At 36.1% G+C, this 72,089-nt stretch overlaps 2 protein-coding genes and 1 long non-coding RNA gene across 3 annotated transcripts; 2 read left to right on the forward strand and 1 right to left on the reverse strand.

The window, feature by feature from the left end:
• Positions 1-19,384: 19,384 nt before the first annotated feature.
• LOC109793524 (Pentatricopeptide repeat (PPR) superfamily protein) lies at positions 19,385-22,266 on the forward strand. The gene is made up of 2 exons (XM_020352987.3): positions 19,385-21,087; positions 21,792-22,266. Exon 1 carries the CDS (start codon positions 19,443-19,445, stop codon positions 20,967-20,969), a length of 1,527 nt encoding a protein of 508 aa, XP_020208576.1. The 5' UTR covers positions 19,385-19,442; the 3' UTR covers positions 20,970-21,087; positions 21,792-22,266.
• LOC109793525 (phytoene synthase 2, chloroplastic) lies at positions 21,945-24,479 on the reverse strand. Its single transcript, XM_020352988.3, has 6 exons — positions 23,917-24,479; positions 23,771-23,821; positions 23,516-23,688; positions 23,135-23,370; positions 22,845-23,037; positions 21,945-22,433 (listed from the first exon to the last, which is right to left on the reverse strand). Exons 1-6 carry the CDS (start codon positions 24,227-24,229, stop codon positions 22,257-22,259), a joined length of 1,143 nt encoding a protein of 380 aa, XP_020208577.1. The 5' UTR covers positions 24,230-24,479; the 3' UTR covers positions 21,945-22,256.
• Positions 24,480-32,202: 7,723 nt separating this feature from the next.
• LOC145955934 (uncharacterized) lies at positions 32,203-48,860 on the forward strand. The gene is made up of 2 exons (XR_014432703.1): positions 32,203-33,690; positions 36,600-48,860. It is a non-coding gene; the product is annotated as an uncharacterized LOC145955934 (long non-coding RNA).
• The last annotated feature ends 23,229 nt before the right edge of the window (positions 48,861-72,089 follow it).

The raw sequence follows: 72,089 nt of genomic DNA on the forward strand, positions 1-72,089 counted from the left end.
CAAAAAATAAATAATCCCCTCTAAAACACAAACTTTCGAAAAAAATATCCTTTCCTTCTTTTCTCTCTTGTCCCAAACGATTTTTGAATAATCTAGTGGAAACATGGAGATATAGCAGTCAATAGGAGGGTTGACACATCTTCTAAAGGAAAGGAAAATCATTTGGTTGATGACACCAAATCTCAATATAACATGCATCATTCCTCGGTTACAGAAATCGGCAGCACACAGCCCGTCTAGAGGAATGGCAAAGATCCAAACAGAGAAACGCATCGGTTAATTCTTTTGAAAAGTGAATCAAATAGAATTAGGTGCATCATACTGCATACATGCATACAGATGATAGGTGTAATGGAAGATCACTTATTCTCTGTTTATTGAAAAAAACAAAAAAATATAAACTTCAGAAAAACAATACGCCCGTATCATGTTCAGTACGCCCGTACCAAAATTAGGGTTATGAACAAATTTTCAATTCAATACGGGCATACTGAAATGAATAACGGCCGTATTGGCAATAACAGAAATCCTCCCTCACGTCGATGACAAAAATTCCTCCAAGAAGAAGAGGATAGGGGGAGCCATTCATCTCTTTTAAAAAAAAAAAAAAAAAAAACAAATTAATAAAATAATTAAACTTGCATTTTGTGCATCACGCACATTAATTGCACATTCAAAGACCTCTTCATGAGGCAATTGCATAAAATAGAAAAAATAGAAAATTGCTTGTGTATGACAGCAGTCAACAAAAGCCGAAAACGAAAAAAGGCAAGGATACAAACAATACTCCTCAGTTTGTACAGAATAACTGAGCCTGGAGAGGCTCGCCGAAATAATACTCTTTTAGAATAATTGAGCCTGGAGAGGCTCGCCGAAATAATACTCTCTCAGAATAACTGAGCCTGAAGAGGCTTGCCAAAATAATACTCCTCAGAGACATTTCTGTACAGAAAAAGCCAAAACCAACAAAAAAAGGCAAAAATACAGAAAAAGCCAAAATCAACAAAAAATACAGAAAAAGCCGAAATCAACAAAAAAGGCAAAAACACAGAAAAAGCCAAAATCGACAAAAAGGCAAAAACACAGAAAAAGCCAAAATCGACAAAAAAGGCAAAATACAGAAAATCCAACAAATCATGCAGAATAACTGAGCCTGGAGAGGCTTGCCGAAACAATACTCATGCAGAATAACTGAGCCTGGAGAGGCTTGCCGAAACAATACTCCCACAGAATAACTGAGCCTGGAGAGGCTTGCCGAAAAAATACTCCCACAGAATAATTGAGCCTGGAGAGGCTTGCTGAAAAAATACTCCCACAAAATAATTAAGCTTGGAGAGGCTTGCCGAAATAATACTCTCCAAAAGACGTCTCAGCTCGCATTCTCGGGCTGAACAAAAAACAATACTCATGCAGAATAACTGAGCCTGGAGAGGCTTGTCGAAACAATACTCCCACAGAATAACTGAGCCTGGAAAGGCTCGCCGAAATAATACTCTCTCAGAATAACTGAGCCTGGAGAGACTCGCAGAAATAATACTCCCCAGAGAAACCTCAGCTTCCACTCACGGGCCAAATTCCCCAGTGAAAGCTATCAAACCAAGATCAGCAAAATTCCCCAAGGGAGGCTTGATCATCTAAACAGAATATCCAAGTCGAAAGGACTTAAACTTCCTCAGTGGAAGGTAACTTTCCAACTCAAGCGATGAGTGAAGCTAAGCCTGAAGAGGCTTTCTAAATAATACTCTGGGATAAATAAACTTTAAATCCCCACTCGCCTACTCAGAGGCACCCCCTCAAGAAAAATCTCAAAAGACAAATAATCATTCCCCAAGCGGAATCCGGCACTCAGCCGAACACCAAACATCAAGATAATTCGCCTACTCAGAGGCACTCTTTCAAAAAAGAAAAAAATCCAAAAGATCAATAACAATTCCCCAAGCGGAATTTGGCTTTTCAGCCAATCATTGAACATCAAGATGATATGCCTAACAGAAGAGGCTAATCAAAATCAACATCCAGAATCCCCAGCGGATAACAGCCTACACAGAGGCAGCAAAAATCAGAAAATCCAAAAGAGATACCCGAATAAGGATAACCGGGATACTCCACCACCGTCAAAAGGACGTCAGCCAATCGTAAGGCATCGCTCACATTAGAAAGAGCATCTTCGTGTCGACACCCCAAGGAAACAGAAATTCCTCAATGGGTACCAACTACGCAATGGAAAGTTGGGACACAAGAACCTATGAGTAACTGCACATCCCCTAGACGGATCCCTGCGTTATCCAGCCCTCAGTGGCACAAAAATCAAAAAAACAATCGTCGAAACAGCATCGTGGACTGTGGAGACAAAATCATCACAAATCCCTGAAGAAGGAAAACTCACGCTACCCCGAGGTTGTCAAGAACACGGAGGTATGCAACTACCATGAGGTTGTCAAGAACACGTTGGTATACCCTGGAGAGGGAAAACTCACGCTACCCCGAGGTTGTCAAGAACACGGAGGTATGCAACTACCACGAGGTTGTCAGAACACGTTGGTATACCCTGGAGAGGGAAAACTCACGCTACCCCGAGGTTGTCAAGAACACGGAGGTATGCAACTACCACGAGGTTGTCAAGAACACGTTGGTATACCCTGGAGAGGGAAAACTCACGCTACCCCGAGGTTGTCAAGAACACGGAGGTATGCAACTACCACGAGGTTGTCAAGAACACGTTGGTATAGCCTGGAGAGGCGGGTACTCAGCTACCCCGAGGTTGTCAAGAACACGGAGGTATGCATGAGCCTGGAGAGGCGACGACTAATACTCACCCTGGAGAGGGCAAACTCAACCTGGAGAGGCTACTCAGCAATTTTCCACCGGAAGACACTACAAGTCGGAAGGATGGCCTTATTCCCCGGACAATTGGGTCAACTCCTTTACTTATCAACCGGTACACTAAAAGGCCGTTTGACTAAGTAAAGGGGGGGGCAGCTGTAGACCCCTAAAATTGTCCGGGTCGGAAATAAAGCTTGAAGACTCTCGAAGACTGAAGGAAGATCAGCCAGAAGGACTTCCAGAAGGCCCAAGGAGGGTTCTCTATAGGTCTAGAGGTCTTAGGATAGCTAAAATAAGAAAAGTGGGAGGAATGAAGCCCAATACGGCCTCCCAGAGGTTCAGTACGGCCGTATTGAACATTTTGAACTTCAATACGGCCGCACTGAACTCAATACGGCCGTATTGAAGTTTCTGAACTTCAATACGGCTGCATTGAATTCAATACGGCTGCACTGAACTTCAATACGGCTGCACTGAACTTCAATACGGCCGTATTGAGGTTTTTTGAACTTCAATACGGCCGTATTGAATTCAATACGACCGTATTGTAGTTCAAAACTTCAATACGGACCGTATTGACCCCCAGAGGCCGTATTGCGCCTCATCCCTATAAATATGACGTCAATTGGACGTCATTCTACACTTTTGGACTGAGTTTTAACCCTCTTCTTGAGTATTCTGGGTTTTTTTTGAGCAGTGCTCTGCCTAGAAATCACTCGGAGAGTTGATCCGACGAAGTTCTTGAGTCACGAGCCATTTGCTTGAGTCTCGAACCTAGTCGAAGGGAAATCCTCCGGATTTCCATAGTTAAAATTTTATAGGAGGGAGCGAGCGGTCTTGTAGAGGGAGGGAACGCCAAAACGCTTCCCAATTTCTGTCAAGATATATAAGAAAGCACGCTTCAAAGGTTTATCTCTTTAAAGTCCCTTCTTTTACCGCTTTCTGTGTGTACATATTTAAACTGTCATCATGTAGATAGTTAATTTATAATTGCTTAGAATAAATAGGGGTAATTTAGTAATTTCGCACTATTATTTTTAAATAATCTGTCATAGGGAACCCGAAAGGGGCGCTGTGGGGTGCTAACACCTTCCCCACGCGTAACCGACTCCCTTACCCGACTTTGGTTGTCATGGCCGAAGTCGATTTTTGAATCGATTGCTTTAAACTTCTTTTTCCAATGTTTTGAGTAAAACATTGGTGGCGACTCCATGAACCCTTCCTTTTATGAAAACCGCTAATCCATGGAGGGTCCCGCTTGGGATTAACATGAATTGGTGAGCCTTTTAATAAAATTGCTCGTTTGACAAGGTCTCAGTTTGAGAATAAGTCATTCTAGCAATCCATATTTTCAAACAAATAAAAGAGTCCAACCATCCTTCGCGAATGCCGAAAGCCCGTTTCGGGCCGGTGGCGACACCGGTCAGAGCGAACAATTACAGACATAATTATTTTATTGGTTCTGTTTAGGTTTAGAATTATTAATGTTAATGGGGAAAGAGAGAAAAGAACAAAAGAGAGAGTAATATGTGAAAAATGCCTCTTTATTGATATATGTAAAATGTACAAAACCCTTATTTATATGAAAGGTCCTCGTGATCTCGGGTACTGATCATGAGTCCCAAAAAGAAAAAGAAAATTAAGGAGGGGCCCTATCGTGGCTTGCCCTTCTCTCTACTCCTGCTTTGGCAGAGGGTTCTTGCTCACGTCGGGCGCTGTCGAATCGAAAGTGACCCACCCAGCATCAATAAGGCTTTGGACCTTATATTTGAGAACTCTGCAGTTCTCCGTTGAGTGCCCCGGTGCCCCCGAATGGTATAGACATTTATCTTGTGGATTGTACCAATCGGGGTAGGGTGGATCCATTTTCTTTGGTGGAACATAAGCTAGAAGACGTGCTTCCACTAGCTTCGGTAGGAGGTCGCTATATGTGGTCGGAAGTTTATCAAACTTCCTCACAGGGTTGTATTGCGACTTTCTTGACTTCGAAGTGGAAGAAGATGAAGAAATATTTACGGCATTGACTCCTCTCTCCTTCTTCTTCCCGTAGGTCTTCTTGGCTTCAAATGATTGGGAAAGCCCAGCTAGCTTCCCACTTTTCAGCCCTTGTTCCACTCTTTCGCCAATGGTGATGATGTCCGAGAAGAGTGTCGTTGTGTTCCCTATCATTTTATCGTAATAGGGACCAGTCAACGAGTTGATGAATAAGGACACCGTCTCCTTATCTGACAGCGGGGGCTCTATCTGTGCCGCCAACTCCCTCCATCGTTGGGCGTACGCCTTGAAAGATTCATCATTTTTCTTACTCAAGGCTTGAAGATCTGACCTATCGGGTGTTAGGTCGATGTTATATTTATAGCGCTTGAGAAAGGCGTCGGCCAACTGCCTCCATGTATGTACTAGATTTCCATCTAGCTGCATATACCAATTGAGCGCAGTATCGGCTAAGCTCTCTTGGAAGCAATGGATCAAGAGCTTTTCATTTGTGGCATATGCAGCCATTTTGCGACAGTACATGGTGAGATGACTCTTAGGGCAAGTCGATCCCACGTACTTTGGGAAATCCGGCACTTTAAATTTAGGAGGGAATTGGATGTCCCTCACTAAACACATGTCGGCGGCATCTTTGATGTCAAAATCATGCCCCTCCATAGCCCTTAGCCGATCCTCAAGAGCATGGAATTGTTCCTTTGAAACCTCGGGCTCTTTAATCATGATCCCCGCCCCAAGGGGTACAGCTCGTGGAGGTTCTTCTTCGTCCTCATGATCCTCCTCATGATGGGACTCATGGTCACTGTGGTGAGCCCCGTTCATGTTTTGATGACGCATGAGTTCCATCATTTGCGCCATCTGCTCCTTGAGCTGTGAGAGTTCGGCTGTAAGCTTCTTGTTTTGTTCCTCCAACGCGTCCATCTTCTTGATTTTCTGTGCGCGCGTGAGGACAGAGAGATGACCAGCCACTTTCTAAAAATGAATGTTTAATCTAATTAGTTTAATTTATGGAATGAATACGCTCTTGACATGAGCTTGATAACCCTCCATTTTTAAGGCGCTGCCTTTTTAAAACGGAGTGTTACCACCCTCCTTGACTTATGATCCTTCCCCAACGGAGAATCTCGATAATTATGGGTCTCTTTTACTCATGTCAAGAGGTATTGGTGAACCTAGAATGCATGGTTTATGAGGATGCATGATATCTTATTGGTAATGATGCACATGCTCCTCACTTTTATTATATTTTCACACATGGTCTTTTCTCTCATGTCATGGCATTTTCATGCATGGGGATTTATTCTTAGACCTTATCACGAGGTTATTTATTAATGCACAAACAATTGCACATAAGCATTTACACAAACAATTCACTCATCCACGAACAGTCACGAGCGAATCACGAGGTAGGGGTTTCCTGCAGAAAGGTGCATATTCAAGGTGGTTCTAACTGTTCTCACCGGTCTGAGGCCCCCAAGGTGCCCCCATTATAGGGACCCAATTCCTCTCGTCGTAAGCCGATGGAAAGCTCCAACGCACTGTCGGACTCGAGTTCATGGTTATCACCTTGAGTGATGCTTTCCGACAACGGTCTACGGGCACCTATAGACCCATTCGACAACCGGCCGTACTAACATCCACTCCCTATGGCTTACCACTCATGCCCCCGGGTATAGAGGGAACTGTTGTGTGCAAAGGTTTGTGTGCAATTTATATTTCAAACAATTGCGGAAAATTAAACAAACAACAGTTATTAAAGCCATATAAATAAAGCATGTTATCATACAAACAAGGGGTAATGAAGTAATTTTAACTATTATTTGTTAAAAATAATCTGTCACTAAATGGGACTGACTCTCGAGGCTTCCCCAGTGGAGTCGCCATCTGTCGCTACCGGCCCGAAACGGGCTTTCGGCATTCGCGAAGGATGGTTGGACTCTTTTATTTGTTTAAAAATATGGATTGCTAGAATGACTTATTCTCAAACTGAGACCTCGTCAAACGAGCAATTTTATTAAAAGGCTCACCAATCCATGTTAATCCCAAGCGGGACCCTCCATGGATTAGTGGTTTTCATAAAAAGGAAGGGTTCATGGAGTCGCCACCAATGTTTTACTCAAAACATTGGAAAAAGAGGTTTAAGGCAATCGATTCAAAAATCGACTTCGACCATTACAACCAGAGTCAGGTAAGGGAGTCGGTTACGCGTGGGGAAGGTGTTAGCACCCCACAGCGCCCCTTTCGGGTTCCCTATGACAGATTATTTAAAAATAATAGTGCGAAATTACTAAATTACCCCTATTTATTCTAAGCAATTATAAATTAACTATCTACATGATGACAGTTTAAATATGTACACACAGAAAGCGGTAAAAGAAGGGACTTTAAAGAGATAAACCTTTGAAGCGTGCTTTCTTATATATCTTGACAGAAATTGGGAAGCGTTTTGGCGTTCCCTCCCTCTACAAGACCGCTCGCTCCCTCCTATAAAATTTTAACTATGGAAATCCGGAGGATTTCCCTTCGACTAGGTTCGAGACTCAAGCAAATGGCTCGTGACTCAAAAACTTCGTCGGATCAACTCTCCGAGTGATTTCTAGGCAGAGCACTGCTCAAAAAAACCCAGAATACTCAAGAAGAGGGTTAAAACTCAGTCCAAAAGTGTCCCATGACGTCCAATTGACGTCATATTTATAGGGATGAGGCGCAATACGGCCTCTGGGGGTCAATACGGTCCGTATTGAAGTTTTGAACTACAATACGGCCGTATTGAAGTTCAGTGCAGCCGTATTGAAGTTCAGTGCAGCCGTATTGAATTCAATGCAGCCGTATTGAAGTTCAGTGCAGCCGTATTGAATTCAATGCAGCCGTATTGAAGTTCAGAAACTTCAATACGGCCGTATTGAGTTCAGTGCGGCCGTATTGTAGTTTAAAATGTTCAATACGGCCGTACTGAACTTCTGGGAGGCCGTATTGGGCTTCATTCCCTCCACTTTCTTATTTTTTGCTACTCTAAGACCTCTAAACCTACAGATTGTCGTCCTAGGGTCTTCCAGGGTCTTCCAGGAGTCCTTCCGGCTGACTTTCCTTCAGTCTTCAAGAGTCTTCAAGCTTTATTTCCGACCCGGACAATTTTAGGGGTCTACAACGCCATCACTAGATTTCACATCGTCAACCACTACACTTACAAGGTTAAGTTGTCAACAACTACTATACTTGTCATGGAATGCGTTCACCACGACTGTGCCTGGAGATGTCGTGCTATATTGTGCACTGAGGAACAACATTGGGAAATCATGATCCTTGAAGGCTCCCACACATGTGTTTCCCCACTCATCTCCCAAGATCATAATAAATTGGGATCACGATTGATTTCTCAAACCATTCGAGAAATAATTGAGGTGATCCATTCACACCCATCTCAACCATCATAGTCCACATCAAGTCAATGATGGGTTATACTATCAACTACAAAAAAGGATGGTTAGGGAAGCAACATGCCATTGAAAAATTCTTTGGCAACTAGGAGGATTCATACAAGTTACCAGGTATGTTGCAAGCAATGCAAATGTTTGTTTCGGGCTTTATCTAAAAATTAAATACGCAACCGACATGCCAAGACCGCTTATTAGACGAGGGGAGTGTTATATTCAAAAGGTTATTTTGGACCTTTAAACCATGCATTGATGGTTTTGCCTTCTGCAAACCAATTGTTCAAGTGGATGGAACATATTTATACGGTAAATACAAAGGTACGCTATTGGTTGCAGTTGCGCAAGACAGACGCAACAATATAATTCCTATTGTGTTTGCTGTTGTTGAAGGTAAAACTAGCGATGCATGATTTTTTTTCTAAAGAACTTAAGGCGGTATGTAACACCGCAAGACCGGTTGTGCCTCATTTCTGATTGTCACGAGACTATTCGAAGTGCATACTCTAGAAATGGAAGTGGTTGGACAGAAAACAATTCTGTCCGTGTTTATTGCATTAGACACATTGCACAAAACTTCATGCGATGATTCAAAAATGCAACACTAAAGAAAGATGTCTTCAACATGGGTAATTTTATCATTACTTTTTTTAAATGTTTGTTACTTAGTTTTTATTATTTAATTATTATTTTTTTCTCTAGCCTATGGGATGACTAAACCTAGATTCTTTTACTATTACAACATAGTAAGAGATAATAATGCTAAAGCAACACAATGGTTAGACAACATTCCTAGGGAAAAATGGACACTAGCATGCATGGGACAATGGACGACATTAGGATACATGACAACTAACCTAGCAGAGTCTATTAATTCGGTATTGAAGAAAACACAAAATCTGCCAATTTGTTCCATGGTAATGGAGACATACACTCGTTGCAACAAGTTCTTCGTTCAAAGAGGCAGAGATGTGGATGCAATGATTAATGTTGGACATGTCTACTCGAAAATTGCAAACAAAACTATTCAAGATGCACAGTCAAAGACAAATACTCATAGAGTTATCAACTTTGACAGATCAAGCACTTGATTTCTAGTGGAAGAAACGCAACATCCGGGAGAAGTTTGACCCGTTGGGAGATTTACAGTTAGGCTAGATGAGATGTGGTGTGATTGTGGCAAGTTCCAGAAAGTTCATATCCTTTGCTCGCATGTACTTGCTTCTTGCTTACATGTACACCACGACTATCAAAGCTACATATCTCTCATATATACCTTGCAACAAGTTGTAAAGGTATACGAATGACAGTTTGGAGAGCTCCGACATGAAGATTATTAGCCTACTTACACTAGTCCAACTTTGCGGCCAAATCTGGAACTCAAGAGAACTTTCAAGGGTCGACCCAAGTCTAGCAGGATTAGAACAGAGATGGACATTAGAGAACAACATAATCGTGTAAAAAATTGTTCCTATTATCACACCTCTAATCACACTAGGAAGACATGTCCAAATATTGATCATGCATTTAGTTCTCGCCATCATTGATCTTTATTGTTGTAATCAGTTTTAAGTCTAATAAATGTAATTTTTATTGTAAATATAATTATTATTTTTAATACATACTAATTTATTAAATTTAGTAATTATAAACATATTTTAATTGTACATATTATTAATATTTTTAAACACACATATAAATATAACTTATTAAAATTATTATTTATTAACATCATAACTTATTACATTTTAAATTATTATACTAAAAAATTAAATTACTTTTTTCAAAATATTAATTAATCAATTTTATTAAATTATTAATTATTTTCAAAATTGTTTAAAAATTATTTTTAAAAAAAACACAATTTAATATAAACGAATAAAATAAAATAAAAATCAGGGCTGCCCGAAATTCAGTTCTTCGAAAACCGAATTCTAGCCGTCACCGTAGCCCACCATAACAACGTCATCATTCAGAATTTGGTTATTGGGAATTGAAATTTGATGGTGAACAGTTAATAGTATTTGTTTGGTAAATATTTTGAATGGGATCCATTTGTGTAAATATATTTTAAAAAAAATATGTTAGAAAAAAATTCTATTGCTGCTTGTTCCTCCTCACCTACGGAATGTTGTAGACAGCAAACACAAAAGAATAACACTTCTAATCACACACACAGAGTAATTGAGTGTCAGGGAATTGAGAGAGAAGAATGTATTCAAATATCTTATTACGGAAAGTTTACATCATTATATATCCATTACATTGCAACTAACAATTGCCAAACCGTTTATAGCAGTAACAACAACAAACTAACAGTATAGGGACTAACGAACTGAATTACTATTACAACACTCCCCCTTAATTCAGCTTCCCTATGTACTTGACCCCAAGCTTATCTCTTAGCTCTTCAAAACTTTCCTTTTTCAACGGTTTAGTCAGAATGTCTGCAATTTGGCTCTCAGACCTGCAGAACTCAAGTTTCAACTTTCTTTTACTTATTTGGTCCCTTAGGAAGTGGAATCGGGTCTCAATGTGTTTACTTCTACCATGTGCTACTGGATTTTTAGCCAGATTTATTGCAGATTTGTTATCCACCATTAACAGCATCCCTTCCTCAGTCTCTGTCTTCAATTCTTCAAGCAAAGTTTCTTGCCATAATGCTTGACAGGCACCCATACTAGCTGCTATATACTCAGCCTCACATGAAGACAAAGCCACAACAGATTGCTTTCTTGAGCACCAGGAAATTGGAGCATCTCCAAGCATGAATACATAGCCTGTGGTGCTTTTCCTGTCAGCTTTATCTCCACACCAATCAGCATCAGAGTATCCAACCATATTGTGATTAGGACTGCTAAATTTATTAGGAAACATCAGTCCATAACCAATTATTCCCTTAACATACCTGAGCAACCTCTTAACAGCAAGCAAATGAGATTGCTTTGGTGTCTCCATATATCTGCTCACAAGCCCTACTCCATATGCAATATCAGGCCTCGTATTGCAAACATATCTCAGAGATCCTACCATTTGCCTATATAAAGTCTTGTCCACCATTTGATCTCCCTCAGACTTGTCAAGTGTATTTCCAGTATCAACAGGTGTTGAAACTGGATTGCAGTTCAGCATCTGAAACCTTTCCAACACATCTCTAGTATATTTGCTTTGATGCATAAAAATTCCACCTTTAGTTTCCTTGAACTCTATTCCAAGAAAATAAGAGAGTTTTCCCAAGTCAGTCATTTCAAATTCAGCCTTCATATCCTGCTTGAATGCATCAATTTCTTTAGCTTTGCTTCCTGTTACTAATAGGTCATCAACATATAAACATACTATTAGCAAGTCAGTCATATTCAGCCCCTTTGTGTACACACCGTATTCAGTAGTGCACTTCACAAATCCAAGTTGCAGTAAGAAGCTATCAATTCTTTTATTCCAAGCTCTTGGAGCTTGCTTCAGGCCATATAAGGCTTTATGCAATCTGTACACCTGTTTTTCCTTGCCTTTAATTTCAAACCCAGGTGGCTGTGACACAAATACTTCCTCCTCTAGTGGCCCATTTAAGAAGGCAGATTTGACATCCATTTGGTGTATTGGCCAACAGTGATAGCTTGCCATAGAAACCACTAGTCTTATGGTTTCTAATCTTGCAACCGGGGCAAAAACTTCATCATAGTCCAAGCCTTGTCTCTGCAAGAAACCTTTTGCAACTAGCCTGGCCTTGTATTTGGCTACCTCACCCTTTGAATTTAATTTCACTTTATACACCCATCTCACAGTAATTGCTTTCTTCCCCATCGGCAGTGGAGTAAGTTTCTAAGTCTGATTCTTCTCAATTGACCTCAGCTCTTCTCTCATGGCTTCCATCCAATGTGTCTCCTTCACTGCTTCCTCAAAGCTCACTGGTTCCATCTCTGCTAACAAAGCCATGTGAACCAAATCACCTTCAGTTGTGACTTGTGAGTCTGAAAAGACCTCATAGTCGCTCAATCTTTGTGGAGATTGTCTCATTCTTTGAGGTCTTTTTCCATTCTGAATTTCTGCCTCTGGTTGTTGTTCAACATCCTCATCAAGATGCATTATCGTTTGTCTTCCTAGATTATCACTTCTATCATTCCAATCCCATTGTTGAGTTTCATCAATCTTTAAGTCTCTGCTAAGCATCATTTTTTGAGTTAGGGGATTGTAGACTCTATACGCACCTGTAGAATGATATCCAAGAAGAATCAACTTTTCACCCCTATCATCCAGTTTCCTTCTGTTCACATCAGGGACATGCTTGTAGCAAATGGAGCCAAAGATTCTAAGGTGACTAACATTTGGTTTCAAGCCTGACCATGCTTCTTCAGGAGTGATTTCATCAAGTCTCCTTGTAGGGCACCTATTCAGAATGTAAACAGCTGTTGAGACAGCTTCACCCCAAAACATTTTGGGCAATTTCTTGGTCTTTAACATGCTTCTGGCCATGTTTAAGATTGTCCTATTCTCTCTTTCTGCAGTACCATTGTGTTGTGGAGTGTAGGGTGCTATTACCTCATGAATCAGCCCCTCTTTATTACAATAATCTTCCCACTCAGCAGAATTGTATTCTCCACCCCCATCAGTCCTGAGTGTTTTCAATTTCTGTTCACTTTGCCTCTCCACCCGTGCTTTGAAGCTAAGAAAAGTAGCAAACACGTCACTCTTCCTCTTGATTAGGTAAATCCAAGTCTTCCTTGTGAAGTCGTCTATGAAGGTCACGAAATACCTATTACCGCCTAATGAGTTCACCTCAAAAGGACCACAAACATCTGAGTATACCATCTCAAGTGCTTTGACTGACTTGGTAGGAACATGAGCCACAAATGAGTTCCTAGTCTGCTTACTTGTAAGGCATTCATTGCACAACTCATTAGGGGTTTTAATAGTAGGCAATCCAGTCACAATACCAGTTTTACTGAGCATGTCAAGACTCTTGAAATTCAAATGACCATACCTTTGGTGCCATGTCCAGCCTTCATGAGCAACTCTGGACACTAAGCATTGATTTCCATCCACCTGAATTCCAACCTTGAAAGTTCTATTGCTAGATAGTGGAGCTTTCAATATCAATTTGTTGTTACCATCAAAAACCTTCAACACTTTATCTTTCAATGTCATTGTATAGCCTTTTTCCAGCAATTGACCGAGACTTAGCAAGTTACTCTTCATCTTGGGAACATACAATACATTGGAAATGTATGAGTGTTTGCCATCTTTCCTCTGAATTGAAATCTTTCCTATTCCCTCTGCATCAATGGAACTGTGATCTGCAAATTTCACTTTGCTCTTAGCAGTCTCATCAAGGCTCACGAACCACTCTTTGTGTCCAGTCATATGATTGGAGCACCCAGTGTCAAGATACCAACAATCATTCTTGTCATGCTCTTCTTTGGTTGTGACCATGAGCAACACTTGTTCCTCTTCTGACTCCTCTCCCTGTGCCATTCTTGCTTCAGCATCCTTTCCGCCATTCCCAGAATTGAACCTGCACTCAGATGCAAAGTGACCAAAGTTTCTGCAATTGAAACATTGTACCTTTTTTCTATCAACTTTCTTCTTGTTCTTTCTGAATGAGGATGTTGAACTCGGGTCTTGATTGGCTCCTTCATAATGCTTTCCTTTATCGTTTTTCAATTTGCCTTTTCCTTTTCTTTGCATGTTCCCCTGTTTAGAGGATCTTTTGCTTGATTGGGCCTGTAGAGCTTGATCAGAATTCTTGTCAGGATTCCTCTCCTTAATCCTCTGTTCATGTGCCTCTAAGGAACTCTGCAGTTCATCAATCTTGAAGGACTCAAGATCCTTTGACTCCTCTATTGCAACCACAATATGATCAAATTTGGAAGTTAATGTTCGAAGCACTTTCTCAACCACCAATTGATCCTTTATTGCTTCTCCGCATCCTTTCATTTGGTTTGTTAAGGATCGAATCTTGGTGAAGTAACCAGAGATGGTGTCACTTTCCTCCATCTGCATAAGTTCATATTGCCTTCGCATCGTCTGGAGCTTCACCTTCTTGATTTTTTCAGCTCCTTCATAGCTTTTCTCCAAGCTATCCCAGGCCTCCTTGGCAGTTGCCGCACCAGAAATCTTCTCAAAGTTCGCATCATCGACACACTGATGAATCAAGAACAATGCCTTACAATCTTTCTTCTTGGATTCTTTGAATATGGACTTTTGGGCATCAGTCGCTCCGTCTCCAACAACTTGATAGCCATCGTGCACAACTTCAGAGACCTCCTGGAAACCAAATATCGCATTCATTTGGATACGCCACCTATCATAGTTCTTGTCATTCAAAATCGGTAATGACATAGTGAACCCACCGTTGTTGGTCATGATTTTCCAATCAACACATACACTCTCTCTCTCTCTCTTTCTTTTCCTCTCACAGGTTCGGGATCAGGAACCTTGCTCTCGATACCACTGTTGTAGACAGCAAACACAAAAGAATAACACTTCTAATCACACACACAGAGTAATTGAGTGTCAGGGAATTGAGAGAGAAGAATGTATTCAAATATCTTATTACGGAAAAGTTTACATCATTATATATCCATTACATTGCAACTAACAATTGCCAAACCGTTTATAGCAGTAACAACAACAAACTAACAGTATAGGGACTAACGAACTGAATTACTATTACAACACGGAAACCAAGAGTAGACCAATAAACTTGGGCTTCACCCACCCTTCTAACAAATAGCACTATGCAAAAACAAAAAATTAAAGCATAGAGCAACCAAGACTTGTTACCACGAGATTACACTTAAGCATCCATACCAGCAGAATCTTTTCCAAATCTCTAATCCTAGCTGAGTGTATGGACTGGAGAGCGTCGATTGAAATGAGTGAAAAGTTGAATTATGTGTGGTGTCTCGCTACTATTATTTAATAGTAAGAGTCTTCTGTGGTTTGGTTTGCTTAATTTTTTTTTTTAAAGTAAGTCAGTGGAATCAAAGAAAAAAACTTGAGTATAATTTGATTTGAATCAAATATGAAATCTGAATTAAATCAAACTAATTTTTTTTTAATTCGGTTTGGTTTGATTTTTACAATTTTTATAATTTATTATTTAAAAATTAGTTAAATATATGTAATATTATATTAATTGTTTAAGACTGTACATCAAAAATAAAAAAAAAATATATATATAAATACTAAAATATTTTAATTATTTAATATATTTAACACTAATTTTTATCTTATTATTTCAGTAAAAATATTTTTTCAATATAATTTTAAGGCTAAAAACTTAATTTGGTCCTTTATTATAATTGTTTGTTTCAATTTAGTCTTACTTTAATTTTTTGTCTCAATTTGGTTCCTAATAAATTAAATTGTTGCAATGTCGACTCCCGTCCAAATTATTTAAACGGAATTAACTATTGGCTACGTGGATGTCACATAGATGCATAGGTGGATGCCAAATTTCTTTAAAGCATCTAGAACTAGAATGGGCCGTTCTGGTTTCAAAATGTCAAACACAAACGGTCGATAATTATCGTTCACGGTTATGAATCGTGCAAGGAAAAATACCCAAGATACAAAGCATTTCAAACACTGGATTTGATAATATTGTCAATGGGGATTGATAACTTCAATTGCTAAACATTTGGGCTATACAGTATATCATTAAAGACAATGTAGTGTATCACTAAGGACAATGGTAGCAAGTTTTATTTCATTGTTAATCAAATTGGAGTGAACCACTTACTACCAAATTGACACTATACAATCAAGGATGAAACAACATGGTGTTTCCCCTTTAAGTCATTGACCGATGTACCCCAACAATAATAACATGTTCTTGAGGAGGTACAACCTGAAATAAAGGAAGAGGATACAGAGGACACTTATCTCAATATCTTTTTATTCAAATGCTTTCTTTCCCTCTTTTTGAATCTAAATATTGTTTTAAAATTTTTTCACAAAATTTTTTAAATAACTATTTATTTTTTATTTTTAAATATTAATTAAACAAAAATATATTACTAAAATTATTTCAATTTCTTAAATTTTAATTAAATAATATAGCATAAATATATATCTATAAATTCTAAAGCATATATATAAAGGCGATAGTCTGACTTGCTGTACACATTTGTTTTGATGATTTTATCCTTAAATTTTTTAAATAATAAAAATATTATTAAAAATTAATTATTCTTATAAACATAAGACTCAAACTTGAAACCTTATGACCTAAGTATCAAGTTGTTTTAACAAAAATTGATAATTTTAAATATTTTTATTAAATAAAATATAGAGATACAAAGTGTATCAACTTCACTAGTATTAATAAGTATTATTGGTAATTGTCCATATATGAGTATAAATATTTTTCTATGTTTTATTGTATTTTTTTTATAATAACACCTTCTACTTTTTTGTAACAACTTATTTTATACTATTTTAAATTATTAACATATTATCATTGTTGTAATAATTTTTATTTTTTATTTAACTTATGGTATTAATTTAATATTAGTTTTTTATTTGAATTATATATATAATCACAACTAATTTCTTTTAAATAATTATCTTTAAAAGATTAAGATATTAATCAAAATAAAAAAAACTAAAATTGTTCAACTTCATATATGTTAAATAATATATATATATATATATATATATATATATAAATATATATATATAGAGAGAGAGAAAAAAAAAAAAAAAGAGGAGGGTTCAAACAACACCAATGTAATTTTTACTGAATATTACACTATTCAATAGTTTTATATTAAATGTGAATTTTATAAATTCAACCGTTGAATTAAAAGTTCTTTATTTTTAAATCATATATACAAAATTTTATATTAATCTAAGATGATTTGATACTTCATTCTTATAAAATAAAATTGACATAATATATACATTTCAAAATATAATAAACTATGAATATTTTGATTAGCTTCAAGTTGTTCAATTTTAACAAAATTTAATATAAACATATAAAGTGATATGAAATTACAATTCAATGACTAAATTTACAAAATTCACATTTAATATAAAGTTATTGAGTAATATAATACTTAGATATCATTTAAACAATGACAAATATTGGTAAGTTGGTGGTTTTCTTTTACCTATTAAATTGAATATTATAATCCATCTTCCACATCTAAGAGAAGCATCCTGAAAATACAATGGCACTCATTCCCCGCATATAATCCCTTTGGAACGCATACCATTTTGGCACTCAACAACGTGGAGGGGGCCTTCCAAATGCGACGGAAAGTTCCACCCCTATCATGATGGTGTTTTCAATTGGATGGTACAACAAAGATGCACAATGCTGGAGAATGGTTAGAACCAAAGCAATAAGAAAAGGGTACAATGGCAAAAGTGGTGGATGAGTATGACCTGATGATTGCTGTGACAGATCACATAAGAATAATACCGCATGGGTTGAGTCTTGAGTAAGAAAAGAAAAAAAGTCAATGTAAGATGAGAGCAACAACATAAAAAAAAAAAAAAATGATAGGAGAAGAGTGAGAAGAAATCAACTTAAAAAAAATGGAAAAAGAGAAAGAAATTATGATTATAGATTGCTAATATAGTCCAACTAAAATTATGATGAAAGTATGTTAGCAATCCTCATGAATATATATAAAGAGAGAGAGCTCATGAATATATATAAAGAGAGAGAGTGGGGGATTCTTTTACTTTAGAAGTAAGTTTACATAAATTTATTCTATTTAATAATTCATGTTCTATAACAAATTTTAATGATTCAACTATTGAATTTAAAGTTCTTAATGTGTAAATCAAGTTTGCAAATTTTAAAAAAAAATTGAAAATTATTCGATAATTCATTTAATTAAATTCAATGGTTAGTTTGTTTAAATTTGATGTAAAACATGAGCTATTAAATGAAATAAATACATTTCTACTATATATATATTATACGAGGAAGGATTTATTGACTTCAGGAGTAAGTTTATCTAAACTTATTTTGTTCAATAACTCTTATTTTACATCAAATCTCAATAATCCAACGGTTGAATTTAAAGTTCTTAATGCATAGATCAAATCTATAAGTTAAAAAAAAATTGAAAACCATTTGATACTTCTTTACATTAATTCAAATATATATATATATATGAGGGATCCGTTTACTCTAGAAGTAAGTCTATCTAAACTTACTTCGTTAAATAACTCATGTTCTACATCAAATCTCAACGACCCAATCGTTGAATTTAAAATTTTTAATGCATAGATCAAATCTATAATTTTTAAAAAAATTTAAAAATCATTTGATACTCCATTTCATTAATTCAAATAAATGTATAAAATGCTTTTATGATTACCCGTAATTGAAATTAATGAAATGAAGTATTAAATAGTTTTCATTTTTTTTTAAATTTGCAGAATTGATCTTTTTATTAATTTTTTTTATTTCAATGTTTGGCTCATTAAAATTAATGTAAAATATAAGTTATTGAGTGAAATAAATTTAGGTAGATTAATTCTCGAAGTAAGTGAATCCAAATATCGGTCATATATTAATCTTAATTAATTAAATATTTTTTATGATAATAGTTTAACTATTAAATGTAAGGATCATGACAGATTGTTAAAAAAAAACATATTTAAGTTAATAAAAAATTCTTATATATATATATAACATGTCAAATTAAATAATGTATTAATTAACAAATTAGACTATTGTAATATTAAAAAATTAATCATATTAAATGACAAATTAAATAACATGTCAATTAAAAAAGACGTGTCTATATATCATAAGAAAATAGTAAAAAAGATATAAAATGATATCTATAATATACATGGAAGGAATATCCGAGACTTTTAATCCAAACTTAAATTTTTTTTAATTGATAAGTCCTTTAAATTGTCATTTACAACTCTGTTGTTTTGATTCATATTTTCACTGTTATTTTATCCTAAAAATTAGAAGAAAAAAATAATGTGATATCATATGAGTATGTGTCGAGCTGATTACGTGTGTCATCTAAGTGATAAGTTAAATTACTTCTTTCAAAAGAAACAGCGTATCAACTAATTCCCCTTTTTTTTTTTTTTTTTTTTTTTTTTACTAACTCTAACTCAAAGAACTACTTTGATAATGCTAAGTGAGGGATGAATGTAGTTTACTCGAGGAAAAAATATTGCGAATGAAATTCAGTATAATATGCCCTGCGAATGCCATTGGGCATTACACTTGGTATGTCACGCTTGAAACTGAGGTACCCTATTTCACTTTCAGGTCGTGTAGCCATATCCACCGCTGTCTCTCACCGTTTTCCATATCCTGAAACCGCAGCTCCCAAACCCAAACACCCACAGCACTTGCTCTCTCTTCTTCTCAAAGACCCTTCTCAACGCCAGCTTCTCCAACAAGTCCACTCTCACATTATCACTTCTGGCCTCTTTCATTACCCTTTTAACAACACCCCCACTTGTTTACTCCTCTTCAACAACGTGATCCGGTGTTACTCCCTTGGGCCTTACCCACACGAAGCTCTTCACTTCTTCAGATACACCCAACACTGCCACACTTTCTTCACGTACCCTTCCCTTGACACCTTCTCTTTTGCCTTCCTCTGCCACGCTTCTGCCCACTCAAACTGCACCCACTTTGGGATTCAGCTCCACGCCCTCGTTTTCAAGGTGGGTTTTCAGTTTCATGTCTACGTGCAAACTGGGTTGTTGCAAATGTACTTAAGTTCCGGTCTTTCAGTTGAAGCAGCACAGGTGTTCTACGAAACGTCGCACAGAAACTTGGTTACTTGGAATGTTTTTATTGCTGGTTTGATTAAATGGGGTGAGGTTGAACTTGCTTGCTCTGTGTTTAATCAGATGCCTGCTCGGAGTGTAGTGTCCTGGACTCTTGTTATTGATGGATACACACGTATGAATCAGCCTATGAAAGCTTTAACTTTGTTTAGGGAAATGATCGAAGTTGATGATATAGAACCTACTCAAGTTACTCTTTTGACTATTTTTCCTACTATTGCAAATATTGGGTGTATTAAGATATGTCAATCAGTTCATGGTTATGCAGAGAAGAGAGGCTTTAATGCCTTTGATATACGCATTACAAATGCATTAATTGATTTGTATGCAAAGTGTGGATGCATATCGAGTGTGAGTAAATTCTTCAAGGAGATACCTGATCAGAGGAAGAATTTGGTATCATGGACTTCAGCTATCTCTGCTTTTGCAATGAATGGGATGGGGAGGGAAGCTCTAGAGAGTTTTGAAAGCATGGAGAAGGCTGGGCTGAGGCCAAACCGTGTGACATTCCTTAGCGTTTTGAGTGCCTGTAGTCATGGAGGATTGGTTGAGGAGGGGCTCAATTTTTTTGTTAAAATGGTAAAGGATTGTCAACTTGTGCCAGATATCAAGCACTATAGTTGTGTGATAGATATGCTGGGCAGGGCCGGGAGGTTAGAAGAAGCTGAAAAGGTTGCTTTAAAGGTACCTCGTGAGGTTGCCAATGCTGTGATGTGGAGGACGCTGCTGGGTTCTTGTAGTGTTCATAATAATGTTGAAATCGGTCAGAGGGTGACCAGGAAAATACTGGAGATGGAGAGAGGACATGGTGGGGATTATGTTCTTATGTCCAATATTCTTGTTGGTGTTGGGAGATTTAAGGATGCGGAGAGGTTAAGGGAAATGATAGATAAGAGAATTGCTTTTAAACTTCCTGGCTACAGTTTAGTATAAATGATATATAAGTGATACATCTGAACTGAAACAGATAGATTGTTGTTCTGCCTTTCTTGCTTCGGAGGAGGTGGTATTGAACTCATGAGCATGGTAGAAGAGCTTTGTCCATAGATAGGTCCCCCACTTAACACTAGGCCAAAGGCCCTATTGGCATGTCATTGCCCTTTGCTTCAGACATTCTAAATTAGCTCAAGTTGTCGAATTGTCGTAAAATTTGCTGCAGTTTACTGCATACTTCTGCAAATATTTTGTCTAGATGCATATGAAATAATGAAAAGCTTAAAAAATTACTTGAAATTTTTATAGAGTAACTTTTTGCTCACCTTACCTAATGGGATATGACTTTGTTGTTGTTCTAAACAATTTAAATATTTTTTTGTCCCAAAGCATCAGGTTCAATGAAAGAAAATTCAAATTTCTGGAACTAGAAAGATGTCCTGTTTTGTGAAGTTCCGGTGTTCCACTGTCACTGATTCTTGTAGTTTCAATATGTATTACTCTAATTTTCTTTTCTCGTAATTTCTTCTTCCAATTCATTTCCATATTCCTTAGTAAACCTTAGATTAAATTCCTTTTTCTGGTTTGATTTTTTTTTTTTAAATGTTCACTCCTTTAAGTTTTAACTCAATATACAGTGAAAACATGGTAGAAAATTTTGCGACTTGGTCAATTTCCATTCGATTCTGGAAAATGATGAATGGTGGGTTCTAAAAGGATTCTTTCTACGAAGATTCATTAAATAATTGATAATTCACCTATGCCATCTCCTAATTTGCTGAATAGATTTGTTTATAATTTACTAATTAAGGTTTCATGTAGGTAGGAGATCTGTGCAAGTTAAGCAGTTAACATATTCAAACGGAGCAATTTGACAGTTATTTCCAGGAAAATTTATTATTCTTTGAGGATCCTCAATAGATGCAGTTTCACACATTGGTTCAAGACGACTCTTAAGCTGGAGGGAGAATGAGGTTAAAGAGAAAGAAATGAATTTATACATTCAGAATTTTCATCTTGAGGGGACATTTGCACAATTCTTAACCCCAAAAAAATGGCACAACAATCAACAATCAGGTAACATTTTCAGCATTCATTCTCCCTTGTCCGAATACCACAATCAAGCTGAAGACTCCGTCTAGTCAGCACGATGCGCACCCTTTTCCATAATAAGTTTTCTAATTAGTATTCATATTATCTGAAGCCTATCGTCTGTACAAGTACAACGAAGCTAAGTATGTATTTTATGGGCTCCATATAACTGTTTTCGGCTTCTTGTTTGCTTTGCTAGATAAGCCTTGGAAGAAATTTCGTTTTGGGATCTGAGATGGATCTAGTATAAGCTAAAGGCAACGTCAAAAATTTCTTTGTTCGTCCCACACAGGCTCGTTTAGTCAAATTGTTGTAATCGTTGTCTTCAATTGCATCCAGGATTTTACGATACAATATCAATGAGGACCAAACCTGTACATCATACACAAAGAAAAACATCAACCTCTACAAATGATCCACACCAATCTTTGCTATTTTCAGAAACTTTCTATTAAAAGTTCTCTTAACACTAACACATGGTATGCATGGCAATCTTAATTAATCATTTGATTCCATATCGGGGGTTAAATTATAATTAGAGCTATGGACAGTCTTGAGGAAATCTCATTACTTACTTTTGTTGTTCAAACTAACGAGGGAAGATCACGAGCCAATTCTAGTTTTTCTAATTTCTATGGCTATTAACATGAGATGACAGCTTCCCCTCAAAAAAACATGAGATGACAGCTGAGGATTATCAAATTTACTAAGCAGAATATTGGTTTTATGTTTTCAAGTCAGAAAACCAATATGTGGGTCTTGCAAATTTCAAAATATACGTACCGGCCAACGGCTGGCCTTTTCGAGCTGAGGAACTCCTTCTTCTGCCCGGTTGAAGTAGAATCTTGCCCTTGTAATTTGATGTTTCATAAACTTTCTCCATCTTTCACTGACCTTTCTTGAAAAAACATCCTTGTCACATAAACCAAACTGGGCTAGTTCATCTTGGGGAAGGTAGACTCTACCTCTTAATGCACTAAATAAAAGAGTAAGGTCGTATATTAGTCTTTGTATATAAACATAAGCAGAAGAGGAGTCAATACAGTGAAGAAAACCAATTAGAAGAAACTTACTCCTCGCCTACATCTCTAAGAATGTTTGTGAGTTGATTTCCTATACCAAGATATAGTGCTGAATCGTATACCCTTTGAACAGGGATGACAGACTCCTGGGCTATACCCATTATTGGAACACTCATTAAGCCAACAGTTCCTGCCACATAGTAGCAGTAAAGATATAACTCTTGGAAATTGTTGTATCGGGTCTTCCTTGTATCCATTCTCATGCCTTGTATCATGTCCCTGAAAGGCTGTAATCAAATACAAGAGTTGATTTGATAGATCATAGATCATAAACAATGACATACGACATACTATATATTACTAGCTAGTGTGAATGTGGTATCTGATTGTGAAGTACGACTATAGTTATGGTTACATAATTGTGGTAATGACCTTAATATCCAAGGGAAACTTGGAGACGGTATCAGTAAGAGCAGCATCAAGCATATCATACGGATGTCCATTAAAAATGTTGTGCAATCGATCTTCCCACCTATCAAGAACAGCAGAGCTCATATACTCAGCGTTAGGACCATCTACCAGCTCATCCGTCCTCCTGCACCAAACTGCAGACAAGTGTTTCAACAAATCAAAACTACCACATATTTGCAACTTGCTCTCTATCTTCCAGTGTAATTATTTATTTACCATAAATTGCCCATATAGCTTTCTGTCTTTCTTCCGTCATAAGCAAGGTTCCTGTTTAGAATTGGAGGAAGTCAGACAAAACAAAAGGCCATGCCATCCCTGTTGAAAGAATCTACAATTAAGAAAAGAGTGGATTTGATTTGTACCTAGATAGAAGGTCTTGGCATATTCCGCGCAGATATTTCTGCACATTTCATAGGCATCATTCAGAAAACTGGGATCGAACTGTGGCTTAGGCATGCTACAAGGACTAATTATCTGAGACTGCCTGTGAACAACCTCTTGTACATGTAAATCAGCAAGAGGAAGTCCTTGTTTTGACAACTGGCTTCTTTCTCTGGGTGCCATGGTTACTTCTGACCTTATAACATCAAAACCTCTACGGCTACAACATGGTTTCCTATTGCTCCCACTGATGGAACAAGGCTTTGCTGTCAGGAAAGAAAATGATAAACTCATCACACTAACCTAGCCTATTAGTTCACTAGCTGCTAAGTCAATGTGGAGGAGGCTATCTACTATATAATTATTTGCCAATGTATTAGCTATGGTTATATAATAAGTTGTAAACACCAACCATTAGATTTCAATGCCAATTAGGGGCAATGTAGGATATTCCTATGTAAGATTGATGCTTCAAATTGTATTTCATTTTTGACAGCTAACGAATTAAACCACGGAACTTCTATTAGTCACCTAGTTTATGCAATAAACAAATTTGTGGAATATTTGTTTATAACACAAGGTTGCGTCATATAGTTTGGTTTGAGCAAGAACGGGGTTTACAAAGATGCTGCTTTTGTCTTGTAAAAGGGCACCTAAATATTCTCTTGCCAATTCTGTCTTCTAGTTCAGTTACTTGCATAGAATCTTAGTCGCCCGTGATGCCTTCTCCAACTCACGCCCTTCCATAATCCCTTTCCTCGGCCTGTCAATTTTTTGTTGTTGGAACAATCCTGGCTTATTTGTTGCTGACCTTTCAAACCAGCCGTTTAGCTTGGCCTTACCCGTCAATCGCCCAAGTGGCATATTCGCACGTTATTGCCCACTTAAGTACGTACGTGTTTATATATATATATATATATATATATATATATATATATATATATATATATATATATATATATATATGAGGAGGGATCTTTTTACTCTAAGAGTAAGTCTACTTAGACTTATTCCGTTTAATAACTCATGTTTTACATCAAATTTTAACGATCCAACCGTTCAATTTAAAGTTTTTAATGCATAAATCAAATTTGTAAATTTTTAGAAACTAATTGTTAGGTTACAAACTAATTGGGTTGCGAGTGTAGGGTTATGCCCTCTTAGTTTTATGTATTTAATGTAACCCTACTTCTAATGATGAATGATAGAAATACAATGACATACATATATTTTTATATTCAATGTTACAATTGCAAAAATTGGGGTCATTTTGTAAAAGAATGTAAAAGTGGTTAAGGAGGAAAAGGAAAATCTAATGTTGAATTTCAATCAAGTGTTGTTGATGGTAGCCACAAATTTGAAAGTGATAGCTATAAATCTTGGTATATTAACATAGGTTGTTAAAATCATATGATAATGCATAGAGATTAATTACTTGATTTTGATGCAAGTGTCAAGAATAGGTGTAGTTGGCAAATAACAATACCATTATAGTATTGGGAATGAGAAAAGTTGTGATCAAGAGGAAAGATGGAAAATCTACATATATGATTGATGTTTTGTATGTACCATCAACGAAGACCAATTTACTTAATTTGGAATAGTTATAAGAGCATGGCTTCTCAATGAGTTTGAAGGAAAATCATATATAGATATTTGATTCAAAGAAAATATTAATGTTAAAGACTTCTTTGTCCAAGAACAAAACCTTCAAAGTAAATTTAAATGTAGCAAAGGTATTATGTCTGTTAACCACAAATACCAAGGATGAAGGGTGGTTATGGCATTACAAATTTAGGCACTTGAATGTTAAAAGTCTAAATCAACTTGGAGCAAAGTAGATGGTGATTGGGATGCCTTCCATTAAACCACCAAAACAAGTTTGTAAAGGTTGTCTTGTAAGTAAGCAAATGAGGAAAACTTTCAAAGTCTTATATACCTTCTCATTCAAAACAGTCACTGGAAGTGGTTCATTTAGATGTATGTGGCCCGATTGAGACTTCATCATCGGGAGGTAACAAATACTTTATGACTTTTATGAATGAAGTCACTAAAAATGTGTGGCCATGAATTGAAAATTCTAAAAACTGATGGAGGTAGAGGATATAACTTTAAAGAGTTTCTAACTTTTGTCAAAAGAAGAGTATTGAACATGAGGTGGCTACTCCTTATACCCCTCAACATAATGGATTAGCTAAAAGAAGGAATAGAACTTTGTTTGATACGACAAAGTGTATGTTGAAAGAAAAAGGAATGCCTAATTGTTATTGGGGAGAGGCAACATATACTATAACATATGTTGATACGATCTGATCGAAGAAAGTTTTTGATCGTTTTTGGCAATTAGCTCATCAATATACACACGAGTGTAGGAACAAGTTAAACAATGGAAGAACAAGAATGCGGAATAAACAAGAAATGGATGAACACCACAATCACAATGAGTTGATGAAGATTCACCACAAAGGTGATTCCCTTTTATATGAACCAAGTTCTTTGATATGAACCAAGATAAATCTTCTCTTAAAATAAAGTTAAACTTTCATTTAGTTGACTCAAAAGTATCTTACATGTTTGAGCAAAGGCCTATATATACAAGAGTGTCTTAAGAAGTGTATTGGACACTCTAAAGCTTCCTAAAGATGCTTTAATAGCTTTTGGTGTGCAACATAATAAAAAAATGCAACTCAATTTGTAACAAATTCATTAGGCCAAGAAGATGTGGCTGAGAAAAATTTTCTCAAAATCAAAACAAGGTTCACATGCTCAAATTTCGTTGGGCTAAAAATATGTCGTTGTGCGAAATTTGCACTAAACCAAAACAAGGTTCAAAAATACAAATTTTTATTAGGCCATGAATGATGGAATAACACTAAGGCCGAGAAGACCAAGAAGTGATATATTAAAGGAGGCAAGAGGAATGGGTTAGTGAGGCCACTTTTGGACCTTAGCTCCTAAGTTCTTTTTAATCATAGAATTTATTTTACTTGTATTTCTAATTTTACCCTTGTATTTTGGGGTGTTTAGGACTTAGAATTTATTTTTCCTTGTATTTCCCTTTTTACCCTTGTATTATGGGGTGCTCTAGATGATTAAGGTTTTTAATTTTGGGCTAGGGTGTTAACTAGAAGGGTGACACATTTTTTTGGTGTTCATTGGATCTATTTTTGGTGTTAGAAAGGCTTAGGCCTAAGTGGAGGGCAAAGGTTGCATGGTCTTATCATGCACCTAGATATAGCCAATCTAAACCAAAAGATTCCATCCTTGGCCACCAAGTTGCATCTAGGGTTCATTTGCATTTCATTTGGAATGCATTTGCCTACTCCAAATGCAACCCTAGATGCCTCCCCTCCTATAAATACCCAACACCCCACACCTTGTAAATACTTTGGATATTGAATATAAAGAGAGCCTTTAGTGCCTTTATATCTTTCCTTAGTCACCCTTGGCTATTTTCGGCCAAACCCTACCATCTCCACCTTGAGAGAAACAACCCTAGAAGTGGCCTTCATCATCATGAAGTGAGCCAACCCTAGAGTACCATTCTCAAGCATTTCCTCAAACACCTTCTACCCAACCTTCATTTTCGTCCATTCCATCATCATCCACCCTAAAACCTTGGTCCACCTTTGAAGAACTTGATCCTTGGAGAAGGCGTCCTCCTCCTTGCTCATCATCTCAAGTTCATGCAAGTAAGGATGTCATCAAGTGGTATCTAGAGCCTTGGTTCTTCAAGGGTAACAATCTCTTTATCTCTAAAAATATTCGGTCATGTCATGTCCTCCTTACATGTCTCCTAAGTGTGCCTAAATGAATCATCTTAATTGCCATATTTTGATGATCCATAAATCTCTTCTCATGTGTTGATTCATACCATATGTTCTTTGTGAATCATCTTGGCATTTTAGGCTTTCTTATTTAGGTTCTTGCTCTTTTCTTTAAATTTTTGAGTTGCTGGAAATTTTGGGCTGCATGTTATACATTAATGTTTTTTTTTTTAATCCATCCGGTTTTGTCATAAGCTTGTCTCTTTGAACTACCTTGAAAGAAATTCCAAGTTTTTTATGCTTAGCCTTTGAAATGAACAAAAAATGACATGCATGCCACTTGTTTGATAAAATGGCCATGAGTCCTTGATGTGCTTTAGAGAGTCAATCATGCATGCTAATTAGTTCTAGCATGTTCTACATCACTTAAAATATCATGTGTGATTAATTCCTTTACACATACTTACTTCAAATTTTCGGCCAATTTTTTGTGTATTCCTTGGTGAACTTGTATGCCTACATGATGTTTGATAATTTGAGTGTGAAATTGATTTCAATATGCCTATCTTTGCTGCTGGACGTGAGCTATTAAAAACTTAAGAAAAACACTCAAATTTTGTCTCATTGAGCTAGTGTAAGTTGCTAAAAGAATACTCCAAAAAGTTGCTAACAAAACCACCAAAAACAAGTGTAAAACCCAAACAAAGGAATAGTATAAAATTCAAAAGAAAAAAGAGAAAAGTGGCTGGACTTTGAACAAAAAAAAAAAAAAAAGCCAAGACTTGGACAAGCCCAAAAAAGAACAAAGAAACCAAAAACAAGAAAAAGGGAACCTTTGCTAGACTTGTGGAGTTTTGGACCAACTTTCATACCATAGCACTTGGAGTTAATTCTTGGACCATTGGACAATACTTAATGGCCGAATGAGACAATAAATCAAACATGTTAAGTGCATAATTTTTTCTTTTAAGCCTACTTGCTAAATTCTATTCTAGTGCCATTCTAGGAATTACTCTTTTGTGTGCTTTCCTTTTATTAATGTGCCTTAATTTCAGTTTTTGAGTCTTTCTTCTACTCTTAAGTTTGTCTCATAAATTCCATTTGAGTTTAGCCTTTTCTTAATTATGTCTTTTTAGTTTTTCTTTCTTGGCCTCTTGTACTCTTGGGTTGTGTTTTCTTCTTGATCTAGGTGGGGAAAACTTCTAAAACACTACACACTTTCTTGGTGGATTGAGTGGAGGGGTTGTCCGATTGGAGTTCAAGGAACTTTGGAGGATCACACCAATTCAAAGAGTGCAAACACCATTTCAAGACTAACATTGGGTGTTCATTGTGAAGGAGTGGAGAATTGAAGACTTGGAGACTTCCTTTTTCTTTTTTTTTCTTCTACTTATTTCTTTCTTGTTAAATTTCGGCCTCTTGTGTTTTTGGCCTTGGTTTCATTCATTTTTGGTTTGTAATTGGCCATTTTTAAACCTTTTCAATTTGGTGGTAGTTTCGTGTAGTTTGAAGGTGATTTGAAAACCTTCACCTAGGAAACCGACTAGCATATGCTTTAAGTGCTTTCCTTTGCATGCTTTAAAGCTTTGGTAGTATATTTGCCTAGGACTTTACATTGTTTATTTGTTTCGCTTAGAAGGCTTCATTTGCCTACTAGGGGGGCGTGCACATCACACACCTTAGTATTGTGAAAATTGTTTTTGTGAGAAAAGTGTGAAAAGGCTTAGTGATTTTTACTTAAAAAGGCTTGGTTTTTAAGTGATTCTTAGTAGTCCACCTCCCTTGATAGTTCACTTTGTACACTTAGGCCTTTTCATACCTATCTTGCACCTTGAAAATCCTTTTTTGTGAAAACCCTTTTATCACTCACTCTTTGTGAAAACTTTTTCAAACCTTTTTGAAAACACTTTGTGAAAACCTTTTTGGATCAAAGATGAGTGATCATTCTAGTGTCCATGGTCATAACTCTTGTAGTACTAGGTCTAGTGTTAGGGAAGAAATTAGGCAACTCAAAAAGTACCTAAGAAAAAAAGAAGCGGAAAATATAAAAAGAGATGAAGAATTGAGAAGAAAAGAAAAAGAGTTTGAAAAAAATAATGAGGAAATAAAACAACTACTTGCAAAATTAGTTGAGAGGAGAGAAACTAGTGGATCCCAACCTAGGATTGTTCCAACTAGATCTCAAAAAGGCAAAGAAGTTAGAGTTCCTAGGAGTATGCATGAGCAAGAAAATACAACAAGAGAGGAGGAACTTAGAAGGAAAGAAAAAGAAAAGAAAATAGAAAAGAAAGAAAAAATAAAGAAAAGTATAGAGAAGGTTAAAGAGTGGCTAGAAAATGAAAAACAACAACCAACACTCTTAGAGAAGAGTAAGGAGGATAATGTTTCTTCCAAAGGGCTTATGCTTGAAGAGAGTCACTTTCCCATTGAAAATGATTTTAAAAAGACTTTCTTCATTCATCAAGACCTTAACTCTTTCTCTCACGTTGCCACTAGTCATGAAGTGGAGATTCAAAAACAAATCCTTTTTAAAGAAAAAGAATCTCAACTTCAAGATTTAGTGAAGAAGAAGTGGACTTCACTTAGTCCCACTTCTTGTGCTACTTCCTTGGTGGTGCCCAAGGAAGATAAGTCTTCTTTCTTTAAGACTCTTTCTACTTTAGTTTTCTTCATAAAGCACCCAACTTTTGGTTTGTATGGTTTGTTGGATACATCTCATGGTGTTGTATCTTCTATTTTTGATCTTGAAGGAAGTTCAAACTTATTTGAACTTAACTTGAATACTTTCCTACAAGACAAACTTAGATTATATGAGTTTCCTAGACTCCTCTTAACATCTTTTTCTCATATGTATCTAACAAATTATGCAATACAAAGTTGTTTAGGTAATTTTTTAGTTAAGTTTACTTTATTTTCCAATACATACCTAGGTCATTACATTGGGCACTTCCAACAAGATATTTTAGTTTTTAGGACTAATACATTAGTGTGCTATAGTTTTAGTCTTTTTACCTTTTTAGGTTTTAGTTATACACCTAGACTTCACCGTGGGGAGGATCCTATCCTTAACATTAGAAAGTCTAGTCCTTTTAATTTAGACAATCTTTTTAGCATTTTTAGTAGAACTCCTCTTAGGATACACTTTCCATTTCTATCATATACTATTACCTCTAATGCTTATTTTTATGTTTTTGTTGGTCATGATGTCCACCATGAGGAACCTCTTGATTTGAGGTCAAATCATTTTCAAGAGGGAGGGAATGATGGAATAACACTAAGGCCGAGAAGACCAAGAGGTGATATATTAAAGGAGGCAAGAGGAATGGGTTAGTGAGGCCACTTTTGGACCTTAGCTCCTAAGTTCTTTTTAATCATAGAATTTATTTTACTTGTATTTCCAATTTTACCCTTGTATTTTGGGGTGTTTAGGACTTAGAATTTATTTTCCCTTGTATTTCCCTTTTTACCCTTGTATTATGGGGTGCTCTAGATGATTAGGGTTTTTAATTTTGGGCTAGGGTGTTAACTAGAAGGGTGACACATTTTTTTCGTGTTCATTGGATCTATTTTTGGTGTTAGAAAGGCTTAGGCCCAAGTGGAGGGCAAAGGTTGCATGGTCTTATCATGCACCTAGATATAGCCAATCTAAACCCAAAGATTCCATCATTGGCCACCAAGTTGTGTAACACCCCAATTTCCTTAAAAGGATATTTTTATTAGTAATGGCATTTTCGTAATTATTGATGGCATTTTCGTAATTTTAATAAAGGGACAAGGGTATTTCTGGGTATCGGAACGGGCCGTTCCAAATGCAGAACGGGCCGTTCCAAATGCAGAACGGGCCGTTCCAAAAGAGCGAATATGCTGTTTTTTTTCAAGTTCCAGAACAGGCCTGGAACGGGCCGTTCTGGATGGAGAACGGCCGTTCCAATTAGGCATGGCAATCTAACCCGTCCCCGTGGGTACCCGCCCGAACCCGCCCCGATTTGGACGGGGAAAACCCGTGTTTATCGGGTTCGGGTTCGGGTTCGGGTTTTCCCCGATTGATAAAATCGGGGGCGGGGGCGGGGACGGGGATGTTAATACCCACCCCGCCCCCGCACCCATACCCGCCCTCGCCCCCGCCCCGCTTAATAATATAATTAAAAAATTATTTATATATATATATAAACCAAAATTAAAAATATTTATATGTAAAAATTTATATTATTTTTCTTTTCTTTTATTTTTTTAAAATTATTCATATTTATTTAAAAGAAAAATAGAAGAAGAAAAAAAGAAAAAAAATAGGGGCGGGGGCGGGGGACGGGGCGGGGAAACCCGAACCCCGCCGGGGGCGGGGATGGGGACCTAGATTTTACCCCCGGCGGGTATCGGGGGGCGGGGGCGGGGGCGGTTTAAATACGCGGGGGGCGGGGGCGGGGAACGTAAAACCCGCCCCCGCCCCGCCCCGTTGCCATGCCTAGTTCCAATTGGAGAACGGGCCGTTCTGGTATGGAGAACGGGCCGTTCTAGAAACAGAACGGGCCGTTCTAGAAATAGAACGGGCCGTTCTGCTGAGTCTCGGAACGGGCCGTTCCGGTTTTGGAACGGTCGTTCCAGTTGAGAAATTTGCCCACGTTTGAAGGATCCGGAACGGGCCGTTCCGAAATCAGTACGGCCGTTCCGGTTGCGCCAGGAGGCCTATAAATAGGGGCAGGGGGGTGAAAATTTGGTACAAAGGAGAAGAAGTGAAAACTTTAGAGAGAGAAAGAAAAGAGAAAGAGAGAGAGAGAGAAGAGAGAGAGAGAGAGAATGAAAGAAAGAGAGAGAGAGGGAAAGAAAAAGAGGGGATCCAGAGGAGGAGACCCTGCCCAAGTTCCAACTCCGCCTATCCAGGTAAGGGGGGAGTGAGAACCTCGCTCAGGGGTGTGGGGATAATTGTTGGATAGTTGTTTGTCGGATTGGCCCCCAATCCCTTACCGTTGTTATGTCCAATTTTCTATTTACTCTACTTTGTTTTTGTTGAAGGTGTCGTTGTTCTGTTTGATTTTCTATTTACTCTACTTTATTTTTGTTGAAGGTGCCGTTGTTCTGTTTGATTTTCTATTTACTCTACTTTGTTTTTGTTGAAGGTGCCGTTGTTCTGTCCGATTTTCTATTTATTCTACTTTGTTCTTTGTGGAAAGTAATAAATGAATATGAAGTTAATGATATAAATAAATAAGTTTTAATATTAACAAGAATGATCTCTGTGAATTCTTGTGCGGACCTTATGAGGAGTATTTATGACACGACCTTGTGAAATATGGACAAATGACATGAGACATATGAATGGACTATTGAGACATGTGATTATGAGACTATGACAAATGAGGACATGATGTACTAAATGAAATTATGTAACAAGTTAAATATTGAGTCAATGAGATTATGATGGTATGACATGCATCATACGCATATATTATTCCAGGTGTGCCGCTGAGGCCGCATACCAGTGATGTAACTTGCTAACGAGGTGTACCTTGGGGTCACCAGTGATGTAACATGCTAACAAGGTGTACCTTAGGGTCACCAGGGATGTAACTTGTAACCAGGTGTACCTTAGGGTCACCAGTGATGTAACTAGGTGTACCTTAGGGTCACCAGTGATGTAACCAGGTGTACCTTTGGGTCACCAGTGATGATATGTGAAACTTCCGTATGGCGCCACATGCATGCATTTATGAGATGAGTCCATGACATCATTGCATGATAAATGAATGTATTTGTAATATTGATGATGTATGTGTATTGTTTACATGTGACTTATATTTGTTGTGTGTGTGTGGGTGCTATCTAACCTTTATTCTTCACCTGAAACTGAGTGAGATGTTTCTCACTCCCTTGTTGTTTTTGTATATGTTTTAAATTATGTTGTAGATGATCAGCATCATGGGGATGTTGGTGATGAGGCTTAAGGCTTCAGTGGGGCATGCTCTGATAGGATGTGACGTCGGGCATAGCTAGGTTTATTTTGGATGTTATTATATTAAAAAGCTTTAATTTTCTCTTTTTATGTAATTTTGAACGTTCTTGAGAAAAGACCAAAATGTACATCTTTATTATACTATTTTATTATATGATTTCAAAGTTATAAATTAATTCCTAACTAGGAGGCTCTGCCACCTTTGCTGGAATTAATCTATATTTTCCTTTATATGATTTCTTGAATCTTAATACTTATATGTTGACTTTTTATGATTGATGAGTTACGAATGTGAATCTTCTACCTTATAATATTTGAAACAATTGTTTTATACATGAAAGATGTTATTAAACTATGAAAGATTTTATTTACCCAAAAAGAAAAAAAAAGAAATTTTTCTTATTATTTAATTGTGAATTGATGATGGGGTAGAGGGTGTCACAAAGTTGCATCTAGGGTTCATTTGCATTTCATTTGGAATGCATTTGCCTACTCCAAATGCAACCCTAGATGCCTCCCCTCCTATAAATACCCAACACCCCACACCTTGTAAATACTTTGGATATTGAATATCAAGAGAGCCTTTAATGCCTTTATATCTTTCCTTAGTCACCCTTGGCTATTTTCGGCCAAACCCTACCATCTCCACCTTGAGAGAAACAACCCTAGAAGTGGCCTTCATCATCATGAAGTGAGCCAACCCTAGAGTACCATTCTCAAGCATTTCCTCAAACACCTTCTACCCAACCTTCATTTTCGTCCATTCCATCATCATCCACCCTAAAACCTTGGTCCACCTTTGAAGAACTTGATCCTTGGAGAAGGCGTCCTCCTCCTTGCTCATCATCTCAAGTTCATGCAAGTAAGGATGTCATCAATGAATGTGGTTGGGCAAAATTTACACATAACCTAGATCAAGATTTACAAGCTCAAATTTTGTTGGGCCAAGAATGCATGGCTAGGCAAAATTTACATGGAGCTAAAAACAAAGTTTTTACAAAATTCAAAATATATTCTAAATGTTGGCTCTATTTTTTCATGCAATTAAATGGTTGATCCTTATTTCCTAACCCTCCAAGTCCATCAAAGGTAATCCAAGAATGATCCTCAAGTTCTCCCTTAGTTAGTCATTCCATGACCGTATCATGTGTTTAATAAATGTCCTTTAAGGAGAAAGAGGATGGTGACTCCTGAAGAAGCATGGAGTAGGCATAAATCAAGTCTTAATCATCTAAGAATTTTTGGTTCCTTATATTATGGGCACATTCCAAATGAAAAGAAGAGAAAACTAGATGATAAAAGTGAAGCATTTATGTTAATTGATTATCACCCAACAGGAGCATACAAGTTGTACATTCCAAGTTAGACGAAGGTTGTTATTAGTCGAGATGTTACTATGAATGAGATAACATCATGGAACTGGGAGAATAAATCAAATTTAGACAAACATTTCAACTTGAACGTGAAAGGAATGAAAAAGTTGGACTCAATACTTTAGTTCCTACTATGCAACAACAAGATAGAAGATCACAGAGGCTGAGATTTTCATCAAGTAGACTTGTAGATCATGAAGTATTTTCAGACTATGTTGTTTCATCTAATGGTGAGCTAGTGCAATTGTCTTTCATGGAAGATTTAGAAACAATAAATTGGGAGCAGGCTCTTAAACAAAAAGGAGTGGAAAAATGTTATGAATGAAGAAATTAATTCCATAAAGAATAATGATACATGGGAGCTTGTAGATTCTCTTACTACAAAGTAACCAATTGATGTGAAATAAGTGTTTAAGCTGAAATTGAAACTAGAAGGTTCAATTACAAATAATAAAGAAAGACTAGTTGTTAAGGGCTTTTGTCAAAAGGTTGGAGTGGACTACACTAAGGTATTTGCTCTAGTTGCAAGAATTGAAATTGTTAGGTTAATAATTGTTATTACTAGTTCTAAAGGTTGACATTTGTTTCAATTAGATGTGAAATATGCATTTCTCAATGGTTTATTGGAGGGAGAAGTGTATGTGTTGCAACTACCAAGATTTGATAAAGCACCGAACTTAATGCAAAAACAAAGGATAAACACATATTAACATATTCTTTTCTTTATTTTTGTTGAAGGTGCCGTTGTTCTGTTTGATTTTCTATTTACTCTACTTTGTTTTTGTTGAAGGTGCCGTTGTTCTGTCCGATTTTCTATTTATTCTACTTTGTTCTTTGTGGAAAGTAATAAATGAATATGAAGTTAATGATATAAATAAATAAGTTTTAATATTAACAAGAATGATCTCTGTGAATTCTTGTGCGGACCTTATGAGGAGTATTTATGACACGACCTTGTGAAATATGGACAAATGACATGAGACATATGAATGGACTATTGAGACATGTGATTATGAGACTATGACAAATGAGGACATGATGTACTAAATGAAATTATGTAACAAGTTAAATATTGAGTCAATGAGATTATGATGGTATGACATGCATCATACGCATATATTATTCCAGGTGTGCCGCTGAGGCCGCATACCAGTGATGTAACTTGCTAACGAGGTGTACCTTGGGGTCACCAGTGATGTAACATGCTAACAAGGTGTACCTTAGGGTCACCAGGGATGTAACTTGTAACCAGGTGTACCTTAGGGTCACCAGTGATGTAACTAGGTGTACCTTAGGGTCACCAGTGATGTAACCAGGTGTACCTTTGGGTCACCAGTGATGATATGTGAAACTTCCGTATGGCGCCACATGCATGCATTTATGAGATGAGTCCATGACATCATTGCATGATAAATGAATGTATTTGTAATATTGATGATGTATGTGTATTGTTTACATGTGACTTATATTTGTTGTGTGTGTGTGGGTGCTATCTAACCTTTATTCTTCACCTGAAACTGAGTGAGATGTTTCTCACTCCCTTGTTGTTTTTGTATATGTTTTAAATTATGTTGTAGATGATCAGCATCATGGGGATGTTGGTGATGAGGCTTAAGGCTTCAGTGGGGCATGCTCTGATAGGATGTGACGTCGGGCATAGCTAGGTTTATTTTGGATGTTATTATATTAAAAAGCTTTAATTTTCTCTTTTTATGTAATTTTGAACGTTCTTGAGAAAAGACCAAAATGTACATCTTTATTATACTATTTTATTATATGATTTCAAAGTTATAAATTAATTCCTAACTAGGAGGCTCTGCCACCTTTGCTGGAATTAATCTATATTTTCCTTTATATGATTTCTTGAATCTTAATACTTATATGTTGACTTTTTATGATTGATGAGTTACGAATGTGAATCTTCTACCTTATAATATTTGAAACAATTGTTTTATACATGAAAGATGTTATTAAACTATGAAAGATTTTATTTACCCAAAAAGAAAAAAAAAGAAATTTTTCTTATTATTTAATTGTGAATTGATGATGGGGTAGAGGGTGTCACAAAGTTGCATCTAGGGTTCATTTGCATTTCATTTGGAATGCATTTGCCTACTCCAAATGCAACCCTAGATGCCTCCCCTCCTATAAATACCCAACACCCCACACCTTGTAAATACTTTGGATATTGAATATCAAGAGAGCCTTTAATGCCTTTATATCTTTCCTTAGTCACCCTTGGCTATTTTCGGCCAAACCCTACCATCTCCACCTTGAGAGAAACAACCCTAGAAGTGGCCTTCATCATCATGAAGTGAGCCAACCCTAGAGTACCATTCTCAAGCATTTCCTCAAACACCTTCTACCCAACCTTCATTTTCGTCCATTCCATCATCATCCACCCTAAAACCTTGGTCCACCTTTGAAGAACTTGATCCTTGGAGAAGGCGTCCTCCTCCTTGCTCATCATCTCAAGTTCATGCAAGTAAGGATGTCATCAATGAATGTGGTTGGGCAAAATTTACACATAACCTAGATCAAGATTTACAAGCTCAAATTTTGTTGGGCCAAGAATGCATGGCTAGGCAAAATTTACATGGAGCTAAAAACAAAGTTTTTACAAAATTCAAAATATATTCTAAATGTTGGCTCTATTTTTTCATGCAATTAAATGGTTGATCCTTATTTCCTAACCCTCCAAGTCCATCAAAGGTAATCCAAGAATGATCCTCAAGTTCTCCCTTAGTTAGTCATTCCATGACCGTATCATGTGTTTAATAAATGTCCTTTAAGGAGAAAGAGGATGGTGACTCCTGAAGAAGCATGGAGTAGGCATAAATCAAGTCTTAATCATCTAAGAATTTTTGGTTCCTTATATTATGGGCACATTCCAAATGAAAAGAAGAGAAAACTAGATGATAAAAGTGAAGCATTTATGTTAATTGATTATCACCCAACAGGAGCATACAAGTTGTACATTCCAAGTTAGACGAAGGTTGTTATTAGTCGAGATGTTACTATGAATGAGATAACATCATGGAACTGGGAGAATAAATCAAATTTAGACAAACATTTCAACTTGAACGTGAAAGGAATGAAAAAGTTGGACTCAATACTTTAGTTCCTACTATGCAACAACAAGATAGAAGATCACAGAGGCTGAGATTTTCATCAAGTAGACTTGTAGATCATGAAGTATTTTCAGACTATGTTGTTTCATCTAATGGTGAGCTAGTGCAATTGTCTTTCATGGAAGATTTAGAAACAATAAATTGGGAGCAGGCTCTTAAACAAAAAGGAGTGGAAAAATGTTATGAATGAAGAAATTAATTCCATAAAGAATAATGATACATGGGAGCTTGTAGATTCTCTTACTACAAAGTAACCAATTGATGTGAAATAAGTGTTTAAGCTGAAATTGAAACTAGAAGGTTCAATTACAAATAATAAAGAAAGACTAGTTGTTAAGGGCTTTTGTCAAAAGGTTGGAGTGGACTACACTAAGGTATTTGCTCTAGTTGCAAGAATTGAAATTGTTAGGTTAATAATTGTTATTACTAGTTCTAAAGGTTGACATTTGTTTCAATTAGATGTGAAATATGCATTTCTCAATGGTTTATTGGAGGGAGAAGTGTATGTGTTGCAACTACCAAGATTTGATAAAGCACCGAACTTAATGCAAAAACAAAGGATAAACACATATTAACATATTCTTTTCTTTATTTTTGTTGAAGGTGCCGTTGTTCTGTTTGATTTTCTATTTACTCTACTTTGTTTTTGTTGAAGGTGCCGTTGTTCTGTCCGATTTTCTATTTATTCTACTTTGTTCTTTGTGGAAAGTAATAAATGAATATGAAGTTAATGATATAAATAAATAAGTTTTAATATTAACAAGAATGATCTCTGTGAATTCTTGTGCGGACCTTATGAGGAGTATTTATGACACGACCTTGTGAAATATGGACAAATGACATGAGACATATGAATGGACTATTGAGACATGTGATTATGAGACTATGACAAATGAGGACATGATGTACTAAATGAAATTATGTAACAAGTTAAATATTGAGTCAATGAGATTATGATGGTATGACATGCATCATACGCATATATTATTCCAGGTGTGCCGCTGAGGCCGCATACCAGTGATGTAACTTGCTAACGAGGTGTACCTTGGGGTCACCAGTGATGTAACATGCTAACAAGGTGTACCTTAGGGTCACCAGGGATGTAACTTGTAACCAGGTGTACCTTAGGGTCACCAGTGATGTAACTAGGTGTACCTTAGGGTCACCAGTGATGTAACCAGGTGTACCTTTGGGTCACCAGTGATGATATGTGAAACTTCCGTATGGCGCCACATGCATGCATTTATGAGATGAGTCCATGACATCATTGCATGATAAATGAATGTATTTGTAATATTGATGATGTATGTGTATTGTTTACATGTGACTTATATTTGTTGTGTGTGTGTGGGTGCTATCTAACCTTTATTCTTCACCTGAAACTGAGTGAGATGTTTCTCACTCCCTTGTTGTTTTTGTATATGTTTTAAATTATGTTGCAGATGATCAGCATCATGGGGATGTTGGTGATGAGGCTTAAGGCTTCAGTGGGGCATGCTCTGATAGGATGTGACGTCGGGCATAGCTAGGTTTATTTTGGATGTTATTATATTAAAAAGCTTTAATTTTCTCTTTTTATGTAATTTTGAACGTTCTTGAGAAAAGACCAAAATGTACATCTTTATTATACTATTTTATTATATGATTTCAAAGTTATAAATTAATTCCTAACTAGGAGGCTCTGCCACCTTTGCTGGAATTAATCTATATTTTCCTTTATATGATTTCTTGAATCTTAATACTTATATGTTGACTTTTTATGATTGATGAGTTACGAATGTGAATCTTCTACCTTATAATATTTGAAACAATTGTTTTATACATGAAAGATGTTATTAAACTATGAAAGATTTTATTTACCCAAAAAGAAAAAAAAAGAAATTTTTCTTATTATTTAATTGTGAATTGATGATGGGGTAGAGGGTGTCACAAAGTTGCATCTAGGGTTCATTTGCATTTCATTTGGAATGCATTTGCCTACTCCAAATGCAACCCTAGATGCCTCCCCTCCTATAAATACCCAACACCCCACACCTTGTAAATACTTTGGATATTGAATATCAAGAGAGCCTTTAATGCCTTTATATCTTTCCTTAGTCACCCTTGGCTATTTTCGGCCAAACCCTACCATCTCCACCTTGAGAGAAACAACCCTAGAAGTGGCCTTCATCATCATGAAGTGAGCCAACCCTAGAGTACCATTCTCAAGCATTTCCTCAAACACCTTCTACCCAACCTTCATTTTCGTCCATTCCATCATCATCCACCCTAAAACCTTGGTCCACCTTTGAAGAACTTGATCCTTGGAGAAGGCGTCCTCCTCCTTGCTCATCATCTCAAGTTCATGCAAGTAAGGATGTCATCAATGAATGTGGTTGGGCAAAATTTACACATAACCTAGATCAAGATTTACAAGCTCAAATTTTGTTGGGCCAAGAATGCATGGCTAGGCAAAATTTACATGGAGCTAAAAACAAAGTTTTTACAAAATTCAAAATATATTCTAAATGTTGGCTCTATTTTTTCATGCAATTAAATGGTTGATCCTTATTTCCTAACCCTCCAAGTCCATCAAAGGTAATCCAAGAATGATCCTCAAGTTCTCCCTTAGTTAGTCATTCCATGACCGTATCATGTGTTTAATAAATGTCCTTTAAGGAGAAAGAGGATGGTGACTCCTGAAGAAGCATGGAGTAGGCATAAATCAAGTCTTAATCATCTAAGAATTTTTGGTTCCTTATATTATGGGCACATTCCAAATGAAAAGAAGAGAAAACTAGATGATAAAAGTGAAGCATTTATGTTAATTGATTATCACCCAACAGGAGCATACAAGTTGTACATTCCAAGTTAGACGAAGGTTGTTATTAGTCGAGATGTTACTATGAATGAGATAACATCATGGAACTGGGAGAATAAATCAAATTTAGACAAACATTTCAACTTGAACGTGAAAGGAATGAAAAAGTTGGACTCAATACTTTAGTTCCTACTATGCAACAACAAGATAGAAGATCACAGAGGCTGAGATTTTCATCAAGTAGACTTGTAGATCATGAAGTATTTTCAGACTATGTTGTTTCATCTAATGGTGAGCTAGTGCAATTGTCTTTCATGGAAGATTTAGAAACAATAAATTGGGAGCAGGCTCTTAAACAAAAAGGAGTGGAAAAATGTTATGAATGAAGAAATTAATTCCATAAAGAATAATGATACATGGGAGCTTGTAGATTCTCTTACTACAAAGTAACCAATTGATGTGAAATAAGTGTTTAAGCTGAAATTGAAACTAGAAGGTTCAATTACAAATAATAAAGAAAGACTAGTTGTTAAGGGCTTTTGTCAAAAGGTTGGAGTGGACTACACTAAGGTATTTGCTCTAGTTGCAAGAATTGAAATTGTTAGGTTAATAATTGTTATTACTAGTTCTAAAGGTTGACATTTGTTTCAATTAGATGTGAAATATGCATTTCTCAATGGTTTATTGGAGGGAGAAGTGTATGTGTTGCAACTACCAAGATTTGATAAAGCACCGAACTTAATGCAAAAACAAAGGATAAACACATATTAACATATTCTTTTCTTTATTTTTGTTGAAGGTGCCGTTGTTCTGTTTGATTTTCTATTTACTCTACTTTGTTTTTGTTGAAGGTGCCGTTGTTCTGTCCGATTTTCTATTTATTCTACTTTGTTCTTTGTGGAAAGTAATAAATGAATATGAAGTTAATGATATAAATAAATAAGTTTTAATATTAACAAGAATGATCTCTGTGAATTCTTGTGCGGACCTTATGAGGAGTATTTATGACACGACCTTGTGAAATATGGACAAATGACATGAGACATATGAATGGACTATTGAGACATGTGATTATGAGACTATGACAAATGAGGACATGATGTACTAAATGAAATTATGTAACAAGTTAAATATTGAGTCAATGAGATTATGATGGTATGACATGCATCATACGCATATATTATTCCAGGTGTGCCGCTGAGGCCGCATACCAGTGATGTAACTTGCTAACGAGGTGTACCTTGGGGTCACCAGTGATGTAACATGCTAACAAGGTGTACCTTAGGGTCACCAGGGATGTAACTTGTAACCAGGTGTACCTTAGGGTCACCAGTGATGTAACTAGGTGTACCTTAGGGTCACCAGTGATGTAACCAGGTGTACCTTTGGGTCACCAGTGATGATATGTGAAACTTCCGTATGGCGCCACATGCATGCATTTATGAGATGAGTCCATGACATCATTGCATGATAAATGAATGTATTTGTAATATTGATGATGTATGTGTATTGTTTACATGTGACTTATATTTGTTGTGTGTGTGTGGGTGCTATCTAACCTTTATTCTTCACCTGAAACTGAGTGAGATGTTTCTCACTCCCTTGTTGTTTTTGTATATGTTTTAAATTATGTTGCAGATGATCAGCATCATGGGGATGTTGGTGATGAGGCTTAAGGCTTCAGTGGGGCATGCTCTGATAGGATGTGACGTCGGGCATAGCTAGGTTTATTTTGGATGTTATTATATTAAAAAGCTTTAATTTTCTCTTTTTATGTAATTTTGAACGTTCTTGAGAAAAGACCAAAATGTACATCTTTATTATACTATTTTATTATATGATTTCAAAGTTATAAATTAATTCCTAACTAGGAGGCTCTGCCACCTTTGCTGGAATTAATCTATATTTTCCTTTATATGATTTCTTGAATCTTAATACTTATATGTTGACTTTTTATGATTGATGAGTTACGAATGTGAATCTTCTACCTTATAATATTTGAAACAATTGTTTTATACATGAAAGATGTTATTAAACTATGAAAGATTTTATTTACCCAAAAAGAAAAAAAAAGAAATTTTTCTTATTATTTAATTGTGAATTGATGATGGGGTAGAGGGTGTCACAAAGTTGCATCTAGGGTTCATTTGCATTTCATTTGGAATGCATTTGCCTACTCCAAATGCAACCCTAGATGCCTCCCCTCCTATAAATACCCAACACCCCACACCTTGTAAATACTTTGGATATTGAATATAAAGAGAGCCTTTAATGCCTTTATATCTTTCCTTAGTCACCCTTGGCTATTTTCGGCCAAACCCTACCATCTCCACCTTGAGAGAAACAACCCTAGAAGTGGCCTTCATCATCATGAAGTGAGCCAACCCTAGAGTACCATTCTCAAGCATTTCCTCAAACACCTTCTACCCAACCTTCATTTTCGTCCATTCCATCATCATCCACCCTAAAACCTTGGTCCACCTTTGAAGAACTTGATCCTTGGAGAAGGCGTCCTCCTCCTTGCTCATCATCTCAAGTTCATGCAAGTAAGGATGTCATCAATGAATGTGGTTGGGCAAAATTTACACATAACCTAGATCAAGATTTACAAGCTCAAATTTTGTTGGGCCAAGAATGCATGGCTAGGCAAAATTTACATGGAGCTAAAAACAAAGTTTTTACAAAATTCAAAATATATTCTAAATGTTGGCTCTATTTTTTCATGCAATTAAATGGTTGATCCTTATTTCCTAACCCTCCAAGTCCATCAAAGGTAATCCAAGAATGATCCTCAAGTTCTCCCTTAGTTAGTCATTCCATGACCGTATCATGTGTTTAATAAATGTCCTTTAAGGAGAAAGAGGATGGTGACTCCTGAAGAAGCATGGAGTAGGCATAAATCAAGTCTTAATCATCTAAGAATTTTTGGTTCCTTATATTATGGGCACATTCCAAATGAAAAGAAGAGAAAACTAGATGATAAAAGTGAAGCATTTATGTTAATTGATTATCACCCAACAGGAGCATACAAGTTGTACATTCCAAGTTAGACGAAGGTTGTTATTAGTCGAGATGTTACTATGAATGAGATAACATCATGGAACTGGGAGAATAAATCAAATTTAGACAAACATTTCAACTTGAACGTGAAAGGAATGAAAAAGTTGGACTCAATACTTTAGTTCCTACTATGCAACAACAAGATAGAAGATCACAGAGGCTGAGATTTTCATCAAGTAGACTTGTAGATCATGAAGTATTTTCAGACTATGTTGTTTCATCTAATGGTGAGCTAGTGCAATTGTCTTTCATGGAAGATTTAGAAACAATAAATTGGGAGCAGGCTCTTAAACAAAAAGGAGTGGAAAAATGTTATGAATGAAGAAATTAATTCCATAAAGAATAATGATACATGGGAGCTTGTAGATTCTCTTACTACAAAGTAACCAATTGATGTGAAATAAGTGTTTAAGCTGAAATTGAAACTAGAAGGTTCAATTACAAATAATAAAGAAAGACTAGTTGTTAAGGGCTTTTGTCAAAAGGTTGGAGTGGACTACACTAAGGTATTTGCTCTAGTTGCAAGAATTGAAATTGTTAGGTTAATAATTGTTATTACTAGTTCTAAAGGTTGACATTTGTTTCAATTAGATGTGAAATATGCATTTCTCAATGGTTTATTGGAGGGAGAAGTGTATGTGTTGCAACTACCAAGATTTGATAAAGCACCGAACTTAATGCAAAAACAAAGGATAAACACATATTAACATATTCTTTTCTTTATTTTTGTTGAAGGTGCCGTTGTTCTGTTTGATTTTCTATTTACTCTACTTTGTTTTTGTTGAAGGTGCCGTTGTTCTGTCCGATTTTCTATTTATTCTACTTTGTTCTTTGTGGAAAGTAATAAATGAATATGAAGTTAATGATATAAATAAATAAGTTTTAATATTAACAAGAATGATCTCTGTGAATTCTTGTGCGGACCTTATGAGGAGTATTTATGACACGACCTTGTGAAATATGGACAAATGACATGAGACATATGAATGGACTATTGAGACATGTGATTATGAGACTATGACAAATGAGGACATGATGTACTAAATGAAATTATGTAACAAGTTAAATATTGAGTCAATGAGATTATGATGGTATGACATGCATCATACGCATATATTATTCCAGGTGTGCCGCTGAGGCCGCATACCAGTGATGTAACTTGCTAACGAGGTGTACCTTGGGGTCACCAGTGATGTAACATGCTAACAAGGTGTACCTTAGGGTCACCAGGGATGTAACTTGTAACCAGGTGTACCTTAGGGTCACCAGTGATGTAACTAGGTGTACCTTAGGGTCACCAGTGATGTAACCAGGTGTACCTTTGGGTCACCAGTGATGATATGTGAAACTTCCGTATGGCGCCACATGCATGCATTTATGAGATGAGTCCATGACATCATTGCATGATAAATGAATGTATTTGTAATATTGATGATGTATGTGTATTGTTTACATGTGACTTATATTTGTTGTGTGTGTGTGGGTGCTATCTAACCTTTATTCTTCACCTGAAACTGAGTGAGATGTTTCTCACTCCCTTGTTGTTTTTGTATATGTTTTAAATTATGTTGCAGATGATCAGCATCATGGGGATGTTGGTGATGAGGCTTAAGGCTTCAGTGGGGCATGCTCTGATAGGATGTGACGTCGGGCATAGCTAGGTTTATTTTGGATGTTATTATATTAAAAAGCTTTAATTTTCTCTTTTTATGTAATTTTGAACGTTCTTGAGAAAAGACCAAAATGTACATCTTTATTATACTATTTTATTATATGATTTCAAAGTTATAAATTAATTCCTAACTAGGAGGCTCTGCCACCTTTGCTGGAATTAATCTATATTTTCCTTTATATGATTTCTTGAATCTTAATACTTATATGTTGACTTTTTATGATTGATGAGTTACGAATGTGAATCTTCTACCTTATAATATTTGAAACAATTGTTTTATACATGAAAGATGTTATTAAACTATGAAAGATTTTATTTACCCAAAAAGAAAAAAAAAGAAATTTTTCTTATTATTTAATTGTGAATTGATGATGGGGTAGAGGGTGTCACAAAGTTGCATCTAGGGTTCATTTGCATTTCATTTGGAATGCATTTGCCTACTCCAAATGCAACCCTAGATGCCTCCCCTCCTATAAATACCCAACACCCCACACCTTGTAAATACTTTGGATATTGAATATCAAGAGAGCCTTTAATGCCTTTATATCTTTCCTTAGTCACCCTTGGCTATTTTCGGCCAAACCCTACCATCTCCACCTTGAGAGAAACAACCCTAGAAGTGGCCTTCATCATCATGAAGTGAGCCAACCCTAGAGTACCATTCTCAAGCATTTCCTCAAACACCTTCTACCCAACCTTCATTTTCGTCCATTCCATCATCATCCACCCTAAAACCTTGGTCCACCTTTGAAGAACTTGATCCTTGGAGAAGGCGTCCTCCTCCTTGCTCATCATCTCAAGTTCATGCAAGTAAGGATGTCATCAATGAATGTGGTTGGGCAAAATTTACACATAACCTAGATCAAGATTTACAAGCTCAAATTTTGTTGGGCCAAGAATGCATGGCTAGGCAAAATTTACATGGAGCTAAAAACAAAGTTTTTACAAAATTCAAAATATATTCTAAATGTTGGCTCTATTTTTTCATGCAATTAAATGGTTGATCCTTATTTCCTAACCCTCCAAGTCCATCAAAGGTAATCCAAGAATGATCCTCAAGTTCTCCCTTAGTTAGTCATTCCATGACCGTATCATGTGTTTAATAAATGTCCTTTAAGGAGAAAGAGGATGGTGACTCCTGAAGAAGCATGGAGTAGGCATAAATCAAGTCTTAATCATCTAAGAATTTTTGGTTCCTTATATTATGGGCACATTCCAAATGAAAAGAAGAGAAAACTAGATGATAAAAGTGAAGCATTTATGTTAATTGATTATCACCCAACAGGAGCATACAAGTTGTACATTCCAAGTTAGACGAAGGTTGTTATTAGTCGAGATGTTACTATGAATGAGATAACATCATGGAACTGGGAGAATAAATCAAATTTAGACAAACATTTCAACTTGAACGTGAAAGGAATGAAAAAGTTGGACTCAATACTTTAGTTCCTACTATGCAACAACAAGATAGAAGATCACAGAGGCTGAGATTTTCATCAAGTAGACTTGTAGATCATGAAGTATTTTCAGACTATGTTGTTTCATCTAATGGTGAGCTAGTGCAATTGTCTTTCATGGAAGATTTAGAAACAATAAATTGGGAGCAGGCTCTTAAACAAAAAGGAGTGGAAAAATGTTATGAATGAAGAAATTAATTCCATAAAGAATAATGATACATGGGAGCTTGTAGATTCTCTTACTACAAAGTAACCAATTGATGTGAAATAAGTGTTTAAGCTGAAATTGAAACTAGAAGGTTCAATTACAAATAATAAAGAAAGACTAGTTGTTAAGGGCTTTTGTCAAAAGGTTGGAGTGGACTACACTAAGGTATTTGCTCTAGTTGCAAGAATTGAAATTGTTAGGTTAATAATTGTTATTACTAGTTCTAAAGGTTGACATTTGTTTCAATTAGATGTGAAATATGCATTTCTCAATGGTTTATTGGAGGGAGAAGTGTATGTGTTGCAACTACCAAGATTTGATAAAGCACCGAACTTAATGCAAAAACAAAGGATAAACACATATTAACATATTCTTTTCTTTATTTTTGTTGAAGGTGCCGTTGTTCTGTTTGATTTTCTATTTACTCTACTTTGTTTTTGTTGAAGGTGCCGTTGTTCTGTCCGATTTTCTATTTATTCTACTTTGTTCTTTGTGGAAAGTAATAAATGAATATGAAGTTAATGATATAAATAAATAAGTTTTAATATTAACAAGAATGATCTCTGTGAATTCTTGTGCGGACCTTATGAGGAGTATTTATGACACGACCTTGTGAAATATGGACAAATGACATGAGACATATGAATGGACTATTGAGACATGTGATTATGAGACTATGACAAATGAGGACATGATGTACTAAATGAAATTATGTAACAAGTTAAATATTGAGTCAATGAGATTATGATGGTATGACATGCATCATACGCATATATTATTCCAGGTGTGCCGCTGAGGCCGCATACCAGTGATGTAACTTGCTAACGAGGTGTACCTTGGGGTCACCAGTGATGTAACATGCTAACAAGGTGTACCTTAGGGTCACCAGGGATGTAACTTGTAACCAGGTGTACCTTAGGGTCACCAGTGATGTAACTAGGTGTACCTTAGGGTCACCAGTGATGTAACCAGGTGTACCTTTGGGTCACCAGTGATGATATGTGAAACTTCCGTATGGCGCCACATGCATGCATTTATGAGATGAGTCCATGACATCATTGCATGATAAATGAATGTATTTGTAATATTGATGATGTATGTGTATTGTTTACATGTGACTTATATTTGTTGTGTGTGTGTGGGTGCTATCTAACCTTTATTCTTCACCTGAAACTGAGTGAGATGTTTCTCACTCCCTTGTTGTTTTTGTATATGTTTTAAATTATGTTGCAGATGATCAGCATCATGGGGATGTTGGTGATGAGGCTTAAGGCTTCAGTGGGGCATGCTCTGATAGGATGTGACGTCGGGCATAGCTAGGTTTATTTTGGATGTTATTATATTAAAAAGCTTTAATTTTCTCTTTTTATGTAATTTTGAACGTTCTTGAGAAAAGACCAAAATGTACATCTTTATTATACTATTTTATTATATGATTTCAAAGTTATAAATTAATTCCTAACTAGGAGGCTCTGCCACCTTTGCTGGAATTAATCTATATTTTCCTTTATATGATTTCTTGAATCTTAATACTTATATGTTGACTTTTTATGATTGATGAGTTACGAATGTGAATCTTCTACCTTATAATATTTGAAACAATTGTTTTATACATGAAAGATGTTATTAAACTATGAAAGATTTTATTTACCCAAAAAGAAAAAAAAAGAAATTTTTCTTATTATTTAATTGTGAATTGATGATGGGGTAGAGGGTGTCACAAAGTTGCATCTAGGGTTCATTTGCATTTCATTTGGAATGCATTTGCCTACTCCAAATGCAACCCTAGATGCCTCCCCTCCTATAAATACCCAACACCCCACACCTTGTAAATACTTTGGATATTGAATATAAAGAGAGCCTTTAATGCCTTTATATCTTTCCTTAGTCACCCTTGGCTATTTTCGGCCAAACCCTACCATCTCCACCTTGAGAGAAACAACCCTAGAAGTGGCCTTCATCATCATGAAGTGAGCCAACCCTAGAGTACCATTCTCAAGCATTTCCTCAAACACCTTCTACCCAACCTTCATTTTCGTCCATTCCATCATCATCCACCCTAAAACCTTGGTCCACCTTTGAAGAACTTGATCCTTGGAGAAGGCGTCCTCCTCCTTGCTCATCATCTCAAGTTCATGCTGTAGACCCCTAAAATTGTCCGGGTCAGAAATAAAGCTTGAAGACTCTCGAAGACTGAAGGATAATCAGCCAGAAGGACTCCTCGAAGGCCCTAGGAGGGTTCTCTGTAGGTCCAGAGGTCTTAGAATAGCTTAAAATAAAGAAGTGGAGGGAAAAAGCCCAATACGGCCGTACTGAACTCAATACGGCCGTATTGAAGCTTCAATACGGCCATACTGAAGTCAGTACGACCGTATTGACACTTCAATACGACCGCTGCGAACTCAATACGGGCGTATTGAAATTTCTGACTTTCAATACGACCGTATTGAACCCCAATACGACCGTATTGAAGTTCAAAAATTTCAATACGGCCGTATTGGCCCTGTAGGCCGTACTGCGCCTATTCCCTATAAATATGACGTCAATTGGACGTCATTCCACACTTTTCAACATAGTTTGAACCCTCTCCTTGAGTATTCTGGGGTTTTTGAGCAGTGTTCTGCCCTAGAAATCACTCGGAGAGTTGATCCGACGAAGTTCTTGAGCCCCGAGCCATTTTGCTTGAGGATCGAACCTAGTCGAGGGGAAATCTCTTTGATTCCCTTAGTTAAAATTTTTGTTCTAGGAGAGCGAGGAGCGGGCTTGTAGAGCGAGGGAACGCCAAAACGCTTCCCAGTTCATTTTTTATAAAAAGCACGCTTCAAGAGGTTTCCCTTCAATCCTTCCTTTTACTGCTTTCTGTGTGCATATTTAAACTGTCATCATGTAGATAGTCAATTCATAATTGTTTAGAATAAATAGGGGTAATTTAGTAATTTTACGCTGTTATTTTAGAAAATAATCTGTCATAGGGAACCCGAAAGGGGCGCTGTGGGGTGCTAACACCTTCCCCACGCGTAACCGACTCCCTTACCCAACTCTGGTTGTAGTGGCCAAAGTTGATTTTTAAATCAATTGCCTTATCCCTTTTTCCAATGTTTTGAGTAAAACATTGGTGGCGACTCCACGAACCCTCCTTTTATGAAAACCTCTAATCCATGGAGGGTCCCGCTTGGGATTAATATGGATTAGTGAGCCTTTTAATAAAATTGCTCGTTTGACGAGGTCTCAGTTTGAGAATAAGTCATTCTAGCAATCCACTATTTTTAAACAAATAAACGAGTCCAACCATCCTTCGCGAATGCCGAAAGCCCGTTTCGGGCCGGTGGCGACAGATGGCGACTCCGCTGGGGAAGCCTTGAGAGTCAGTCCCATTTGGTGATGGATTATTTTCAAAATAATAGTCTAAAATTACTTCACTACCCCTCACTTGTATGATAACATGATTTATTATATGGCTTTAATAACTGTTGTTTGTTTAATTTCCGCAATTGTTTGAAATACAAACTGTACACAAACCTTTGCACACAACAGTTCCCTCTATACCCGGGGGCATGAGTGGTAATCCATAGGGAGTGGATGTTAGTACGGCCGGTTGATGGGTTTATAGGAGCCTATGAGACCGTTGTCGAAAAGCATCACTCAAGGTGATAACCATGAACTCGAGTCCGACGGTCCGTTGGAGCTTTCCATCGACCTACGACAAGAGGAATTGGGTCCCTATAATGGGGGCACCTTGGGGGCCTTTGACCAAGTGAGAACAGTTAGATCCTCCTTGAATATGCACTTTTCTGCAGGAGACCCCTACCTCGTAATTCGCTCGTAACTGTTCGTGGATGAGTGAATTGTTTGTGCATTCGTTATGTGACATTGTTTGTGCATTAATAAATAACCTCGTGATAAGGTCTAAAAATAATCCCCATGCATAAAAAACCATGACATGAGAGGAAAGACCATGTGTGAAAATATAATAAAAGTGAGGAGCATGTACATCATTACCAATAAGACATCATGCATCCTCATGAAAACATACATTTTAGGATCACCAATACCTCTTAACATGAGTGAAAGAGACCCATGACTATAGAGATTCTCCGTTGGGGAGAAATCATAGATAAAGAAGGGTGGTAAACTTCCGTCTTAAAAAGGCAGCGCCTTAAAGATGGAGGTTTATCAAGCTCGTGTTAAAGAGTGTATTCATTCCATAAAATAAACTAACTAAACATTCATTTTAGAAAGTGGCTGGTCATCTCTCTATCCTTACGCGCGCACGGAAAATCAAGAAAATGGAAGCATTGGAGGAGCAAAACAAGAAGCTCACAACCGAGCTTTCACAGCTTAAAGAGCAGATGGCGCAAATGATGGAACTCATGCGTCATCACAACATCCATGATTCTCATCATAGTGATCATGGGTCCCATCATGAGGGAGAGGAGGAAGAGCATGAAAAAGATCCTCCAAACGCCGTACCCCTTGGGGCAGGAATTATAATAAAAGAGCCCGAGGTCTCAAAGGAACAATTCCATGCCCTCGAGGATCGGCTAAGGGCTATGGAGGGGCATGACTTTGACATTAAGGATGCCGCCGACATGTGTTTGGTGAGGGACATTCAATTCCCTCCTAAATTTAAAGTGCCAGATTTCCCAAAGTACGTGGGATCGACTTGCCCTAAAAGTCATCTCACCATGTACTGTCGCAAGATGGCTGCATATGCCACAAATGAAAAGCTCTTGATCCACTGCTTTCAAGAGAGCTTAGCTGAAACTGCACTCAACTGGTATATGCAGCTAGATGGAAATCTAGTACACACATGGAGGCAGTTGGCCGACGCCTTCCTCAAGCGCTACAAATACAACATCGACCTAACACCCGATAGGTCTGATCTTCAAGCCTTGAGTAAAAAGAACGATGAATCCTTCAAGGCGTACGCCCAACGTTGGAGGGAGTTGGCGGCACAGATAGAGCCCCCGCTGTCGGATAAGGAGACGGTGTCCTTATTCATCAACTCGTTGACTGGTCCCTATTACGATAAAATGATAGGGAACACAACGACACTCTTCTCGGACATCATCACCATAGGAGAAAGGGTGGAACAAGGACTTAAAAGTGGGAAGCTGGCTAAGCCTTCCCAATCATATGAAGTTAAGAAGGCCTTTGGGAAGAAGAAAGAAGGAGGAGTCAACGCTGTAACCATTGCTCCGTCTTCTTCCGCTTCGAAGTCAGGCAAATCGCAAAACAACTCTGTGAAGAAGTTTGATAGACTTCCGACCACTTACAGCGATCTCCTGCCGAAGCTAGTGGAGGCGCGCCTTATAGCTTACATTCCACCAAAGAAGGTGAATCCACCCTACCCCGATTGGTACAATCCACAAGACAAATGTCTATACCATTCGGGGGCACAGGGGCACTCAACGGAGAACTGCCGAGCTCTCAAGTACAAGGTCCAAGACCTTATCGACGCTGGGTGGGTCACTTTCGATTCGACGGCGCCCGACGTGAGCAAGAATCCTCTACCGCAGCAGGAGTAGAGAGAAGGGCAAGCCATGATAGGGCCCCTCCACATTTTTCTTTTAGGGACTCATGATCAGTACCCGAGATCATGAGGACCTTTTCATGTAAATAAAGGGTTTTGTACAGTTTTACACTCATATATCAATAAAAAGGCATTTTTCACACATTATTCTCTCATTTTGTTCTATTCTCTCTCTCTCATTAATATTAATAAATTCTAAACCTAAACAGAACCAATAAATAATTATGTCTGTGATTGCTCGCTCTGACCGGGATCCGAAAGCCGAGGGTGAATGGGTTGAGTTGGACAGTGATGAGGAGACCATCTCTCCGGATCTGCAAAGACTGCTAGATCAAGAAGCTCGTCTACTCCAACCGAATCAAGAAGAATTGGAGACCGTGAATTTGGGGCAGGGTCAAGAATTGAAAGAGGTCAACATTGGGACCCGTATCAGTGATGGAATAAAAACGCAATTAATTCAATTATTGAGGGAATACAAGGACGTATTTGCATGGTCGTACCATGATATGCCCGGGTTGGACTCCAACATCGTCGAACACAAGTTGCCCTTAAAAGAGGGGTTTCGACCTATTAAGCAAAAGCTTCGACGAATCAAGCCCGAATGGTCCTTAAAGATTAAGGAGGAGGTGGAAAAACAATTGGACGCGGGATTCTTGGTTGTATCCCAGTATCCCGAATGGCTGGCTAACATTGTGCCAGTCGTCAAAAAGAATGGGAAGGTTAGAGTGTGTGTTGATTATAGGGATTTGAATCGTGCCAGTCCAAAGGACGATTTTCCCTTGCCCCACATCGATACACTTGTGGATCACACCGCCACAAACACACTTTATTCCTTTATGGATGGATACTCGGGGTATAATCAAATCAAGATGAATATAGAAGACCGCGAGAAAACTTCTTTCATTACACCCTGGGGAACTTTCTGCTACAGGGTGATGCCTTTCGGACTTAAAAATGCGGGGGCCACCTACCAACGAGCGATGGTGACTCTATTCCACGATATGATCCACAAAGAAATTGAAGTATACGTGGATGACATGATCGCAAAGTCAAAAGACGAAATGGACCACATCCAATATTTGAGAAAATTATTCAATCGGCTTCGTAAGTATCAGCTTAAGCTAAACCCGGCTAAGTGTACTTTCGGAGTTCGGTCGGGTAAGCTTCTCGGGTTCATCGTCAGTGAAAAAGGCATAGAGGTGGACCCCGATAAAGTAAAGGCAATAATGGAAATGCCTCCTCCTAAAACTGAGAAAGAAATTAGAGGATTCCTCGGCAGGGTGAACTACGTCGCAAGGTTCATCGCACAGTTGACTGACACGTGCAAACCAATATTCAAGTTGTTGCGCAAGAATCATTCCGAAACTTGGGATGAGAATTGTCAACGAGCTTTTGACAAGGTCAAACAGTGCTTGGCCAATCCACCAGTACTGGTGCCACCTGTCGAGGGAAGGCCATTAATCCTCTATCTGACAGTACTTGATGAGTCCATGGGAGCCGTGCTAGGGCAACAGGACGAAACTGGAAAGAAAGAACAAGCCATCTACTACCTGAGCAAAAAGTTCCTTGATTATGAAACCCGCTACACGCCATTAGAAAAGACTTGCTGTGCGTTAGCGTGGGCAACACAAAGGCTCAGGCAGTACATGATAAGGCATACTACTTGGTTGGTTTCCAAAATGGACCCAATTAAGTACGTGTTCGACAAACCAATAATCACTGGGAAGATTGCCCGATGGCAAGTGCAATTATCAGAATTTGACATCATACATGTCACACAAAAGGCCATCAAGGGTAGTACCTTAGCTGATTACCTAGCACACGGACCGACCAATGACTATCAATCCCTTCAGGACGATTTCCCCGATGAACATATAATGAGTATACAACATGAAGATCCTAAGGACGATGCGTGGACCATGTATTTTGATGGAGCCTCCAACATGCTTGGACAGGGGATTGGGACAGTGTTAATCTCCCCACAAGGAAAGCATATCCCTCTAACAGCAAGACTCAATTTCGACTGTACAAATAATATGGCCGAATACGAGGCTTGCGCGTTAGGAATCCAAGCGGCTATCAACAATGGTATCCTCAAACTCAAAGTATTTGGAGATTCGGCTTTAGTCATTCACCAACTGCAAGGTGACTGGGAAGTCCGAAATCCTAAACTGATACCATATGTTGAGCATATCAAAGATTTGACACAATTTTTCCAAAGTGTCATCTTTGAATACATTCCAAGGGAGGAGAATCAGTTTGCTGACGCCCTTGCTACACTATCATCGATGTTCGCATTGGATAAGGAGCATGAAATGCCCATCATCAATATCCGGCGGCACGATAAGCAAGCGTTCTGCCTACTGATAGATGAAGCTGTTGACGATCATCCATGGTTCCATGACATCAAACAATATCTGTCAAAAGGGGAATATCCTGATATGGCTAGTGATAATGATAAAAAACATATCCGAAGAAGGGCCATGGGATTTCTGTTGATTGGGGAAACCCTCTACAAAAAGAATTATGACTCGGTCTTGTTGAGATGTATAGGCCGAGTCGAAGCTCAAAACGTGATCAAAGAAATACATGAGGGGGTTTTTGGTACCCATATTCCCGGGCCTGCAATGGCTAAGAAAATCCTTAGAGCAGGATATTATTGGTCGACCATTGAAAGGGATTGTTACCAATACGTCCGGAAATGCCACAAGTGTCAAGCATATGCCGACAACATTCATGTCCCACCAACGCCACTCAATGTTCTGGCTTCACCATGGCCATTTGCAATGTGGGGCATGGATGTTATTGGACCCATCGAGCCAAAGGCATCCAATGGACATAGGTTCATCCTTGTGGCCATTGACTATTTCACCAAATGGGTAGAAGCGGCATCGTATGCTCATGTGACCCGAAAGGTGGTAACATCTTTTATCAGAAAGAATATCATATGCAGATACGGTATTCCCGACAAAATCATCACTGATAATGGATCCAATTTGAACAATAAGATGGTGGAAGAACTGTGCAAAGAGTTCAAAATTCAGCACCACAACTCTTCCCCATACCGACCAAAGATGAATGGGGCAGTTGAGGCAGCCAATAAGAATATCAAGAAGATAGTACAAAAGATGGTTGTCTCATTCAAAGACTGGCATGAGATGCTACCCTTCGCTCTCCATGGTTATAGGACTTCAGTACGTACATCCACAGGAGCTACTCCATTCTCCCTTGTTTATGGAATGGAGGCAGTTCTGCCGGTTGAAGTCGAGATACCTTCTCTGAGAGTAATCATGGAAGCAAAACTTTCCGAGGCAGAATGGGTTCAAAGTCGATACAACCAATTGAACCTTATCGAAGAAAAACGACTGAACGCCATATGCCATGGTCAAGCCTACCAAAGGAAGATCAAAAAGGCTTTCGACAAAAAAGTCCATCCTCGGATCTACCATGAGGGAGAGCTGGTGATGAAGAAATTGCTACCAGCTCAAAAGGACAAAATCGGAAAGTGGGCCCCAAATTACGAAGGACCATATGTGGTGAAGCGAGCTTTCTCCGGGGGAGCATTGATTCTCACAGACATGGACGGAGAAGAACTTCGATACCCAGTCAACGCTGACGTGGTAAAGAAGTATTATGCTTGAAGACGTTGCTTGCATCAGCCCGCTAGGATGAAAACCCAAAAAGGGCATCCTAGGCAAAAGTTAGGGCAAGACAAAAAGCCCGCCAGTACAAGGGTACTAGGCAAAACAAAGGCAAAATTATCCCCGCTAGGACATGTCCTAGGCAAAAATTAGGGGCAAAAGAATAAGATATAAAAACAAAGCAAGCAACGATCACTTGAACCGAAAACCGAAAGGCGGTTCAAGTGATAATCTTCTAGAAGCAAGCGTCTTGCAGTATCTACACTCCTGGCTCAGGCATCTCACCCAAAACGATTAGGGGAACGAGAAAAGCGACAATTACAGATATAATTGTTTAAGCCAAAAATGTATAGCCTACCTTGGCCAGCCATTCTTCAGAAATTCCTTTTGTAAATCTTTCTGTATGAACATTTGTGAATATCAATAAAATATCCATTTGTTTCTTTTCTTTCTTGACCTTGTGATTATGCCTTTAAAATTGATGTTTCTAAAAATTGTACGAAACTCTTAATAATCGGTCAATAAAAGAAAATTGGAGGGGTTCCTGTAAAATCCATAATCTCCTGCATAAAGGCTCACAAAAATACTCCCTCGCGTCAATGACAGAAAGTCCTCCAAGAAGAAGAGGATAGGGAGAGCCACTCACTTTTCTAAATAAATGAACAAAAATAAAAATTGTATTACATTTGTGCATCACACACATGAGTTGCACATTCAAAGACCTTATCATGAGGCAACTGCATAAAATAGAAAAATAGAAAATTGCTTGTGTATGACAACAGCAAGCAAAATACAAAGATTCAGAAAATCAGCAGCATCATACAGAATAATTGAGCCTGGAGAGGCTTGCCGAAAGAATACTCTCAAAATAACTGAGCCTGGAGAGGCTCGCCGAAATACTCCTCATCCTCCACACCAAAGAATAATTGAGCCTGGAGAGGCTCGCAGAAATAATACTCCCCAAAGGGAACCTCAGCTTATGAAGCCAATATCCAACAAGAGCTATCAAAGCAAGATCGACGACATTCCCAATGGAAGCACGATCACCCAAGCAGAATATCCAAGTCAAAGGACTTAGACTTCCTCAGTGAAGATAGCTCTCCAACTCGAGTGTTGAGTGAGGCTAAGCCTGTAGAGGCTTCCTAAATAATACTCTGGGATACATAAGATCCCCAAATCCCCAGTCGCCTACTCAAGAGGCATCCCTGCAGAAGGAGAAGAAAATAAAAAATCAATAATCATTCCCCAAGTGGAATCTGGCTCAGCCAATCATTGAACGTCAAGCTGATACGCCTAACAGAAGAGGCTAATCAAAATCAACGACAAAATCCCCCAGTGGATAACAGCCTACACGGAGGCAGCAAAATCAAAAACCAAAAGAGACACCCGAACAAGGATAACCGGGATACTCCACCAACGTCGAAAGGACGTCAGCCAATCATAAGGCACCGCTCACATCAGAAAGAGCATCTTTGTGTCTGCACCCAAAGGAATCAGAAATTCCCCAGTGGGAACCAACTACGCAATGGAAAGTTGGGACACAAGAACCTATGAGTAACTGCACATCCCCTAGACGGATCCCTGCGTTATCCAGCCCTTAGTGGCACAAAATCAAAAAACAACCGTCGAAGCAGCATCGTGGACTGTGGAGACAAAATCATCACGAATCCCTGGAAAGGAGATATTCACGCTACCCCGTCGTCACAAACACGGAGGTATGCAGCTTCCGGCTCGGACAATGAGCGAAGCTATCTCTGGAAAAGGGGTACTCACCGCTTACCGTTGTCACAAGGGTACTTAGCTTCCGGCTCGAACAAAGAGTGAAGTTAAGCCTGGAGAGACGGTACTCACAGCTTCCAGCTTGGGCAACAAGCAAAGCAAGGCCTGGAGAGGCAAAACTCACACTGCTCACCGTCGTCGCAAAGGTGCTTGGTTTCCGGCTCGAACAAAGAGTGAAGCTAAGCCTAGAGAGGCGGTACTCAACCATCAGCGTCATCAGAGGTGCGTTGATGTCCAACTTCCGGCTCGGGCGTCGAGTGAAGTTGGCCTTGGAGAAGGTAAACTCAGCTACCGAGGATGTCAGAAGCGCCGAGGTATGCACCCACCTGGAGAGGCTACTCAACATTTTCCCACCGGAAGACGCTACAAGTCAGAAGGTCGGCACAATACCCGGACAATTGGGTCAACTCCTTTACTTGTCAGCCGATACACCAAGAGGCCGTCCGACTAAGTAAAGGGGGGGCAGCTGTAGACCCCTAAAATTGTCCGGGTCAGAAATAAAGCTTGAAGACTCTCGAAGACTGAAGGATAATCAGCCAGAAGGACTCCTCGAAGGCCCTAGGAGGGTTCTCTGTAGGTCCAGAGGTCTTAGAATAGCTTAAAATAAAGAAGTGGAGGGAAAAAGCCCAATACGGCCGTACTGAACTCAATACGGCCGTATTGAAGCTTCAATACGGCCATACTGAAGTCAGTACGACCGTATTGACACTTCAATACGACCGCTGCGAACTCAATACGGGCGTATTGAAATTTCTGACTTTCAATACGACCGTATTGAACCCCAATACGACCGTATTGAAGTTCAAAAATTTCAATACGGCCGTATTGGCCCTGTAGGCCGTACTGCGCCTATTCCCTATAAATATGACGTCAATTGGACGTCATTCCACACTTTTCAACATAGTTTGAACCCTCTCCTTGAGTATTCTGGGGTTTTTGAGCAGTGTTCTGCCCTAGAAATCACTCGGAGAGTTGATCCGACGAAGTTCTTGAGCCCCGAGCCATTTTGCTTGAGGATCGAACCTAGTCGAGGGGAAATCTCTTTGATTCCCTTAGTTAAAATTTTTGTTCTAGGAGAGCGAGGAGCGGGCTTGTAGAGCGAGGGAACGCCAAAACGCTTCCCAGTTCATTTTTTATAAAAAGCACGCTTCAAGAGGTTTCCCTTCAATCCTTCCTTTTACTGCTTTCTGTGTGCATATTTAAACTGTCATCATGTAGATAGTCAATTCATAATTGTTTAGAATAAATAGGGGTAATTTAGTAATTTTACGCTGTTATTTTAGAAAATAATCTGTCATAGGGAACCCGAAAGGGGCGCTGTGGGGTGCTAACACCTTCCCCACGCGTAACCGACTCCCTTACCCAACTCTGGTTGTAGTGGCCAAAGTTGATTTTTAAATCAATTGCCTTATCCCTTTTTCCAATGTTTTGAGTAAAACATTGGTGGCGACTCCACGAACCCTCCTTTTATGAAAACCTCTAATCCATGGAGGGTCCCGCTTGGGATTAATATGGATTAGTGAGCCTTTTAATAAAATTGCTCGTTTGACGAGGTCTCAGTTTGAGAATAAGTCATTCTAGCAATCCACTATTTTTAAACAAATAAACGAGTCCAACCATCCTTCGCGAATGCCGAAAGCCCGCTTCGGGCCGGTGGCGACACATGCAAGTAAGGATGTCATCAATGAATGTGGTTGGGCAAAATTTACACATAACCTAGATCAAGATTTACAAGCTCAAATTTTGTTGGGCCAAGAATGCATGGCTAGGCAAAATTTACATGGAGCTAAAAACAAAGTTTTTACAAAATTCAAAATATATTCTAAATGTTGGCTCTATTTTTTCATGCAATTAAATGGTTGATCCTTATTTCCTAACCCTCCAAGTCCATCAAAGGTAATCCAAGAATGATCCTCAAGTTCTCCCTTAGTTAGTCATTCCATGACCGTATCATGTGTTTAATAAATGTCCTTTAAGGAGAAAGAGGATGGTGACTCCTGAAGAAGCATGGAGTAGGCATAAATCAAGTCTTAATCATCTAAGAATTTTTGGTTCCTTATATTATGGGCACATTCCAAATGAAAAGAAGAGAAAACTAGATGATAAAAGTGAAGCATTTATGTTAATTGATTATCACCCAACAGGAGCATACAAGTTGTACATTCCAAGTTAGACGAAGGTTGTTATTAGTCGAGATGTTACTATGAATGAGATAACATCATGGAACTGGGAGAATAAATCAAATTTAGACAAACATTTCAACTTGAACGTGAAAGGAATGAAAAAGTTGGACTCAATACTTTAGTTCCTACTATGCAACAACAAGATAGAAGATCACAGAGGCTGAGATTTTCATCAAGTAGACTTGTAGATCATGAAGTATTTTCAGACTATGTTGTTTCATCTAATGGTGAGCTAGTGCAATTGTCTTTCATGGAAGATTTAGAAACAATAAATTGGGAGCAGGCTCTTAAACAAAAAGGAGTGGAAAAATGTTATGAATGAAGAAATTAATTCCATAAAGAATAATGATACATGGGAGCTTGTAGATTCTCTTACTACAAAGTAACCAATTGATGTGAAATAAGTGTTTAAGCTGAAATTGAAACTAGAAGGTTCAATTACAAATAATAAAGAAAGACTAGTTGTTAAGGGCTTTTGTCAAAAGGTTGGAGTGGACTACACTAAGGTATTTGCTCTAGTTGCAAGAATTGAAATTGTTAGGTTAATAATTGTTATTACTAGTTCTAAAGGTTGACATTTGTTTCAATTAGATGTGAAATATGCATTTCTCAATGGTTTATTGGAGGGAGAAGTGTATGTGTTGCAACTACCAAGATTTGATAAAGCACCGAACTTAATGCAAAAACAAAGGATAAACACATATTAACATATTCTTTTCACGTTAATTAATGGTGTTATCATAGGAGAGGTGAGTAGTTTTTGAAAATTAGAAAAATGTGTATATTATTTCGAGAGACCTCCGAAGAGATAAGTGCAATTTCCTTTTCTTTAAAAGATATGTATAAAAAATAATAATAAATTTTGTATATCATATATTTAGGCCAAACAAAAATATTATCTGCATAATCTAAATCATTATACTTAGTTCAAAAAATATTATATTGTATATGTGTGAAGAAGAAAAAAAAAAGTAATCAATGATCTGTATACAACAGGAACGGGCATATTGCAATTTGATTGTGTAGTTGTGTTCTTCACCAGCCTCATTGTCCACACCATATGATATCTTTGCTCAAACAATCAAAGAAGTGCTTAAATCATTCTCAACAAAAGAATTGGAATTGGATGATAGTAATAAATTACCATAGTTTATATAGGTGGCAAATCGTTTGGTATATATTGTCTGCCATTAAAATTGAATGGTGTGTGCCTTTTCATTTCTTAATTTTCTTGGCGGACCATGCTGAGTAGAGTCATATTTAAAACTATTATTTCTTTTATATTATTGATTGGGACTTTAATTTGTGAATCGACGAAGTAGCATTAACTACTTTACAAATCATTGCCTCTCTTTTTTTCAAAATTGTTAGCCTTTTCCTATTGGGACTATTAAATAAAATAAGCTAAGTTTTACCTTTAGCTCCAAAAATTGATTCCATCATATTAGTAACTTTTGTCACATACAGAAATATTAATTATTAAAAATAATATTGTGTGTAAAACAAATTTTCTTCTTCTAGAAGTAGGTATGGTATTTTATAATATTTTTTCTCAATTAATAATTGTTAATATATTACCTTTTGAGCTTGAAATTTGAATTTTTTGTTATGTTCATTGGTTATAAAACAATTTAAAGTCTTTATTTTTCAAAATGTATGACAAACATTACATTTTATAGGCTTAAATATATTTTTTTAGTATTCATAAAATGAACAAATTTTGATTACAATTTTTGTAAAAAATATAAAATTATACCTCTAAAATAATATTATTGTTTTTACCTTTATTATTATGTGAGATCATTGTTAATTATTTATGTATTTAATTATTAGATATATTATGTGTTACCCATAATTTCATATCTGTATTTAATACAATATTAGCATGTGAGTCTTTGAAAAAAATTATAGATTTTACTTTTCTAAAATCTTAAATCAAGAATTTTAACTTTTTTATATTCACTAGCTAATTAAAAATAAAAGGTTTTCAGATAACAGAGTTTTTGGGAATCATTTTTATCTTAGTTTCTCATAAAAGTGTTCTCATGCAGGTAAGAACTCAACTTCCATGGGTTAGAAAAAAAGTTTTATGCATATAAAAAAATCACATAAAACCTAATTAATATATTTTTAAACATTATCACTTAAACAACAAACACAAAAATACATTAATTTTATTAACTAATTAAAATATAAATTAAATTAAATAATTGATTAGACATATTTTTTTATCACTTTTAATTATATTTTTTAAGAAAAAAAAAATCAATGCAATGTTCAATTCATTAAACTTTTAATAAATTATTTCATTGTGTTTTATATTATAAAATATTTTATTATTATTGAGTAGGAGTTACTATTTGTCCTTTTATCACTTTTCTCGTTAATTTAATAATAAAAATTAAATAATTATATAATTTTCATAAGATATGATATTTATAGTTATTTAAAATTTATAAATTATATAATTGCATTGCTATTTTTCTATTATGATTTTTGACTTCTAAATTTAACAAATTATTTAAATAAAATAACATTTTATATATTCTTTTATTGTTTTCTACTTTACTAGTTATGTTTTAATTTTAATTGTTATTTTGATTGTTAATTTAATATTTTTTATTATGGTAAATCATAAAAACTAAATTTTACACTTTAATTTACTGTAATTTTATATATAGTTTAATCATATATAAATTGTTAATTTGTTATTTTAAAATATAATTTTTTATGTAAAATTATGACACAGTTACAATTTGTAAAGAAGAAATTCAATTTTTTGCAAAAGATATTTTTATAAAAAAATATATTTACATAATCAAAAAAGTAATATTGCAACCAAACATGATAATCTTTATTTATCTGAAAATCTATATTAATATTTTGAATAATTCTTATAAATAACTAAATGGATTTTGGTCATTTTCTAGAATCGTGATTTTCGGGTATAAAAGAAAATTCTTCCCTACTAAACACTCCCTAAAGTAAATGTTAGGGATAAAAGATAATTCTTTTAAATTTTAGAATGATGAAAATTAATGAAAAATATTTTACAAATACTAATAACATAATTGAGTTTATTATTTATAAATAAATTATTATAAAAATAAATGTAGAATCAAAATTTAGTGAAAAAATATTATTTGTAAAATAAATAATTTGATAATTATAATACCTTCTCATCAAGAAATAATTAAAATAAATTATTTGTTTGTATATAGCAAATCAAAATTTAAAATAGATTATTTGTTGTATATGACACATAATGTGATTTATATATATGTTTTGAAGTAAATTTGAGAATACCAACAATTTTCAATAAGTTGCTAGATAGTTGTATTTTTTTTTTAAAGAATATTGTCAAGGATTGGATTCATCGTTGATTATTAGTCAAAGAATATTCTTAGTGTAAAAAAAACAAATATTTTAAATGTATGAAAATATTGTTGATTTTTTATTTGATGTTGAGAAAAAAGTGATTTAGATAGTGTAAATTTGAAAGGAAAAAAATATATTTACCTTAATCATTCTTTAAAACACATGTATTATATTTATGTTCAAAATTAAATATTTTTTTAGAAATATACAAGTGAAAAATGATATCCATTCTTTTGCAAATGAATATATTACTTAAAAATAATGTTGGCGATTCTAGTAACTGTTAGTTCAGGGGAAAAAATCAAAACAAATTAATCAAATCCTACTTTAATTAAAAATTAAATTGTTGACCTTATAGTTGAAATAAAATATTAGACAAAAGTAATTATAATATTTTAATAAACAAGTTTACATTTCAAAATAAAAAATAAAAAATTTAAATAAATTATTTGAACTATTTTAAAATATTATTCTAAATATTTTTAAGCCAGAACAGAATACATGTGATTTCTATAATTGAGCCTGCATTTGTTTTCTTTTTCTCAGAAAGTCTGACCTATATATGGTATCCAGCTAGCACTGACAATGGTAAATTCATCCCATCCCGTACGGACAAGACAACACAGACAAAATAACCATTTATTCTTTAAATTAAAATTCCATAACAACTAAAGCAATTGAGTAACGATATAGTCTCCAAAAATTTTCTTCAATCATCTTTCGAATATTAAAATATTAATATTGTTAATAAAATTATTATAAAATATTAAATTAAATAAATATTTTATAATTTAAATTATTATTTTAATTATTTATAATACTTTTCACAATGTTTTTCGGACATTCTATCATTTTTCAAAGTAATTAACTAGTTAGTTTGTCAAGAAAATAGTGACATAAGATTTGGTGAATTAAAATTAATATGTGTTAGATTTATCTTTCTTTAAATTTGAATTGATTTTTTTAATATTTTTTAAAATTTAAATTTGACTCGATAATGATCTAAAAATATATAAATAAGGTGTTGTTGACTTTACTTTATTAGATTATATTGATTTTAGTATTATAGATAGTTAAATTATAAGATAAAAGAAGTACAAAATTAAAATTAAAGTATCTTTTATAATATATATTTAAATTAAATAATTGTATTATAAATATAATATTTCGTAACTAAATAAATTTTTAATATTAATGCATAATAATTATATAAAAAAACTTATACTTTATGAGATAATATTATATGTTAAATTTAGTTAAACAATCCAAAACATAATATGAATTCGTCATAAAAATACATCTAAGTCTTATTTTAAAGTCAAAGTCCATCTAAATCAACATCGAATCAAATTGGGTTAGTGAATCAGGTTAGACCATGCTTACCCAACAATATATTATGCAAATAAGAGTCAACTCATTTTCCCACAATTTCAATTATACTTATGAGTGAGGCAATTTTTTTTTCTCTTACCTAAAGAAAAGTGGTTTCATAATGAGGGTGCAAGAAAAGTAGCAACGTCTCCTCCCATATTTTTCATGTTTTAAATCATGAATTTAACTACACATGTTCCAAAGAGACAAGCAATAAAGAAAAACTTTAGACTTGAGTAATAAAGAAAAATATTAGATTCAATAATTTAAAATACTTCTTTAAAAAATTAGATTATTTCTTAAAAATGTTTTAGGCCCGTAGAAACAAAAGTTCATATGATTTCATAAGTAGATTGAGTTATTAAACCTCCTTTACTTACTTTTCTAAAGCCCATATGAAAAACTTAGAAACCTTTATTATCTAGTCATAAAATCATTTTAATATTCCTATATTATTTTCCCCAAATAATATTTATTAAAATGCACATATAATTGCACAACTCATATATATAATAAAATAATAATAAAAGGTATTACATATAGTATCAAAGGATTTGTACCGACATTACATCTAATCAAAGATAAAGTTCAAAAGGATGATTAGATGGAGGACAAAGAGACTATTTATGTGGGCTTCAAGTAGGGATGGTAAAATGGGTCAATCCAACTTATTTAGGCCTCAAACTGTAACGACCCGCCATGGTCTCTACACTTAGTGGAATCGCACTACTACTAGTGAACTAAGGAAAATATTAAATTGGATAACTCATACATACAGGTATAGATAAGAATAAAAATAACCAAATTCTTTAAATACAAAATAAAATGCCATATATGTACAGTCATCCCAAAAATAATATTTCCTAGTGCCGGTCAAACAGACAAAAATCGCTACCCAAAATGGTAACCCTAACACGAGGATCAAACTCCCCGTCTCGCAGCGGTCACCTCGACTCCAAGCTAGCCCTGATCTGCTCCCATACCAAGTATGATCATCGCAGTTCCACCACATGGAAACAGAAGGGTAAGCTAGAATTCACAAATGAATCATAATAATCTATATTACACAATCGTATTCATAGAGTCACACCATACACTCTATCCAATACTACTCATGCATAAAATACAATCCACCAATCATGAAGTCAAACACCACACTTCATCATATTAATAATCATACAATAAATGCATCTCATGACAGATATCAATGCATATCAATCATCTAATGCGTCGTCACGCATACACCTAGGAGATCTCCACAACAATAGAGCTGTATAAGTGACATTCCATCCTACCGAAACCACCCCAACCGTTTTCACGCCCAATGCGCCCGCTCGGTCACAGCTAAACAGGATATATAATCCTCCCTCGGGTTTACTCGGATGATGTCACTTACACAATTGGAAGTCCAGATCCACCGTCAGGTATAGCACAGCTGGGTACGGGCTTACCACGACCTTGGCATGCATTAACCAAGTCAATTGTGGAGTTCGCCCACCGACTATCCGCAAGGATCCACGCACCTTCCCGAGTACTTGGTTAAGGGAATAACCCTCGACCTCATACCCCGCTCCAACACTAGCTAAGGACTTAGAGGAGACTCACCCAACCCAGTGGCCTATCTGAGCACCACTCTCCCAAATCCAGTGGCCTCCCAGAGCACCACTCTCATATATCAGTGGTCTATCCAAGCACCACTCTCAAGAGACTCTATGTGAGCTCTTCCAGTTCGAAAATATTTTTCCTCTCCTCAAGTCCTAGGCTAGACTCATGCCATAGGCATCACATGCAATCATGCATCATACATCATAATGGTCTGCCCACCATCATGATCAACAATCATACACATGTCATAAGACATCACATGCAATAATGCATCATACATCATAATGGTCTGCCCACCATCATGATCAACAATCATACACATGTCATAAGACATCACATGCAATAATGCATCATACATCATAATGGTCTGCCCACCATTATGATCAACAATCATACTCATATGAACATATACGCATGTCATATCATATTCAAACATTCATATGTATCATCACAAAGCATACATATGAATCACACCTCACCATACATCATATATCATACATACATGATCTAAAACTTTAACTTTAAACATGCATAAGCATCAATTCATTCATAAACTTATTCACGCTCGGCGTAGCCTGAGCTCGCCCAGCCTAATCCCAGCCTGAGAGTCCCAAGACTCATCCACGCCTAGCGCATTCAACCTGCGCCCGACCTAAATTCCAATAACAGAGTTCACAAACTCTCATCCACACCAACAAATCCAGCCACATGCAAACACAAAATACAATGCATAGACTCCATACAACTTAAATAAACCTAGAATCAACATGCACCCATCTGATGCATCAAATTCACTAGAACCCCCATTTTTCCAAGACTTTGAACAATTAGCGAATTCTCCGATCCAGCCATGGATCCTCAACTTTCATGCATCAATTGAGTTTCTAAACTCACATGCAACTTAAATAACAAACATTCTAGCTTCCCTTACCTGAAGATTGGCTCAGATAGCCAAAGACTGAACAAAAGTATAATTTCCCCTCGAGGCTCAACTCGGAACTTCAGTTCTCCCAAAACAAGCTTTCTAATCTGAATTTCAAGAAAAGTCAGAAGGAGTTAGTGATCTAGAGGAGAAAAGGAGTCAAACAGAGAAATTTGGGAGAGAAAGGAGCTCACTGACCCAGAGACCTTCTCTCTAAAACTTCTCTCTAAAAACTCCAAAACTCCTGAAGGCCCCCAACCCCCTATTTATAGACTTTCGGATTGGCCCAGAACGGCCCGTACCGAATTCGGAACGGCCCGTTCCGAACTCCCAAATCACGCACAAAATTAACGCCCAGAACGGCCGGTTCTGAAATCAGAACGGCCCGTTCCGGAACTCATTCGGAACGGCCCGTACTCCCTCCGGAACGGCCCGTTCTCCCTCCGGAACGGCCCGTTCTCCCTCCAGAACGGTCCGTTCTCCTTCCCAGAACGGCCCGTTCTCAACTACAATATGTAGTTCAATTCAGTAGCTTGGAACGGCCCGTTCCAATTTGGGAACGGCCCGTTCTGGGCTACTGAATCAGCCTCTTCTTTTTTTTTTTTTTTTTTTAACAATGTTACACAAACCACCATTGACTCGCCAAAAATCAGCTAGGTTGGGCTAACCTACCAAAAGAAAATGACCTACAAACTCTGGCCCATCCTACATAAGGGCGAGCTGGGGGGCCAACCCACTAGCCCACCAAAAAAAGAAAATAAAGAAAAAAAAATTTGTATATTTATTTTGAGTTACTCTTTTATCATATTTTTTTCAATATCCAAAGGATCTACATAAATCATGTATCTAAATAATAAAAAAATCTCAAATTACATATAATAAAATAAATCAAATGCAATAAATCACATATTATGCACAAAATAAATCTAAAGTGACTTAAATTATTTTCCATTAAAAATAATAAATTAAAAAATTAAAAGGCCAGCAAGTCAACCCACCCCGACCTATTATTTGGCTTAACGGGTTGGCGAGTTAGGCAGGGCGGACCAGACAAGTTGGAGGGCCAAAATACATGGCTTGGCCCACCAATTTTTTGTGGGTTAGCCCGCGAGCCATGACCCATTTTTTCACCCCTAACTTCAAGGCAAGTGTACAATTAAGGATTTGAGGTCCAAAATTATGGATAGTCAAATCTTTGTTAGAGAGTATTTGTATTAAGTTTTACCTTTTGTTTTCCTTTGAATATTCGCATATGTTATTATCCGATCTAAAGGAGACTTATTGTACCTAATAGAGATATATAAGTAATTGCATTGCTTCTATTCCTCGTCTCATTTGTTTTCGTCCAGATAGTCTTCATTCATAACTTCTTTATAGTTTTAGATTATACTTAATTGAAGAGTCCAAGATACAGTATTTATCTTTGATGATGTGATGATTAGTCTTCAATTATACTTGTTTAAGAGGAAAAAAAGGAGGGTACTCGTAAAAGACACTTGAACACTTTAGTCATTCATCAATTTTAAACAATTCAATGTAATTAATGCTATAATAAATGCAAAAGTACATTTTTTTTCTCAATGTCATCATTATTTATACTCCCCCCGTTTTTTTTTCATAGTCGTTTTGTCAGAGTTTGTTGTTTTTTTTCATTGTCATATTACTAAAATCAATGAGTTATTAATTTTTTTCTTCTATTTTCACCCTTGATAATTAATACATGTTTCCTGAACAATGTGTGTATTTATTTTTAATGTCTACCTAATTTTTCTCCAACTACTCATATAAAGTTAATGTGTATTTATAAGAGCAATATGTTCCCAACAAAATACTATAAAAAAACAAAAAAAAGGGACAACTATTTAATGGAGTAGTTCAACAGTCTAAAAAATGCAAAAGGGGTAAAATTGGAAAGTAAGTAATAAACATTTTTGAAAACTAAAATATCAATGATTTTCTTAAATCTCGTGCAAAACCTTAAACGACTATGAAAAAAAAACGAAAGGAGTACTAATTTTATTGGGTTTGGACCTTAATGACAAGCCTATTAACTACTCAATTACTTTTATTGACATTTTCTCAATTATTTGTATTCCTTAGCCACAAATGGAGGAGTATTGAAGTTTACTCCTTCAGTTAACTCCTAATACACGTAGCTCTCGATCACAAATTAAAGATTATTCAATTCTACCCTTCAACTAACTCCTTCTAATATACTTATCTTTATACATAATCATTATTTTGTATACTCACACTCATAACTAATATCAAGATAATTATCTAAATCCTTAAAAAACATAAAACATTATATATAGATAAATCTTAACATACTTATAAATTTATTAAAATTTCAACAAATCATGAACAACTATTGAATTAATCATTATAATTATAGAACATATAATTAATTATTTAATTAAATAATACAATAATAAATAATGAAATTTCATATCAAGAAATAATCGTATAAACAACAAATAATTATGAACAAGAAAAATATAGAAGTGTAAATCTCTAAAATTATCGTAGAGTGAGGTTTCATTCACTCTTCCTTATTTTTTTTCATTTTAGCTCAAATAGAAATGTATGATCAGTGCAAAATAAGATTTACACTAAATTATACTTTTGGTTCTTTATCTTATTTTTTAGATTTATTTTAATCGTTTATCTTTTAAAATATTTATTTTGACCCTTTATCTCCTAAATTTAAGTTAATTTAGTCCTTTTAAATCATTTTTTTGACTGATTTAAGACTTGAATTTTCAAAAAATTCAATTATACAAAACTATTGAATGTAATAGAAGTTCAAACCCAATGTATTATAAACATGGTAAAAATAAAATTTTTTAAAAAATCAAATTTCATATTATTTTCTAGTTATTCATGAGATATATATATTTTTGCACGATTTCCATGTTTATAACTCTTTTAAATTTAAATGTCAATTGTATTTCCTGATTTTCATATAGGTAAATTTAATATTATAAATTTATAAGTTTTAAATAAATCAAAAATTGACTCAAAATCATGTCACAAAATTAAAAATAATCATTATTTTAAAATAATTAAATTGATTCAAATATATAAAATAAAGGATAAAATAAATATTTTAAAAATAAATAATTAAAATAAATTTTAAAATAAGATTAAAAAAATTAAGAGTATAATTTAATTTAAATTAATAAACTTTAGCTTTATTGGATTATAGAGAGTAATTTTTATGTTTTTTTTATAGAAATTAACATCGCTGAACTAAACTTAGCCATTTCAATCCATTGTATTTTAAAATATCTTATATGTATATTATTCAAAAAAATATTAATTTAGTGATTTGTTACACATTATTCGGGGCATACACTATGGATAAGCACGACTAACGGTGGGTTTCGGACATAACTACCATGTCAATTATTTCAAGTGTTGTACGAGAATCGCGTTGAACTTTTATTTTTTAATTCTCAATTGTATATTCTAATAATAGAACATGTTTTCCAGGAAGTGCTATGATGATTTATTTTTATGCATAGTGCTATGTTGATTTGGCATTAACAAATGAAAAAAAAAGAGGGTTATCATCAACTTTCAAAGTGCGGGATATATAATTATTATTTTTAAAAGCCCACTCTCCAATACACATTAAAAATAAGTGCAGTAATTTTTTAAGTGAACATCTGTCGGCAGTTTCAACATATTATTAGTTTTTGTTCGCTATTACTGAAAATGTCTTTTCGTTGTACTATTTTTTTTATATATAAATAATAATATTATTATTTTATTTTCTCATACATATGTATTTAAAATTTTTAATTTTGAAAATTTTATGAATAAATTATTCAACGAGTTTTTTTATTTATTTTTATTTTAATTTAATTATACTATTTTTAAATAAGTCAATTTACTTCCATTTTTATTTAATTAATGTTAATATGTTTAATTTTCGTTAGTTTCATTTAAATGATTAATAATAAATGTCTACGTAAATATGACGTGAATTTATTATATTTATTTTAATTTAAGTTTCAAACAAACTCTATGATGTGAGATTAACTCATGTTTCCCATCATGGAAAATAATTGTGTGTTGATAAATTTGTATCATTGTAAATTAATGGATGAAATTGTTTCCTTTTTCCATTTTTTGTTGTTTTTATTTATTTTTTTCCAGTTTACCTTTCTCTTGCAATCCCTCTTAGCAACATTACCTATTTGATCATTGCACACTGTTGTGGAGAATGATTCTATCGGCCTTTCCTTTCCCTCATTGTTCTTCCTTTTTCTTTATCCTTCTTCGTCTTCACATATTCCCTTTTCTAAATCAGGTATCAGTT

This window comes from Cajanus cajan, chromosome 3 (assembly GCF_000230855.2).
Source record: "Cajanus cajan strain Asha chromosome 3, NIPB_CcT2T_4, whole genome shotgun sequence".
Taxonomy (NCBI): domain Eukaryota; kingdom Viridiplantae; phylum Streptophyta; class Magnoliopsida; order Fabales; family Fabaceae; genus Cajanus; species Cajanus cajan.

Excerpts from the sequence above, each read along its gene's own strand:
- LOC109793525 (XM_020352988.3), bottom strand. The coding sequence starts at position 24,229 with ATGAGTTTATCATTTTCTTTCCTGACAGCAAAGCCTTGTTCCATCAGT. Across the intron at positions 23,371-23,515 it reads AGTTTCCCTTGGATATTAAG|CCTTTCAGGGACATGATACA; the intron begins GTCATTACCACA and ends ATTTGATTACAG. Across the intron at positions 23,038-23,134 it reads CTTAGAGATGTAGGCGAGGA|TGCATTAAGAGGTAGAGTCT; the intron begins GTAAGTTTCTTC and ends TCTTTTATTTAG.
- LOC109793524 (XM_020352987.3), top strand. The coding sequence starts at position 19,443 with ATGCCATTGGGCATTACACTTGGTATGTCACGCTTGAAACTGAGGTAC.